Source organism: Pollicipes pollicipes, unplaced genomic scaffold (genome assembly GCF_011947565.3).
Source record: "Pollicipes pollicipes isolate AB1234 unplaced genomic scaffold, Ppol_2.1 Scaffold_4002;HRSCAF=4701_pilon_pilon_pilon, whole genome shotgun sequence".
Lineage (NCBI taxonomy): Eukaryota > Metazoa > Arthropoda > Thecostraca > Pollicipedomorpha > Pollicipedidae > Pollicipes > Pollicipes pollicipes.
In genome coordinates, this window is record NW_023596420.1 from 42,835,532 (window position 1) to 42,904,316 (window position 68,785).

General features: G+C 53.9%; 3 protein-coding genes across 6 annotated transcripts in view; 2 read left to right on the forward strand and 1 right to left on the reverse strand.

Moving 5' to 3' along the window:
- The first annotated feature begins 33,861 nt into the window (after positions 1-33,861).
- LOC119093753 (venom serine carboxypeptidase) lies at positions 33,862-59,012 on the forward strand. Of its 2 annotated transcripts, none has more exons than XM_037216755.1 (8): positions 33,862-33,988; positions 53,877-54,074; positions 54,471-54,572; positions 54,829-55,012; positions 55,511-55,657; positions 56,063-56,137; positions 56,402-56,568; positions 56,998-59,012. In XM_037216755.1, the coding sequence occupies exons 1-8, from the start codon at positions 33,965-33,967 to the stop codon at positions 57,559-57,561; spliced, it is 1,461 nt and encodes a 486-aa protein (XP_037072650.1). In that variant the 5' UTR covers positions 33,862-33,964; the 3' UTR covers positions 57,562-59,012. The 2 variants fall into 2 exon arrangements, with proteins under 2 accessions (XP_037072650.1, XP_037072651.1); XM_037216756.1 differs by lacking the exon at positions 33,862-33,988 and adding an exon at positions 51,988-52,022.
- Positions 45,675-48,280, forward strand: Coa8 (Cytochrome c oxidase assembly factor 8). Of its 3 annotated transcripts, none has more exons than XM_037216760.1 (3): positions 45,675-45,698; positions 46,924-47,145; positions 47,818-48,280. In XM_037216760.1, the coding sequence occupies exons 2-3, from the start codon at positions 46,930-46,932 to the stop codon at positions 48,031-48,033; spliced, it is 432 nt and encodes a 143-aa protein (XP_037072655.1). In that variant the 5' UTR covers positions 45,675-45,698; positions 46,924-46,929; the 3' UTR covers positions 48,034-48,280. The 3 variants fall into 3 exon arrangements, with proteins under 3 accessions (XP_037072655.1, XP_037072652.1, XP_037072654.1); XM_037216757.1 differs by lacking the exon at positions 45,675-45,698 and adding an exon at positions 45,924-45,976; XM_037216759.1 differs by lacking the exon at positions 45,675-45,698 and adding an exon at positions 45,924-45,940.
- Positions 59,013-62,612: 3,600 nt separating the features above from the next.
- Positions 62,613-68,785, reverse strand: part of LOC119094531 (putative serine carboxypeptidase CPVL) — a 12,636-nt gene continuing 6,463 nt past the window's right edge. The window contains 1 exon segment of the mRNA XM_037217589.1: positions 62,613-62,720. Coding sequence (XP_037073484.1) covers positions 62,613-62,720 — 108 coding nt within the window.

Consider the following 68,785-nt stretch of genomic DNA (forward strand, 5'->3'; position numbering starts at 1 on the left):
GGTACAACTCGTCAGCAAATCCTTTGCGGACTAGATTTGCTCCAATAACAGCCACAAATCTAACCCTTGATAGCGAAGCTCCGCCAATGTAAAACTGCCGACGCAGGCGGTCAACGGAGGTGGTGCATGGTAGGTCCTGTAGCTACGTGGGATGAGGTGTTTGAAGGGGATTTGAGAGGCAAATTTGCGTTCAATATGCATGGTTTTAGTGCATGACTACTCAGCTGCCTGATCGGATCGGCTCATCCGTTATGCTCAGCTCAGATCAGTTCGATATGTATTGCTTAATGCTTTATCCGAGTCAATGGGTTACAACTAAAACGATGAAAACAAAAATGCAGGAATGATGACAACACGTCGGGAACTTGAAGAAGGCCTTCAAAGTCAAGCAAATCCCTCTTTTCACATTGGTCAATTTTAAATATGAGCGCAGCACGGCTCTGGGATCATAACGTCCGGGGTGATAACGTCCGGCGGCAGCTGCTTCCAGGACGAAGCCGCACGATTTAAAAACTCCTTACGCGACATAAATAGCCGGAATCCGGGCAGCTCGAAAGCGCCAGCTACCGTCGACCTCGTGATGCGCTCACTCACAGCGGTTCGAGGGGTGAACAGCGGCCGGACCGCCATCGGAGCACGGAGGTCTTTTAGGGCCCTGCAAACTCCGATGTGGTTGCCGCGCGTAACAAGGTCACTGGTTCCGCGCCAGCCCAGCGACCTTACGACCGGTGAAACACGATCTCGACCCCGCGCCCCCGAGACGATCCTGGCCGCAAAACTGGCGACTCTTTGCATCCGGCCGAGATAGCAGGCGGCAGGCCCGCCCCAGCCTTAGAGGCAGTACAGAAAATGAAGGAAAACGTGGCCTGAATAAGGAGTTCGCGGGCTTCGAGTGTCCGGTGGTGACAAATTTCGCAGACATAAAACATGATGAAGTTGCACCTTTCGGCCAGTTTGGATGTGTTCCTACCAGGACAGGGCGCGATCAAAGGCCACTCACAGCATCTTCGCGGACGGTGATGGAGGTGAAATGACGTTGGAGATGTTATGATGGAAGGATGCGGTCTCTGATGACCTGGGGCGTGTCGGCTAGAAGAAATACGGTCTTGGTAGGGTTTATCTTCAGGGAATTGACGGTTAAGTGGGACTGAGGGCGATGATGGCTTCCCCCTGTCGCAATTTTTGGATGGACAGGTGGTCGGGTTGGGCGGAGTCGGAGAGCTGGGCATCTTCGGCGTAGGAAACCAGACGCCCGTGGGGCAGGTAGAATGGGAGGTCATTCGTCAAGATGCTGGGGATGATTGGGCGCACAAGTGACCCCTGAGGGACGCCGTGGGAGGAGTGACGGGATAGTGAACCACCTCTCACCACCCGTCATTGTCCATTAAAATAACTCAAAACAACTTTTAAACCATTGAGGATTTGTGCTGTACGACCGTAGCTTGGTCAGGAGGACGCTGTGGTTAGCGCTGTCGAGGGCTCAACTTAGGTCTGTGGAGGTAACAAAAGTGTATGGAAGTCTAAAGGTGACCTGTGGAGGTGTGGATCCGAAAAAAAAACATTATAACTTCTATGCTTCGCTTCGAGTTCTCTGGCAAAGCAGGCGAAGACAGCATGCATTATTTATAGTAGTTTTTGTTGCAGTGCTTACTAACTGCAGAGCTTCATCGTGGCGTAAGATTTTGCGTTAGTTTGATCATCAGCTTCCAGTCATCATATTACAAGATGGGCTCCGTTAGGTCCGTCGAGAAGCCTTACACAGGATTGATGTTTATTCACATACATTGCTGTTGCTGTCGAGGCACCTACACTGTTGATCAGGCTACATATAACAACCCACACAGTTTACATATCTGCCAAACACACTGTCTCACAACATGATGAACACACAGCGAGCAGAACGCTCCCTTAACTGCGCAATAGCTCGTGGACACGTCCATTTGAGCACGCTCTTACACTTGTGTACGTGCGATGACTTAGGTGCAGCAAACGGCACAACTGTGTTGAGCACGTGGATCCAGCTATCCGGATGGTCTGCGTTACTGCTTAGTGGTTTCCCTTTGGGAGTACAAATACCGCCTGGGGTGCAAGCTTCCATAGTTCAACGGTCGGCCAACAACGCATCGGGACAATGGCATGAGCCGAGGCGTCATATCGGGGACCAAGCTCTGGCGGGCTTCCCAATACCGTGCGACGTTCCGATCATGTATATATGACAGTAATTAGTGCGAAATAAATAATCAACATATGCGAACGAAAACCGCCGGTTCACCTGACACGAAACGGTCGGCGGTACGGCAGCAACGCGGTGGTGTTGTAGCCCAACCACAACGGGAATATCATCACGCATGCAAAATCGGTGGAGCCTGTTGGCGACCTATTTCATTCGCCTGTTTGAACCCGGGCGAAGCCTTTCCAAACATGAACAACAAAGAACACTGAAGAGTGTTCAGAACAACACGGCGAGCAACGCAACAGCCGTGCGAACCCCTCCGTACTAATCGCCACACGGCAACAGAGCGATTCACGTCAGACCGAGCCGGTGCCCGTCGGATCCGACGCCGACCGATAGGCGCGCGCAGCAGCGAGACACAGCGCACGGAACGGCCGCCGGCCAGCACCTCTCCGCAACGGGGGTCGGTGCGGATCCGGGCCGCGAGAGGGCTCGAGCGCGGGGCGGAGCGCGCCGGCCGCTTCCGTCCGCCACATCCGGCCCAGGTCAGAGGTCAGGCGCCGCCCGCCGCGGGTCGTGACCCCGGGTCGGCTCCGTCACGACGCGCCGGTTCCGAGCCGCCCACGTGCGGCGCCCAGCCACCGCAGTCCCGGAACAAGCCAGCTAGGCGCCGCGCGGTCCTGGATGCCGGGCCGCTGGACATGAGTGCTCGGTTCATCGCTGTTAAAGCACCGCGGGTGTTGATGACCTGTCTTTGAAGCAAGCCTGGCGCGAAGGACGAGTCAGCGGCGCTGACCGGAGGCAGCGGTCTCCCCGTGTCGCGTCCGTGACCCTTGGAGTTGGAGCCACGGCACGGGAGTCGACCACAGCGCACAGCAGATCCACGGGTTCCGTCCCGACACAGTGGAGAGTTCTGATTCTGCGTCATGCCACTCGATAGACGCCGGCGTAGCCTCGGTAATCGGCGGAGTCCCGGTTTGATACCGCCACGTCGGAGTGCGACCAAAGGTGTGATCAGACCGGGCCTCAGGGGACCTGAGCTTGGTCAAACCGGGCCTCACGGGACCTGAGCTTGGTCAGACCGGGCCTCTGGGGACTTGGGCTTGGTCAGACTGGGCCTCGTGGGACCTGAGCTTGGTCAAACCGGGCCGAGCGAGGTCTGCATCTGGTCAAACCAGGCCAAGCGAGGCCTGCACCTGATCAGACCGGACCTGATAAGGTCTGGATTTGAGCAGACCGGATCTGACGCGGTCTGACTCGAGCAGACCGGACATGGCGCGGCCTGAGGGTCTGCTCAGATCAGACCTGCGCGGCCTGAGGGTCTGCTCAGACCCGATCTAGCGTGGCCTGAGCTCGGTTGGCCGGCGCTTCTTGTCACCATCGGCGCCTGACGTTGAGCTGGGGACGACCTTGATGCGGCTGGGGTCGACCGTGTCGCCACCGCAGCTGAAGAGGGCGCACTCTCGCCGCTCGATGGCCTTCTGCAGCTGCCGCGCCTGGGCCATCAGACCGTCCGGCTCCCCCCGGTCCAGGCTGAAACAGAGACGGCACGGTCGTGAGCGCGGCGTGAGGGAAGAGGCAGCGCGCCAGGAGCAGAGAGTTGCAAACGCGGATGCAGCGCAGGAGTCGTGGACAGTGAACACACCTAAAGCCTGGCAGCAGCCCTGCAAAAGCAAAGTAAGTGCACGACGCTCGACTCGGAATCAGTCCAGGGTGAATTAAATGGTGTCGTTACGTCGGTGATGATCAGTCACCCGTTGCTTGCACAGGGTAGAATGGATGAAACTGATATAGGTGTACAAGCGCGGAGAGAAAGCAGAGCTCCGAGCTAGCTGTTTGTGGATAATTCTATTCAGACAGCATCTGTTGAAAAGGGCCCTTGCCACATATTCGGCAAGCCCCAGGAAAACACCAATATAGAATCAATCTCCTCCGGCAGCGAGGACTGTGGTTTCAGCCTGCAGGGTCACGCTCGCGAACAGTGTCAGAGAAAGCGCCCCTCTCCGGCGGCCGCTGCGGCCATCGGCGGATATCCGTCATCGGGCCATCGGAGCCGCGTGACCCCGGCGTCCGGTGACACGTGTACGCTGCCGGAGAAAGCGCTCCTCCCTCCACATCTCCAGACAGGCGGCACGAGATCGCATCGGCACGAGATCGCATCGCGCGCCTGGCGTCTCCGCACGCTGCCGCGCTGCTCGAAGCACTGGCGTGTGCACTGCCGATCGTCGGATATTCGGGAAAGTTGCCGGCGGTTTGGCATGCCCCGGCAATCACCACACGCCGACCAATCGTGATGCGCGTCTCCCAGCTAGCCGCTGTGCGATGGGCTGGACGGACTCACCAATCGGTCATCCCCGATAGGTTCTGCCGCCGCTCGTTTGGTGGCTGAGTGCCGCGCCAAACGTCCGTGGCGGGGTGCCGCGGGCGGCCACGCGCCAGCGGCCGCCGGGACCGCGGCTCCCACGCTGGATCCGTGATCGACGCCGGCGGCGTGGGCCGGGAGAATCAGTGCACTTGCTAGCACAGTCTGCACGCACTGCGGGCTAGCTAGCTCTCGACACAGATAGCGTCCGAGGAGGCGGCCGGGCACGTCCCAGCCTTCGTGACTCGCCGCAATTAGAAACCTGTCACGATGCGACGCGACGAGAAGATCCCCAACGCAAAAAGATGCGGTGCTGTTAATGTCTTCACGAGCATCCCATGTTCATTTCTTGCCGATGAACCAATCGCTTTTTGCTGTCGCCTTGTCAAGCCGACTCTCTCTTCTCGCGCAGCGCTTGCCGGAAGCACATTTCTATACGCTTTCGCCGGTTTTTCCCCCGTCTTCCTTCGGGTGGCGTGCGCCCGCGCGCTGCCACGCGTGGCGAGATGGGGCCTCATCCGACACTGGACACCGTATCAGCTTCCCTTGGCAGAAGGCGGCTAACCGTGAGGATGGATGCCGGTCAAGCTGATGCGGTGAGGCCTCAGGGGGCAGAATCTGTCCCCGTCAGCAGGCAAAAGGCTCGCGAAACACACCATCTACGATGAGGAAGGCAGAGCGCGACGGCCACTGCACGCTGCGCGCCACAAAAACCTTTCCAACACACCGGCAGTGGTCTTCGTTTACATGCGCCACTGGCGCCGCCGACCGGACCAGCCTGACGCCGGCAGTGGTCTCCGTTTACATGCGCCGCTGGCGCCGCCGGCCGGGCTGGCCTGGCGCCGGCAGTGGTCTTGTTTACATGCGCCGCTGGCGCCGCCGGCCAGGCTGACCTGGCGCCGGCAGTGGTCTCCGTTTACATGCGCCGCTGGCGCCGCCGGCCAGGCTGGCCTGGCGCCGGCAGTGGTCTCCGTTTACATGCGCCGCTGGCGCCGCCGGCCGGACCGGCCTGACGCCGGCAGTAGTCTTCGTTTACATGCACCGCTGGCGCCGCCGGCCGGGCTGGCCTGGCGCCGGCAGTGGTCTCCGTTTACATGCGCCACTGGCGCCGCCGACCGGACCGGCCTGGCGCCGGCAGTGGTCTCCGTTTACATGCGCCGCTGACGCCGCCGGCCGGACCGGCCTGGCGCCGGCAGTGGTCTCCGTTTACATGCGCCGCTGACGCCGCCGGCCGGACTGACCTGGCGCCGGCAGTGGTCTCCGTTTACATGCGCCGCTGGCGCCGCCGACCGGACCGGCCTGGCGCCGGCAGTGGTCGCAGTTTACATGGGCCGTTGGCGCCGCCGGCCGGGCTGGCCTGGCGCCGGCAGTGGTCGCAGTTTACATGGGCCGCTGGCGCCGCCGGCCGGGCTGACCTGGCGCCGGCAGTGGTCTCCGTTTACATGCGCCACTGGAGCCGCCGGCCGGACCGGCCTGGCGCCGGCAGTGGTTTCCGCTTACATGCGCCGCTGGCGCCGCCGACCGGACCGGCCTGGCGCCGGCAGTGGTCTCCGTTTACATGCGCCGCTGGCGCCGCCGGCCGGACCGGCCTGGCGCCGGCAGTGGTCTCCGTTTACATGCATCGCTGACGCCGCCGACCGGACCGGCCTGGCGCCGGCAGTGGTCTCCGTTTACATGCCCCGCTGGCGCCGCCGGCCGGTCTGGCCTGGCGCCGGCAGTGGTCTCCGTTTACATGCACCGCTGACGCCGCCGGCCGGGCTGGCCTGGCGCCGGCAGTGGTCTCCGTTTACATGCGCCGCTGACGCCGCCGGCCGGGCTGGCCTGGCAGTGAGCCGTGCGTGTCCGAGCCGCCGTCACCTCAGGCCACGCCGGCGGACACACCAGCTGACCATCAGGGCATGGTGTGGCGCCCCCGGTCACGCGTGCAGCGCAAACACGACCGTTGTCTTTGTACTGGACGGGCTGGCAACACGACAGACACGGATGGACGCGCATTGGGAGCGGCTGGAGGCTGCCGGCAGCAGGTCGTTGCGTTCGGTCGTATCGCATACGGCTTCTTCACACACGCTGCCATACACATCATACCATCATCTACCACACACATCATATTATCACGCATATCATGCGTATTGTACTATCATACGTGCCAACGTATTGCCGTCCTATCAAATGTCACCAATCATTCAGAGTGATAAAATGAACAGAGCTACCTCGATGTCATGAACGAGTCTTGGACACATTCACGAGCGATGGAATGTCATCAAGCGGCATTACACCTCTTCAGATGGATTGACTGACTGAATCCAAGCGTTATCACACGTCATCACATGCCACAAACTCCGGAGACACCAAACGTCTCAAAAGAGTGGGAGTGACTGTCTGGGCCAGAATATCTTCAGGAATACGGGCCAGATCATTGGGTTGGGTTGCGACATGCGGTAGCAGCGGGGCCGGCAGTGAAAACAGGGCGCTATTGGGCCATATCGCCAGACAGATCCGGGTTTGGAAACTGCCACCGGCCTCGATAGAGTCGTACCGATCGCACCAGAATACCCGCTATGCTGGCACGTAGACAGCATTTCGAGTGGGATGGAAGGCGAGCTCCAGTCTCCTACAGAATGCACATGAATGCACCCGCACGATGACGGACATTTAGGGTGTGTTCGCAGCGACGCAGACGACGAGTCTATGCTGTCGATGTTATTCATGACGTCATACACCCTGGATTCCACGCGTTTTGGTGTTCGCAGAGACCCGACGACAACGATTGTGTGCGACGTCACACGGAATCTTTGCCGCCGCGCAGAATCTTTTCCACGCCTTGGTTGAAGTGGGACAGAAGCGGCACAACAAATTCAACAATAAACAAGCCGCTGCGTGCCCATGCCCAACCTCAGGAGATGAAAAGGCGTTTTGAACACTGCAAACTGCATAATCTGCATCTGTCATTGTTAGGAGCACGTAGAGTACCTGCAACCGAAAATCTTAGTGTTTCTGAATGCACAGTTAATGCCACGACAGTTACAATCATGTAAAACAAAAAGTGTCACGTTGCGAATACGCCCGGCAACGATTTCACGTGACGTTACATGCAATCGAACATTCTTGGTGCCCTTCGACAAACCCGCAGTACGTGATCTGTTGAGAGGAATCTGAAAGGGATGTCCAGTCACTGCCGGCTGCGCAGTCCGCGTTGAGTGGTAGGGGAAGGGAGAGGGCCGCGGGAGAGGGCTGCGGGAAAGGGCTGGGGGAGAGGGCTTACTATGTCCGGCCTCTTTCCCCACCCCGGTCGGCCCTCAGGAATTCTTCACGGCCCCTGTCACTGTAAGGAGCCGGAGCCGGAGCCGGAGCCGAAGCCGGAGCCGGAGCTGGAGCCGGTGGCGACATCGGTTACACTCTTACGCGATATCTACAGGTCTGCGAAAGCGGCGCTCAGAAAACGTGGCTTCCAGCTAATGATGTAGCGGGTGACTGAAGTGACAACGTTTTGGAGCTGTAATTCGCAGTGAAAGCACGTGATGACTATTTTTAGGAAGTGCTAGTTTGAGAACTAGTGGTGCATGAGCTAGATGAATGGTAGTAGCTGTGTAGCGATACCTGACCCTCATCCCCCTGTGCTCTCTCCTGACCGTTTCCACATCTTTCCACTCCGCCTTTATATCGCCTTTTCGTGTCAGGCTAAATGCACGCGGGGAACGTGACGGCAGGACTTTCTTAAATGTGTTACACTTCCAGGATGAGCGCCGTCCTATCGAGATGACTCGCGCGACACACCGAGGGAGAGTGTGTCACGCGCTCTGATACAGTTTCGAAACCATGTAATGTCCAGTGGACCGGCACACGAACCGGCTGCTACGTATTCCTATAATCCCGGAAAGCCCGTGCTGGAATGCCACCTCAATTACCGACCGAATCGGTGTGCCCATTCTCGCCTGAGGGCGTTGATTGTGTTACCTGTGCATTAGTTCTCGACAGCAAGGCAGACAAATGAGCTTATTCGAGAATGGGATGACCGCGCTTCCTTCGCTGCACTGACAGCGGCTGTCATGTGTCTTTGCGACAGCACCTCAGCACCGCACAAACAGGGTCGAATGGAACGCGCCAGTCCAGCCAAAGTGCTTGTGCGGGACTGCCAATCGATTTTACGTGACAGTCATCGTGCCTGTGTACTGAAACCCTCCTCGCAGGCCTGGTCTGACCTTCCAACTGGCCCTTCCGGCATCACCTACAGCGCTGCCTGAGCGAGAACGCCAACCCGCGCTGCTTCCCACACACCTCGCTTGACGGAACCACTCTCACCACATCGTCAACCTCGCAACGGCGCCGACGACATGGCGTGCCGACCAGACCCCGGCTTCCGGTCGGACCCCTGAACGACGTTGTGACGTCACGGGGGGCATGAGTCAGCTGACGACGCAACCGGCGCGTGTGCCAACCGGCGCATCCGGCGTCAGCGGCACGGAACAGAGCGGGCCGTGCCGCCCAGCCGAGAGGGAAAGTGCGGGCAGGTGGCGCGCGCCGTTTTGGCCGCGCGGGGACGGCGCCAGGGCGCCCCCGGTAGCGGGAGAAAGTGCGCCCGGGCCGCGGGCGCCGTGTTGACGCCGCGGGATGAGTGCGGTGTGCTGCGGGAGACGGGGGGACTGCGATAGCATCGCGGGACGATTGGCGGCGGCGTGAACAGCGCCGCCGGATCGGCGACCCCGCCCGATGAGAGCACGGGTTTTCGGTGTTTTTTCGAATATGAACAATGGCGAACGTCTGGCCGGCTGGCGTTTGTGATGCTGCCGCGGACTCCAGCGCCGAGAGACCGGCAACAGACCGCTGTTGATAGCCGCCGGCTATGGAGCAGTCCGTGGATTGAGCGTTCATCACGTCCAGCGTCGGAGACCCGGTCCGCGCCGCAGCCGACGGGCGCACCCGGCCTCCTCACGACCCGACCGGGGGTGGGCGCAGAGGGTGGTTTCGCTTTCGAGGGCGTGTCGGCGCTTGGAGTGCTATCCGCCCATCCTCATTTTGGTTGGACACAAAGAGCCATTGTCTGCACGAATGTACGTGCGGCGTAGCTTGACAAACTGTTGCAACTCTCTTCGAATGGCTCCTGCACACACCCGGCACACTTAGCGCGGGCTTTGGGATATTATTGAAATAAGTATTTGTTTGTTGTGTCACATGTGCTCCTGGATGTTTTTCCCTCCAAGCAAGCGTCAATGGTACTGGGGCACAGTCAGTCATGCCTTGTGTAGTGAGTGCTGAACAAAGTCACGTAGTGAGGTGCCCAGGTACACGTGCAGCCTAACAAGATCCGGGCCCTGCAGGTGTTTTCTCACATCTAATGCGCTACTTTTTCGTGCCAATTTTAGAACCATGCAATACAAGCTGCGCCAAAGAACTCTCCTTATTCAGGTCACACACGGTTAGCAGGGCTAAGCTGGGGAATATGTAAGGCTGCTCTCCGTCCAGAGTCTACATTTCTTGAGAGTTCCATTTCTTTGAGTCTTGAGAGTTTCTCCTTCATTTCTTGAGAGTTTATTTTTTTCTTCATTTTTCATTTCTTCTTTTCTTGAGATCACTTACTCGAGTTAGTGGGAGCCTTTTGACTAGATGCATTCCTTGGACCAGTGCCCAGTTCAGCGGTGCTTGCTACATGAGTACTGACCCAACCGTCTGTCCGTAAAATACTGTGTCAAAGGCATAGTTTTTCGGCGAAAGTTTAACGTTTCGCAATGTTCGGCACGGTCCCTCCTGCCATTTGACGTCGCCTGAGCTTTTGCGCGGCCGCTGCCACCACCGCAGACCACCTTGGTCAGGGGTAAGTGGCAGTCAGGAGAGTCGAACCCACCCTGCCACGGGAAGGTGATAAGAAATACAGACACTCTAACCAACTGGGCCATTGTGACGGAAAGCGCCTAGCAGGGTTGGTGGGACATCGCAGAATTACTTGTTCGTGCCAAGCGCTCTTAAGCTGGCTCCCATCCGTACCGGGTTGTCGAAAATGCGACAGGCCTTTTTGGGGACACGCTGTTCGATGCATGAGTTTTTGACGAGAGACCAGAAGGGACACATTCTATCATCGGGCTGACAGGTTCTGACAAAGGTCGGGCAGAATTACATCTGTCGATTAGTGATGCTGAATCCTAAGCCATTTTCTGAATAATGGCAAGTTTAAGTCATATTTATCGTAAATTTGCTGGAATAATCGTCTACCTCCTGAGCCTTGATTTTGAGTAAATCGAACATCAGCAAGTGCATGCTTCCTGAACGCAATTACATCTTGTTTGGTAAATAAGAGCCGGCGATTTTCAGAGGCTAACTTGACTGATGTTGTGCCAATGCTCTCGTATTATCAGATTCCCCAGCCCGGCAATCGCACCAAACTCCCACAGCTGTGACAGGGCGTTCAAGTCGATGAAGATTGAGTGGTGCTGCTGGGGGAGCAGAACATCGCTCCGCAATCAACACATATTGGACATCATACAAGAATGGCACCGGCCCAGTCGGAACCGAGCAACTTACTATGAGAGGAAGGTGGTGACCTTGCTGCCGACGCTCCTGACGGTGCCGCTGTCCTGGCGCGTCATGAAGTCGCAGAAGATGCGCTTCGCACACGGGCCGCGGCTCCACTGGTGGAAGCCCTCGCGCCGCAGCGCGCCGAGGAAGTCAGCCTGCACCTCGTCCAGGCCGTCCACCAGGTTCGTCAGCAGCGACTCATCCTCGTCGCCGAGCGAGCGCCGCCGTCGACCGATGATGTAGTGCGTGTTGTTGGTCACCGTGTTGGCGTACACGAGGAAGCTGAGGCCGGCCAGCGCGCCGGCGCCGGCCACGAGGCCGCCGACGAGCAGCGCCTCGCCGCCGCCACCCTGCTTGTCGGTCGGCTGGTCGGTGGGGTAGGGCGCCGTCAGGCCCAGCTCCTCGGTCAGCCGGTCCGTCGCGTCCCGGAACGGCTGCGTCACCGGCTTCGTGAACTCGATGACGTTCTCGCCCAGTTTGCGGATCGGGTCCGTGAGGGTGTCGTACAGCGTCGGCTTGCGGAAGCCGTTCTGGTCGTACTCGGCGCCGTACGGGTCGTATTGGTCGTACTGCTGGCCCGAGGCGTAGTAGGTGGACGGCGCGCCGGTCAGCTGCTGCTGCTGCTGGCTGAAGCGGTCCTTGGACGGCCGCTTCGAGCCGCCGAACAGGCCGCTGAGGAAGGACAGGCGACGGCTCGGCTTGCGCGACGGCTTGGTCTTCTGGCCGTTGGGGATCGGCACGGGGATGTTGACTATCGGCCCGCCGGGCACCGACTGGAACGCCATCTGCTTGATCTTGAACTGATCGGGGCTGACCGGGCGGCCGGAGAACGGGTCGACCGAGTTCTGGAACTTGGTGGCCGCCTCGGGCAGCTGGTACGAGCCCGGCGAGAGGATCTGGCCGGCCGGCTTCTCCTTGCTGCCCTCGGTCGGGAAGCGGAATCCGCCAGAGGAAGCCGGCGCTGGCACCGTCTGGAACCGGTGCTCGAACTGGGACTTGCGCGCCCGGCCGCTGCGGCGCCGTCGGCCGCTGGCGTGTCGGCGCGGCCTGCTGCCCGACCGACGCCGGATACGCCGCGACCGTCGGCCGCGACAACGGGCGCCTTGTAGGAGGAGACGGGCGCCTGCAGGCCGCTCTGGCGCGTGGAACTTGCTGCCCGCCGCCGCCGCCGCCGCCGGCGCGCTGTAGCTGTACTGCAGCTTGTTCTCAGGCGTGTAGGTGTACTGCAGCTGCGTCCTCGGATCGCCTCAGCGTCTGGTCGCTACCCACCGGCCGGTTGAAGCTGTGGTCGAGGTAGGCGTGGTACACAGGCGCAGAGGGTGGTCAGGGTCGCCGCCGCGTGCGGCGTGGTCGGCTCGTAGGCGACCGCTGAGTGGGGAGCCGCCGTCGGCGGCCGGCTCCTCGGCGAGGATTGGTTGCCGAGAGGGCCGGATTGAGGGCCCCTGCACCACCTTGAAGGCCTGGCTGTGCACCGACTGCTGCGCAGGGTACTGGAAGCGCCCGGCGCCAGGCCGCTCGGTCTTCCGCTCCGTCTTCCGCTCCGTCTTCCGCTCAGGGTCGTAGTACGATTGATAGTAGAACGGCGGCAGCGTGCTCGACGTGCTCGGGCGCTGAAAGCCAAACGCCGGCCCGCTGCCGTAGCTCAGGATGCGCCCACTGCGTGTGTCCGACGCGGCCGTCGGCTCCGCCGGCGCCGTTGGCTCCTGCTCCGCCGGCGCCGGTGGCTCCGGCTCCGTCGCCACAGCCTGCCGCAGCGACTCGGCGCGTGCCGGCAGCGGCGGCGGCGGCGAGCCCCCGCCCGGGAAGAGCTTGTTGTCGATGACGCGCGCGTTGCGCCAGACGGGGGCGTTGCGCTCGGCCTCGGTCTCGTGCACGCGCACGCCGTACACCACCGGGATGCCGTCGCCGCCGACGACGGTGATGCCGGCGCTCGCGTCGCCCGACAGTAGCCGGTCGGTGCGCCCGCCGCCCTTTACGTAGGAAGAGTGCGACGACACGACCACCTCGGCCGGCACCGGGGGCTGCTCGGCGGCGGCGGTGGCCGCGGCGGCGGCGGCGGCGGCGGCAGTGGTGACGGTGGCCAGCAGGGTGGCGCAGCAGAGCGCAAGCATCCGCCGCGGTGTCATCTTGACCCGACCGCCTGTGTAGGAAGAGGACGCAGGTCAGACAGGCAGTCACAGATTAGTCACAGTGTCACTGTATCCGTCTCATTGGCCAGCTTCATTACTGTGCTGCTCCTTAACAGCGCCACAATAGCTCAACAGTCACTAAATAGCGTCTAAGCGACCGCTGGTGGTATTTAAAACGCCAAAGATGGTGATGCCATATTCCTTCCTGGAGGGCAGCGGCCACCCAGTGGGCGTAGCCAAACCCCCACCGGCGTCCGGCAGACTTCTGACCAGCCGAGTTTCGGTGATTAATCAGCACGCTGACCCACAACCACGCACGCCCCAAGGAGTTAGGCCAATTACAGAGCGTTTCTGGTGTTCCATCCATTTTTCATGCGCCGCGCGCCGGCCCCAGGCCCGTTTTCGGGTGTGCCGGGCAGCTGCGCTTCGCCTTCTAACCGCGGCCACGGTTATGAAGCTGCTCGCCCACGTGAAAATGAACGCTGCATGGCTTCGAGGAACGTGTTGAAGAGAGAAGGCCGTTCCCATAGCGTGACTTGGTGCAGACCGTCGCGTCTGCTGCGAGACTGCCGGAAAACCCGGTAGAACGCGCCAGGGTAGCAACGGTTGTCAGCTTTCCTACTCCTGGGAGAATGCCGTTCCACTTAACCACGGTGATGCTGCCCCGCTGATCCATCTAGAACTGTCAAGCCCTGCCCCCTTTTGCCGCGAGAGCATCCGGGAACGGTCCCCTTCGTTTGGATCTGACAGCGACATTATCCGTTCGGGTGTCCTGTTGGGTCTGATTCCATACCCACATCCATCAAGACGATTCGTAAATATATAAGGTCGTTCGTTGGCCGTACTACAAACGCCGGGCATGCTCAAAACGCCCACATGCATTGATCTGTGTCGCTGACTATCCGTGACACTTCACATGACACGTGACACGTGTCACGTGTCACACGTTTACACGTCACGTGACACGTCACATCGTTTATGACCGTGTGCTACGACCTACGACCGCCGTCAGCGGCCGGTCACCACCTGTGAACCCTCTAAGCGTCCCAAGGCCATCCAGGACTGTCGGGCAAGGTCCGAAGCAGCCTGGTTTGGTCCGGCGGCGTCTGGGAGCTGCCGGGACCGGCCGGGACCGGCCGGGACCGGACCGGCGCCCGGCGGTCCTTCGCCGGGCTCGTCGCGTCCGGGACAGCCGCCAGATCGGGCCATGGCCCGATTCCGTTCGTGTCCAGCCGCCGAGAGGGCCATGAAATGGAGACGCGCCCGACCGGACAGGTGGTGATTGGGGCCAGCACGGCGCCGGCCGAGATGACGCTACGATGGCCACCGGACGCCGCGCCGTTCTCGCCGCCAGCGCGGACGGGGCCTGCTCGGTAGACGAGCGCGTGGACGCCGGCCGCGCGGCCCACCCCGCCGCCGTGCCAGGTCGGCGGATGACGCAAGGGTGGACAGAGGGCACTGGTGCCGCTGGAGGAGATCGCTCAGAGAGCGCTGCTCCTGGTGTTCGTTACGATGCTGCCACCTGAAGGGACAGCTAATGTAGGGAGGAGGCCGTTCTTTCCCACTCTGGCTTAGTCAGTTTGTAGGGCATTCTAGGAAGCTTTGCGAGGGTGGGATGTGGTTGGATGAACGTTGTCTACACTTTTTTTCTCGCTTCAAAGCGACGATGCACGTGTCGTTGATATGATATCTACTTTGAGCTCAGACAATCAGCAGCTGTTGAATCAATAGTACATTAAGTTACTGTTTTGGTCTCATTGGAACATCACCACATTACGACCAGCTGACGCCTGACCACCAATGAGAGGACCGTGACGTTCTGATTCATGTCACTACAAAGGCATTTTCTATTAATAACTTAATTACCCCAGGCATCTGGAGCATCGCGTATTTAGAGTCAAGGTAAGCGCGCTCTAGCCCCAGCCGTGACAAAAGCGCCGTCTGTGTTTCACGATTACTTTCGCGACGAACACTAACCCACATCTGCCACTCGGCGGGCGCGGGCCGGAATTTTCCCATTCTCCCTGCTGCTCCCAGTGAAGCCTGGTAATGGCGAGCGTTCAAGGATGTCGCCGACTAAGTGGCGTGGGACTGGCGAGATGCGACCCAGAACCCAGCCACTATCGACGGCGGTGATCTGGTGTCGGCCGCCTCCGCTGCTCGCCGCCCGGCGGTCGCTCCAGTTCACCGCCCGCCACCGCCGCTCGGTGTCATCAGCCAACGGCGTCATTCACACGCCAGATGACAGAGCGGTGGCGCGCGCGCTGCCGGAGATCAGCCGATCTATCTCGGCCGGCGACAAATGTGACGCGGCGGCGCCACCTTTCGGCGCGCGTGCAATTGGCCGGCGATAGCGTTCGGTCACAGCGCGAGATCCGGGCCGACCAGAGCGATCGCCCATCGGTGTCATCTTCTCACAGGTGGCGCTACCCCACTTCTGGGGCGCCGGGCGCCGACATCTCGGCCAGCGCCGGCCGGCGATTCGGTGTGGGCTCCGGGGTCTGGACTATTTGTATAATTAGTTGTTCTGGTGTGGTTGCTTTCTGAATGTGGCAGTGCCTTGAAACTGAATGGACGGTTCTTCGTATCCGCGCACGTAGTGGTGCGGTTCTCAAGTCTGATCTATAATATACGTGTGTATGCTGAAACCTATGTCATGTGGCCGTTTTTCATTATTCAAGCATCGTATAGGAGTGTGGGAAGCTTTGGCAACATAAAAACAAAGTCCGCAGCAAATTTCTACATCATTGACTTGCCGGCAGGTCGATTTTTATAAGCTAGCTAGGCAAATGGGCGCATGCTTTCCCTATTATTAGCTGGTCTCTTAATGAGTTTGAGCTAAAAGACAAGATCCAGATGGTAGATGGGTGCGTAATGATTGCGACGACACCTAGCTGAGCTGTTCAAGACAGCCATTTATTTTTCTCATGGCAGGTGTCTTGTTCGGAATGAATGAACAGCCCTCTACTAGAAATCGATAGTTAAGACCAGACCGTCACAACATCATTAAATGCGACTGAAAACTTGGCATGAAAGGAAATACATTTTTGCATGCAATCCACCACCTCACCGACTTTTTCAACATGTGAGATCATTCATCTATCGTAAGTCACTAGACGCATCTGTGGACATGGTATCAGGTAAACGAGGTTGACGCCGCATATCCATTGCCCTCAAAACGACAGCTGACCATCGCACTGTTGGGCGTCATTAGTATCGGCCAAGCAACACCTTGCACGAACACGTTCACATTTCATATAGACGCTATAGACGCTTTGCACTAGATCGCTGGCCACTCCTGAGCTTTGAGGTCAAGCACAGCTGGGGGAACGACTCCAGGACACAACGCTCAGACGACTAGCGCTCCAGAACCTTAAAACCTGAATCATCTTTAAACAACTGAAATATTGCCACTTCGTGGATCTCCTACCTTAACGCTGCGGACTGCCGTAATGAATGTATCATTTGTTTTCTACAAGACTGGGCCGAGATCAGAACCGCGCAGTATTGTTACAACATAAAACATCTTATTAAGAGGATGCCAAGCAAATAAGGATAGTTGTCAGCGGCTGTACGGCTATTCAACCAAATAATTTGTTTTGCGTTACACACAATCTTTTCAACCTCTTTAAAATTCATGCTGTTGAGGCCTGGGATGTCATAGTATCTACATCACTCAGCAATGCGATGTTTTCGAAAGTGCTTTGTGCGAATATTTGTTCTGCTGTCCCTATGCTGGTCGCGATTTACAGATATGTCCTGACGCTCCCTGGGCGCGCCTCCGTGCGCTGCCGGCACCCTGGCAGCACCGAAGAGAGGCCTGCTGGGGCCTGTCCGGGCCTTTCCAGCACAGGTCAGTTTGATGCAGGTCAGCCGCAGGTCAGAATTCACGGCGGATAAACAGGAAGCACGAGGCGTGCTCGTTTTGCCTCTTTTAAAACTGTATCGTAAGCTGTGTTTGTGCAGGACTTTGAAAGCTTCCGCATTTCCTTTCCGCACAATTGACAGGTCACGTTGTGAGATTAATTAAACAAAGTCGCTGGTGAGTCGGCACCACAATACCAGATCACGTTGCCTGTCGGGGGCTCATTTTCTGATATTCAGCTACTTCGAGGGGACAAAAAGGTAATCTTGTCTCTCAAGCTATCTCATTGTCCGGACTTCGCGGAGTAGAGAGTTCGGACTTCGGGAGCCTCTGGTAGGTGAGGAAGAGAGAGAGAGAGAGAGAGAGAGAGAGAGAGAGAGAGAGAGAGAGAGAGAGAGAGAGAGAGAGAGGAGAGAGAGAGGAGAGAGAGAGAGAGAGAGAGAGAGAGAGAGAGAGAGAGAGAGAGAGAGAGAGAGAGGAGAGAGAGAGAGAGAGAGTAGAGAGAGAGAGAGAGAGAGAGAGAGAGAGAGAGAAGAGAGAGAGAGAGAGAGAGAGAGAGAGATAGGAGAGATAAGAGAGAGAGAGAGAGAGAGAGAGAGAGAGAAGAGAGAGAGAGGAGAGGAGAGAGAGAGAGAGAGAGAGAGAGAGAGAGAGAGAGAGAGAGAGAGAGAGAGAGAGAGAGAGAGAGAGAGAGAGAGAGAGAGAGAGAGAGAGAGAGAGAGAAGAGAGAGAGAGAGAGAGAGAGAGGAGAGAGAGAGGAGAGAGAGAGAGAGAGAGAGAGAGAGAGAGAGAGAGAGAGGAGAGAGAGAGAGAAGAGAGAGAGAGAGAGAGAGAGAGAGGAGAGAGAGAGAGAGAAGAGAGAGAGAGAGAGAGAGAGAGAGAGAGAGAGAGAGAGAGAGAGAGAGAGAGAGAGAGAGAGAGAGAGAGAGAGAGAGAGAGAGAGAGAGAGAGAGAGAGGAGAGAGAGAGAGAGAGAGAGAGAGAGAGAGAGAGAGAGAGAGAGAGAGAGAGAGAGAGAGAGAGAGAAGCGTGCATCTAAGCGAGACATCTGCCGTACCCAGACAGGGATACTTTCTTGTTCGCCGCCGAATTCATGGTTATTGTTTTGTGTGTCGTCGTCGCCGTCCACGGTCGCCGCGCTATCGATCATCCACTCGCGTATCGCTGGAATGAGACATTCACCGCATGGAGCCAGCAGCTGTCAACACGCAGTGCCGATTTCACAGGAGAAAGGGTATGTGCACATGCTGTGGAAAGTTCTCCGGGAACCACGTTACACTCTGGCCGGGTCACTGAGGTGTACAACAATGTTCCAGGCATCGTGAGTGAGGTGAAAGCTGTTTTGCTTAGCCATTGGTAGGCATTGTTCATCAGCTTGAAATTGAGAGAACCTGGGAGCCTGCATGCGAAGATGGCTGGAGAGCGCGCCGTGCGTAACGGGCTACCTACTCAATGTACCTTAAGGTGAATCATGTCAGGAGGAGCTAGGTCTTCGAACATCCGCATAGAACAAGCCGGTGGCATTGCTCCATCAGAGCACTGACGTCCGCACTTACGACGGGTGGTCAGTGAATGCGTGGGAACCACACAAGGCGCCGAACGCGGCCTTGCGCGCCGGAAAACTAGCTCACAATGGAATGTAGCCCGTTCTCACGACAGCTTCCGAGGAGTCCGGGTCGCAGCATAGCCACACAACCGGAACAGGATGTGAGGTCCTTGCCACACAGCGGACGTAGGCGCCAGCGCGTGTTGCCCAGCTGACTTCCATCACCACAGCGAAACTAAAGGGAAGCACATCTTGCAGCAGGACCCGAAACATAAACAATACCTGCGACAGGAGAACAGCAGACCGAGCTTAAACACGCCCCGCCCACGAGCCGAATCTAGACCACATCCCGGTACATGACCGGGGAGCGGCGGCACTCCCTGGTGCCCGACCGGGGTGCGGCGCGGGCTCGCGCAGCGCGCCGGAACAGGAGCGCCGCCGGCGAGGGGAGAGGCCGGCCCGCGCCGCGCTGACTATTCATCGGAGGCGGCGCGCCGTCGGGGGCTGCGGTAATGAGATGTGCGCCGGCCGCGCCGCCAAGTAGGTGGTGCTAGCCGCCGCCGGCCGCCGAACGGCTGCGCTCGGCTTTCTCCCGGACGGCGGTCGCACGCGCCGCGCCCGGGGGCGCGCGCGCCGCCGGTGACCGCCGCCGCGCTCGTCGGCCGAGGGCGGGGTGTCCGCACAGCGGCGCAGCCCATGTGTGGTGCGGTGCGTCAGGAGATGGCGGCGAGAGTTGTGTTATCTTCTCACCGTGCGGGGCACTTGCGGTTTTCGATATTTGTATGTGGTCACGGACCACCAGATTTGAAATGATGGACTGGTCGGTGGTGATGCTCATTACATGCGTATGATACTACAGTGATAATGCGGGCAACAGCCCTGTTCTTTACTTGCATCAAAAGTCATCCAGGCATAAACAATGCGCTTGCAGCGATATGTCAACTTCATCACAGAAAGCACAGCGCGGGATTAGTAATATGACTGCACGGCGCCTGTGCCATTGCGGACGTGCTAAAACAGATCCAACGTCACTGACGGCACCACCACGCTTCACGCCGCGTAGTGGTGCGCGTAACATCGGCGGCAGCAGCGCACTCGTGAGCGCGCCACCGTAGCGCCTCATGGGGCCTCCTCGGCGGGGATCACAGCGCGCTCCGTCACCTCGGTCCTGCGCTGCACCCGCCCCATTGTCACAGCTGCCAGCCGGGCCGCCGAAAACAAACGATGCCGTCACGGCCATTGGGGTCACGGTGGCAGGCTGCCGCGCAGGATCGCGCCTCCTGGCAGACCGTGCAGCCGCGGTCGGCCGGCACAATGGCGGAGGCAGCGGCGTGGCGCGCCGGCCGTCGCCGCCGGCGGACGGGTCAGGGGTCGGGCGAGGCCACGCGACCCGGCATCGGCAGCCGCTCCCCGCCGGCCAGAGGGCGCTCGTCCGGCCCCGTGCGGCGTCCGCTCGCCAAGTTATGCGCGTCGACGGTAATTGAGAGCGACTTTTTAAAGTTGGATGAAGGCGGACACGCGGCGCTGGCCCGAATCGCGAGCGTCGCACGTTTTTAGGTAAAAGCTGGTGATTAAAAGCCCATCGCGTCGGTGTAGTCGTAAGTGATGGTCGCCTCCCGCCGCTTGTATTTTCTTCAGCCTGGACGTCTTTATCGAGCCGTCTGTGCCGACGGCTTCACATGTTCTGGGCCAGTAATTCACTGCGGTAAGCTAATACCGCGCCCGTGCATCCTGACGGCCGAGTCCTGAGGGCTATACAAACAACAATGGCCGCACCAATTACAGCGGACTGCCAGGCGTGTTCCCGAACGATGCCAGCTGTCCAATAAATCTGGACGGCCGCTGCCACACGGGGCCAGCCAGATCTTCGACGTGGAGGCAGCCCGGATGACTGCCTGTGAAATAGGGCAGTGCGCAAGGGACAATCAAGCTCTGAATGGAGGATGGCCCGGGCGGAGAGTCTATCCCGGGGACCGCTCTTTAGGGGAGTGGTTTTTCTGGGGCATGGACTACGTACTTACGCAGATGTGTTGTGGTAACGCATCCTGATCTCGACGGCGGTTTAGTTTATGTGCCATGATTTGTTTTCTCTGGTCAGTGTAGCATGATTTATGCACCCGGGTCCATGCGCCGTGGTTTATGGTTTGGTTTTCTGGTCCTGTATGGTCAGTGGAGTGACGGAGACATCCCAGCAATACATCACAAAGCTCAGTTTTACATTTAGGTGCCAGAGTACAAAATATGCATTCAAATTTCCGTACATTGAAGGATGATCTGAGGTCCACAAGTCGATACCTAAGAAAAAAGCGTACGTATAGAATCCATAAATGCGACAGTGAAATCAGAGCGCATATGCAGCTGATGGAGGCCAATGGGAGTAATCTCACTGTTACTTCATTCATATTCGGCGACGGAGTAGTACTCAGTAAGCTTGCATCACAGAAGGAAATCTGCCTTCAGGTGAGGAGATAAGTGAGCTTCCACAGCCCTTTCAGTAGCTAGCCACCGCTCCAGCTCCCGCAGGGCAGGGTGGCCGGGGTGGTCGACTCCGGACCTAGAGCGGCCGGCGCTAGACCTCTGCTGACCGACTCTCGACCTCGAGAGAGCGACTCCGGACCTAGGGTGACCCAATCTTGACCTTGAGGGACTGTCTCTGGACCACGGGCGACCGACTCCGAACCTCGCCCAGTACCCGTTCCGTCGAACCGCGTCGCCGCCGCCGCCGCCGCGACCGCGTCCATGGGATGTGCGGTCCACCTCTGACCCGGTGTACCGCTACCGGCGCCGGGCGCCATGCAGTGGGCCAAGGTCGACAGCCGTGGGGCGCGGACCGGACCGGGCCGGACCGGGCCGGACCGGGCCGGACCGGACCGGACCGGACCGGCGACGGCTGCAGGGCAGCCCACGGAGACGAACGGCGGCCGCTGATGGGAGGTGGAGTGGTGAGCGGTTGCCTCACGAAGCCGGCTGGTCGGTGCGGAGTTGCTGCTCGCGCTCGTTGGTCGGTGAGATCAGCGCGGACGGGATACGAGGCACGGAAGTGACCTCAATGCATCTTTTAACGCGGTTTAGTGCTGTAATGCCATAATTAAAACTATGTAACGGACTCGGAGACTATTTATGAGCTCGGGTTACGGGAGTAAATTTCCGATACAGATCTGCGGCGCCACAGGCCACGTTTGAAATCTCTTACAAAGACTATCTCTTTTGAGAAATTTTTGTTTACATCCATCTCCAGTCTGTTGTCGAGCAGCACCAGACTTACCACGCGACCGTCCAGTCTGTGTCCACTTCCACAGTCTGCGTCCACTCCCGCAGGCCGCGTCCACTCCCGCACTCTGCGCTCACTCCCGACAGTCTACGTCCACTCCTGCAGTCCGCGTCCACCCCCGCAGTCTGCGCTCACTCCCGACAGTCGCGTCCACTCGCGCAGTCTGCGCTCACTCCCGACAGTCTGCTTCCACTCCCGCAGTCCGCGTCCACTCCCGGCAGCCTCCGCCAGCCGCGCGGCCGGCCCGCTGTCCACTTATCGGGACCGCCGGCGGGTGGCCTACTGATGTCAGCCGAGCCGACCTACTGGCGTCGGTTCGCACCATTGCAGCGCGAGGGCCGACAGCTGTGCCCATCTGATCGGCTGACGTGCCATCCGCCAGCTGCTGAGGCCCTTAGGAGGCGGCCGGCGGAGCCAGTGGCACCCGGATCGAGCTGGGCGGCCGGCGTCGCCCGCCCACGCGACGTGACGACCGGGCCGCGCCGTGCCCGTTGCCTTCCGTTGCGGCCACGTGAGCCCAATTACACCGGAGACTTTCACTATCGGCCGGCGATCTGTGCCAGGCGCAGCGGCGCGGACCTCGGGGAGTGTACCCCCAGCTGGGGACGACTGCCGCATCCTAGGGCAGTCATCTGCAGCTGGGGGCGACCTTTGCTTCACCGGGAACAGTCCCAATCCCGCCGGATGTGCCTGGTCTGTGCGGGTAGCCGCCCCAACACGGGGACAACAGCCACCGCGTGGACAGTTGTACACGGTGGGAGCGTCCAATATCCTCGATTAACGGCATTCAACTGGAGTTAGTGGTTGACACTCAAGTTGACGGTCATCGCGAAAGGTCCAAACCATGCGTGGCTGCCAGTTCAGCTCAGAGGCAGCCGGGTGACGTCCGAACCAGTCACCGCGACTAGCGACGCTGCGGGCCGAGCGACGTCGGCGTCGGCGGCAGATGACGCGGTCGACGTACGCGACGCGGCGGGTGGCGCGGCGGCGCGGCGGGCGGTGGCGTGCGCGCCGTTGGGAGGCACCATCTGGACATTCCGACGCCTATCAAGGCCGTGAAGGTGCCCACTGGACCATGAGCCGGCACCACCAGACGCTCCTGCTGACCCACAAAGGCAGCCAATTTTCCCCAGCCGCACCCACCCACGGCTTTTACCCGCGGGTAGCTTCTTCACTTGGCGTTGGACTTTTCATGCTATTTCGTCATAAGCCGAGACGGAAGCACAACTTTAGGTGCGGTCGCTGGAGTGTGGCCTTGATACCCGCGAGAGTGAAGCTGCTCACAGAGATAGCTTACCACTGACGGATCCCTCGCCAGCAGTGATCCCTCACCATTGTTGGGCGTTCCCATAGCTTGTAATTAGACTGGTTATTGGCGCCTGTCGGCCGGGCGCCGGCTGGCAGCCACCCAGGAATTTCACGGTCCTTGGCGCATTGAGCGTGTATCAATATCACGGTTCACTGGCTATGGTGGCCACGAGGAGATATCGGGACCAACCGTGGCCGCAGCTGCGGCAGCGCCAGTAACGGATCTGACGATGTCGCACGTGCCGCTCATAGTAACGCCGCCCTGCAGGCGTAGTGCTTGGCCGGTAGTGATTGACGATCTGTGCGATTCTTGGAACAGTGCTAAATGATCGCTAGATTTTGGGGGAAACGGGATTCAGAAGCATGTCTTCTTCTCTCCGCGATGCTTTTGGTTGCCATGCTGAACGGTGCCTACATATGGCCTGGCGGATGCGGGGTGAGCGGAATACGTTTTAAGTTGCATTCGTCTCGATAAACTCATATGTAGGCGCATGCGCTGGCTCAACCCAGCGTAAAAGTGACGCCGGGACTTTTGCCTAGAGACCTGAACTATGTTCGCTTTTTTAACTGCAGCACGATGTCCTAAGTTGTAATCCCCACCTGCGTCCTCCCTGCAGAGTTCATTCTGATTCAGTCCGTTCGTGAATAGAGAAGCTTCCACAGGCTTAACGTGGATTCAAATGAGAAAATATATCGCTTTTACAAAAAACCGTGCACCAACGCTTTTTCACTACATTCCTATCTCTTTCTCCCTCTCCCCTCCAACTCACCAACAGTATTACATTACAGCACAAATAATGCAAAATAATAATACAAAATACAAAAAAAATACAAATACAAAATAGTAACACAAATACAAATACAAAGTACAAAATAGAGAATAGAAAAGATAAAAAAGAAAATAATACCAAATACATGTCAAACCGGATCGCGTTTCGCTTGAATCCGAGTCGACGAGTGCATTACCATGGGGCGACTCTACTTAATATTCCTCTGCGGCCGCCGCCCGTTGGAGAGTAGACGCATCATCACTCTCCAGCAGTCAGCCGCCGACTGCAACTTTCCCCCGAGCGGCTGCCAGCGGACCCATGCACCGACCGAAGGACCCGACGACCGGTACCGGCCCATGGTCACGCGCGTCATGACGGATGCGCGGCGCACGGCTGCCCACGCTGGGATCATGCCGGCCAACAGCCTCGGTAGCCGTACTCATTCACGCGAGACTCGCAGGGAGCAGCCAGGCGCGGGGTGTCCAGCCGGGTTTTCCGGTTTGGTATCGGCGTAGGGTCAGTATTTCGCGACTGCAGCTCTCGCTGGGGCCGTTAGACTCCATCTTCACGCCTTTGGATGAGCGCTAGGGATGGTGATGACGTCACGCGGTGGGCACCACGGCGTGTGGCAGATCACCAATACAGCATTCATGATGACGGGGCGCAGCGTCCCACAATGACGAGCATTATCACTATCACCGCATCACTAGAATAAAGCGACGGGTCAACAGCGCGCAGAAGTAAGAGAACTCAGCAGGAATGTTGAGATTTCACAGGCTCTGAGCCTGATCCGTATAGCTTTCTTCACCCACTGCCATATCACACACACACCCAAAATGCTCCGTTTGTCCGGACGGGCAGCACGCGTCAGCCATGAGTGCACTGAAACGCCCACTAGCGGGAGCGCCACCCTGGCGCCCGTACATGTCCTAGAGAGGGGTCCGCAGGCGGGGGAGTCCCGGTAGCGGGTGGTTTCCAGACGCATGCAGTCTTGCCCCATCACTCTCCACGCTCCTCCATTCCATCGTTCTGAAATGGTCACTGCTGGCCGAAGTAGCTCTGATCCAAGTCAAGTCGAGGCAAAAGCCTCGAGCCTCATTAAATGTTGGTCAGCTCATACTATTTTGGCTGACATTGGATACCAAGTCTCAATATGAGAACGCTAGAGTAGAATGTTCAAATGACGTGCTCTTTCAGATAATCAGATGAAATCCATTAAGCTTGATTAAGAGATTGACGCTCGGTATGGCGTGACATATATGAAGATTGAGGCCAAGATATAATTAAATAAGATGATTCGGAACCTGAAATGGACCCATTCGCCATCCAAGCGTCCACGCCCGCCAGCTGCCTCCTCTGACTGGCTCCTGCGCCTGCTCACCCCTGACCACTCCTGGCAGCTTACAGACGACTTCTGATGACTCACACTCAACTCCTGACCTCATTCCCAGCTAGCAGTGAGCCTCAGCCATTATAAGACAAACTTGTCTTGCAAACGTAGGCGCAGATAAGTCTCAGAGAGTGAAAGGGGGAGAGGGGGCAATGCCATTTTTGAGTGGATTTTCCATGCATCGCTGTAGGGTAAATGATGAGCATTTAAAAAACCTCGGACATAACACCCTTGCCCTCCTGTTCTTGCCTTCCTGTTACCTTCCTTGACCCGTCCTTGCAGGTGAGACGTAACGATGCATTTTGGATTGTCCATCGGTGCATGCAAATGCTTAGGCTATTAACGACAACACACCATGCAGCAAGCCAGGACCAGAGAAGGCCTCCCTTGCAGATGATAAAAGAGTCATTGCAGTCCGGCTATTTGCGTCTTCATATGAAAAAGATGGAGAGCTTTTCGATTCTCAACGGCGCCGCGCAGACCGATGAACCAACGTCTACGCCTTCAGTGTAACGGGTTCGACATGATGGCGTACTCCCCCCGTGATTCCACATGATTTTACGTGATTTCACGTGATTTTATGTGATTCCATGTGATTTCGCGTGGGTGCAGCGGCTCCGGCGTGTGCGGCTGCACCAGAGCCCATGCTCGTGGTAATGGTACGACTACGCATACGATGCCCTCGTGACGTCACCTGACACCCTCGTGACGCCACCTGACGCCCTCGTGACGTCACCTGACGCCCTCGTGACGCCACCTGACATCGAACGCAACCGGCCCTGCAATCCGGACACTGACCGGCCATCATCAGCTGCGCCGGCCTTTCAGTATGGCCCCTACCGCCGCGCCTACACCACGGCCGGATGCTGAGTCCACGTCCCCGCAGGGTACAAAACCCGCCCTGCTTTTGGCTGCTGCCCCGCTCCGGAGAACGTCGAGCATCCACCGACCCCTGCCTCCGCCGCCGAACGCGAAGCTCGGCCAGCCGTTGAACCCGGAGCTCTGTGTCGGCGCCCCGACGCCGGCGGCGGACCGAGGAGCGAGCGGGAGAGAGAGAGGAGCCCCTCAGCGGGCGGACTAATAAACTGGACGGCGACCGGACGCCGGACGGGAGATGGCACCGGCAAGGCAGGCCCCTGACACACTTCTGACGCTGCCGATCAGCTGGTAAAACGCGGCCACGCGTCAATTCGCCGCGGTGTGCCTCTGAGAGGTGCCGGGAGAAGCTGGCGGAGGACGGCGGCCGGCGGGAGATGTCGGAGCCGGTCGAGGTTGGGTCCAAAACTCAACCACACCGAGTCGTGTGGTTGGGCTTTGCGAGCTTTCTAGCAGTTAGGAACAGTGCGGCAACCCGAAGTTGTCGGGATAGGGGCTGTCGGGTGCAGCTTCCGAGCTGTCGACATGACCAAATTTATCGGGCGAGAAGCCACCGGATTGAAGCCGAGAACGCCTGGGCGGTCGGAAGCTGCCTGACATTCCAGGCTCCTCCGAGGATCGGACGTCACTCACAAGTAAAAATACGGTCGGCCAGTCCGGGACAGGCCCGGCCGGCGGCGACGGAGGCGGGCTGGCGGCCCGCTGCCGGAAGCCCTCTCGCGGCCCCAGCCGGGTCTTTGAAGCGGACCGCCCCGGAACTGCGACCAGGCTGGCGTGCGCCGCGTGAGAGTCAGCTAACTGGGTGAAGTCGCTGAGGCGACCTCTGAGGTCGGCCCGCGCACGCAGCTGCTCTCTGGTGACCTGCTGCTGGGCCGTGGCGGCCGGCGCCGCTCGTTTGTTTGGACGCTCAATAAACGTCTGGCGCTGGAGCCTCGTAAGTGGAATTAGCTCAACAAAAGATGGGGTGATTACAGCTGCTATAGTGGTTTCTGATGGCACGGATGTGCTCATTAAGGGCATGCTTACGGTGTAGTTAGGACAAAGAGGCGAGCTAATGTAACAAGATAAGTGGACCCAAAAGATGAGAAGCATAGAGGAGACGAATACAAATAGAAATGTTATGTTCCGGAACAGAAAGCTGGGGAAGGTCGGCCAAGGACGTCTCACAATATATACACATCCTTTCCAAAATATGCGCTTAGCTGTTTTCGAACCATGGTTAACGTAGTCAGATGCATGCAACCACAAAACCGGTGACGCTCACCTAAGGGCTAGAGGCAAACCTACCAACATAATTCTTCATTACGGAAAGGCACCGATCTCAAAGAACAATCGTCCCTCACAGAGTGCCACAAGAAGTGGAACACACTGGCGGGACACATTTCATTAGCGTTCAGTCGCCACCCCGGACCTGCACGCGGCTAGTGCGTGCCGACTCACACGGAGGTGGGCCGGTGCCGGGTCGAGGCGCGTTTGTTCGTTGCGGGCGGTCTGTTTGAGCAGCGTGAGCCGCGCACGAGGCGGTGCACGCACGCGGGCTCGCGCGGCCCCGGATACACGCCGGCCGGTGCCCAAAACAAACGCCGACTGGAGCGTAACGGGGCACCGCGACGGCAGAGGGCTGGCGGGGCATGACAGAGGCATGACGGGGGCATGACAGAGGCATGACAGAGGCATGACGAGGGCATGACGGGAGCATGACGGGGGCATGACGGGGGCATGACGGGGGCCTGACGGAGGCATGACGGGGGCATGACGGAGGCATGACGGGGGCATGAAGGAGGCATGACGGGGGCATGACGGGGACATGATGGGGGCATGACGGGGTCATGACGGGGGCATGACGGGGGCATGATGGGGGCATGACGGAGGCATGACGGGGGCATGACGGAGGCATGACGGGGGCATGATGGGGGCATGACGGAGGCATGACGGGGGCATGACGGAGGCATGACGGGGGCATGACGGAGGCATGACGGGGGCTCGACGGAGGCTTGGTCAGACATTCGGAAAAGCCTTCCACAGGCTTGGTGAAGGTCTGGCAGGGACCGGAGTTTCACAGAGGTCTTGAAGACCAAAGCCGAGGGATAAAGCCCAACAAAGGCTTCCAGGTCAGACATAAGTAAAGGGCGGACAAAGACAGAGGCACGGCAGAGACAGAGGCCCGGCAGAGACAGAGGTCCGGCAAAGACAGAGGCCCGGCAGAGACAGAGGTCCGGCAAAGACAGAGGCCCGGCAGAGACAGAGGCCCGGCAGAACCTCTGCAAGTGTGGCAGCACCAGGGGAGGCCGCCGGCCGCCGCTTGTAGGGCAGCGATGTTTGTCCGGGCAGGGCCGGCTCGCCCAGCCTGTTTGCTCGCCGGGACGGCCAGACAGACGCGGGCGGAGCGTGGAGAGAGATCGATCGAAAGTCACTTCGGGAGACTCGGAGACCGCTGCACGGGTTGGGAGAGTGCAGTGCGTTAAACGGAGATGCCTGGGAAGGGTCTGGAGGTATGCATTGTTTCTATTGTGGTGCAAGGGTAACAATCTCATGAATGGGTTTTTAATTATACGGGCAAGACCTCCATACCAGGGCGATTCTCTGTAGGCGGTACGGTGGCCGACAGTGAAGAACAATAATAAATCTGTTGGGAGGGTTTTATCGTCAGAAGTTCCTTGTTTTCCAGTGGCTTGCCATCCATCAACCGTCAAATTCCTACAATCGTGACGGAAAGACCGCTTTCTACTTTCCAGGAGACATTTTGTGTCGTTACGACGCGACGCTATTTATATCTCAATGCTTGTGTGTGTCATGACCTAAGAACAAACGCGTGTAGCCACAGCTTGCTTCTAGCACTTCCCCCTTCTATTCTCCACCCATTTTTCTCTCTCCCTCTCTCTCTCTCTCCCTCTCTCTCTCTCTCTCCCTCTCTCTCAGACACACAATATCTATCCCTTCTTACCCCGCCACCTATCCTTCTACCTCCCGTTGGCTGTCAATATCATCTTATAGGTTTCATCAGGCTGTTGAAATTTTGACGCCTGTCTCGCTCACCAACAGCAGAACGCGCACCGGGGCGGCGCGCGCGTCCACCCCACCGCCGACAGCGACGCACCGCCCTCTCCCGCGCCCGACGGCACCGCCGGACATCGGTTTTCACCGGCTGCGTCCCACATTCAAGCCGAGCCTAACATCGGCGGGGAAAGCGGGGGTCGCTGTTGTCGAACCCATCAGCCTGAAGGCTGGCAGCGGGCCGACCCAGCTCCAACGCGCAAACACTGTCCAGCGCCGCCTCAATGAGAGATGAGTTTGAATGAGTTTGTGTACCACCCACCGCCTGCCGGACACCGCGCGCGCGAAACTCGAGCACCCGCTGGCCGGGAGACGCCCGGTCAACAGATCGCTCTTGTCGGTAATTATACGTGCGAGCTCATTGGTATGGATCTGCTCGCTGGCCATATCTATCGGGCCAAGACACTCCAGCTTCGGTGTTATCCGTGTTGTTCTAGATAGCGAAGAAGATAATTCATCCAGGAGTTAATTATTACCCTTAAAAGGACATCAGAAAGCCGTATTTGCTATTGCAATCAAAGCAAACGGGATGCTCTGTCAGTACTGATGCGTCAGGCGTGGTTTTAATAAACAATTTTCTGTGTGCGTAGCGTTGTGCTACGAAGCTGAATTCTAACAAAATTTTCCCATGACAGATCGGTAAGATGGTATGTTTAACGAAACGGAACGTACAACGGATATTTTTCGGAAGAAGCGTTTTCGGTTAAGGCGTTTTGAGACTTCTTAGGCTCAACCAATGTGACAAAACAGCTGGCAAGTAATGTGGTTGTTGCAATGCATGAAGCCGACGAACCGACGAAATACACCCGCCCTTCTTTCCTCATTCCACTTTATCATGATTCCTGATGGAATCCTGAGCCCCGTACATCAGGGGCAAGCTGGGCGCACCAGCCATGAGCGGACCTAGGTGCCCCCTGGTGAGGGGCCCCGTCTCAAAGCCAGGCGCAAACCCCGAACAAACCCCGTCCCTGTTCGGGTTTATTCTCGGTGAATGGACCCTCGGCTCGTGTAGCTCTGCCCCGCAGCTATCCATTCTCCTTCATCTCATAGCCCTGGAATGATCGTGACCAGCCGAAAGGGCTCTAATCCAAACAACCTAAGCCAAACCGGCGAACTTGGTTAACTTCATCAGGGGAATACTCAGAATTGTTCAATGGAGGCAAGTATTTTTATACTGAAAACTGAGGTTAGCGCCCAGCGGGCGTGCTCAATTTTGTGTGTGTCGTAAAACGACATCGAGCGCGCTCGTTCTTCTACAAATTTGATTAGGAGCCCACGTGCCCCCGAAGGCTACCACGTGCCTACCCCCTGAAGTCCATTTATACAAATTAAAAACGTACGTGAAAATGATTAACAAAGAGCCCACCTAGCAAACATATCCCCTTTTCGCGGCATAGCCTCATTGCTGTTGAATAAAGCTCACCGCGCCGCAAGCACAACTGGTCTAGCCCCAAGCTTACTCCACCCGACGTTTCCACTGATATGTTCCTGCAATAGAGCATTGACCGCCACCGCTTGACCCACATCAGTTCATTGGGGGACTTGGCTTGCATCTTGTGCTGACCCCGCATCAGATCAAATCCTTCTTGGCTTTTGTTTTGGCCCTTCCATCTTCTCACTGGCAGCACACTTTGGACCGACACCGGACGACCGAGTCCAATTGCTGGCCGGAGGCCTGATTGAACGATCTCTGCGCTGACAGTCGGCCCACTCCGCGCGCCGGGACGTGGCACGTGCCTACCGCAGTACGAGGTACGTGGTGACAGCCGGCCCACTCCGCGCGCTGGGACGTGGCACGTGCCCACCACAGCACGAGGTACGTGGTGACAGCCGTCCCACCCACACCCCAGGACACGGCACGTGCCCACCATAGTACGGGGTACGTGGTGACAGCCGGCCCACTCCGCGCGCCGGGACGTGGCACGTGCCTACCGCAGTACGAGGTACGTGGTGACAGCCGGCCCACTCCGCGCGGCGGGACGTGGCACGTGCCTACCGCAGTACGAGGTACGTGGTGGCGGCCGGCCCACTCCGCGCGCCGAGACGTGCCCACCGCAGTACGAGGTGCGCGGTGACGGCCGGCCCACCCGCACCCCGAGACGCGTTGCGTGCTCGCCACGACATGTGGCATGTGGTCACCACCGGTCACCACTGGTCACCACCAGCTACCTCACCGGCCACGGGATGCCCTTGCCTCCAGCGACCCTCAACAGACCACAGAACGTGAGCCGTTCTTCCGGTCTCTTGACTGGCATGCCGATGCGTACGGCCTTTTGGGCTCTGCCTTGGTAACACAACGCCCGAGGCTGTCTGTAACTTTCAATTGACCATAGCAAACATGCACGCCATTTGGTTTGTTTTAAATCTTAAACACAGCAAACTTGGCTCCAGGGGAGTCAAGCATTAAGTATTTTGTTGTTGCAATATTGTCCAAACCTATTTTGGATACAACGGCAAGTCTTGACCAGATCATACTCTCCTTGTGCCAGGTATGTGCCTGGAGAAGCATTCCAAAATTCATCCAGGAGGGTGGGCAGGTTGTAAATATAAATTCGTGCTACCAGAATTCTGACTCTTCGGCGGCCCCCGCACGCAATTCGTTGGCGCTAATCCGCTGCACTTTGAACCGACTCAGACATCTGACCTACTCAGCCCATTTTTCAAGCCTGAGGCGCATAGATACTGATTTGCTAGCCGCTCGGTTCGATGCTGATTGGCCGATTTTAAGAAAAGGGGAGGGGCCACAGGCAGTGAACTCAAAGCCGGGGTGTTACTGCATGCAATATTTCGACAACCCTGCCATCCAAGTGGCCGAATATTGGAACACTGGCTTGGAGCCACAACATGATCTCAGGATTCGATCTCAGGACTCCATCAGCACAGATCGCTATAGGATCTCAAATCAAACCCATGGCCTTCAGACACATCTTTGCCCACTTCACAGAAAACACACCAGGAACGCTCTTCCACAGCTCATGTTTTGCTCCTCCCATGTCTTGCTAAACGTGGAACTGAAATGGAAATATCAAAGCACTTCGGCACGCACTTTAATGTTCCATATTAAACCAGGATTTTTGCATTTCGATTGAGATAAAATATTGGACCGTGATGTGATCCAGATACAAGGCGTATGTACCTGGGTATTGAACAGAGCCTCTGCCGTCTCTCCCGACACGGCAGGGCATAGGTCCAAACGTTTGGACTACAGAAATGTGACTGCTTAGGTTCACAATGAAGGTGTTTGCTTTGGTATGTGTCAGCGTATTTTCCGCCAGCGTCAGCCCTTGAAGAATAACGTTGTTCGCGTGCCGCACAGCTGATCAAATACTTCACAACAGCCACAGTTTCGCTGGTGTCGGAGTAAGGGACGGAAGATGCCGACCTATGCAAAATAAGGGACAGGAAATTCAAGATTAAGTTCAAAGTAACCAAGTCATCCTTTAAGACGTTCATGAAAACTGAGCAAAACTTTACCGGAGGCTGCTTTTAACCACGATATGCAAAAACAAGACGCTAAGTGAGGAGCCTGAGTAAAGCTGCACAAAACTGTCAGATCAAAACGGTGCACGGCAATAGACCCCTACGCTGCCTATCATTAGATAGCTGACACAAGAAACAAACGTTATAACCGACACAAACGAGGGACGTATCGTTGCCGCTGACGCAAGTTCCAGCAAGTTCCAAACGCGCGAAATGTGTGGGCTGCACCGTGTTCGGGGATAACGACCGCAACTGAGGCTCTGATCGCAGCCCCCAGCCTCCCACCAGCGAAAGCGCCTCTCAACAACAAACTTGTTGTTGAGCGTCGGCTTTTCGTGACCACAGGCAGCAAAGATAAACTCAAAGATTAGTAACTCGCCAGGCGATGTCTCATCTCACTGCACCGAAACGCATTTCGATGTGTTCATATACAGCCGATGCATTTTGCAGGTACAGGAAGGCCGCCTTATTGTCCAGTGGCGCATCACCGTTTGGCGCAATGATGAACATTTTCAATGAATCGCGTACTTTGGTGCATGTTATATTTACAACACACGTAGCCAATTTGGGCCGAAAAAGCAGGTTTTGTGTCTGCGATTGTTGAAGACAATCTCAAACTTGGGACGCGTGCTTTAAAACCTGCAGGTAAGTCAAAATGATTCCATAGGATTACATCCAATTACATCCGATTACATCCAATAATGTCGGTTATATTCCACAATCCCTTCCAGACCCCTGTTCGCCCCCCCCCCCTTCCACGGACCCCGCCAAGTAATCGCCACCCCTTTGGAAGGTCAGACCCCGGCAAGGGCGGTGCCAAGGCTTCGACCCAGTGCACTGGACACCGGCGCCGGCCCCCCACCTCACCTGAACCTCGGGCCGTCAGTGATGCTGGTCCGCCTGTCTGGTGTCGCCGCTGAGTCGAGGCGACAGGCCGCGCGTGTTTTTGCTGCGCTCGCGCTGCTGCCCACGTTCCAACACTGCCGACTCGGCGGGTAGCTCCAACTTTCGGCATCGGGGCCCACTTTCCTTTCTGCCGCGGCTCGGCGTACACGCTCTGGCCGGCGGAGGCCGCGCGGCGCTCGGTAAGACGGCGCGCAAGGAGAGCCGGGGACCGGTGTCCGAGAGTGTACGCGGCTGTCGCGGGAGATCACGGGAGTTTGGTTTTACGGTGGCGTTACAAAAGACGGAACTGCAGAGGAAATAACCCGTGATACGTTGGCATCACGATCCTATGGCAGCTGGCGTCATCACTAAGGTGAGTTCGATGCTGGGGTCTTTCTACCTACCTTTCCTTCTGCAGCCATAGAGCGTTTCGAAAGAGATGTCGCTGATAATGCTGTTGGCTCAGTGATGACAGCCATCGATCGATGGTACTATGGGATGAATAGCCTTTGTTCATGTATTGTCTAGATGTTTCTGGTCCCAACACGCGTTTACCGGTGTGCCAACAACCAGTGCTGGCTCACTGGTTCAAACATTATATATATATATATATATATATATATATATATATATATACATATGTGTGTGTGTGTGTGTGTGTGTGTGTGTGTGTGTGTTACATTTGCTAGAACAAATAACAAATGTTGACTCTTGGATAACTGTCCGGAAGTGATCTGCTCCTCCGTTTCGAAATGTTATTCCAGGAATGTCATTTCAGTTTGGGTCGGTGAGGTCAAGTACTCGTGTGGGTCAGCTTTTCAACTACTACGCAGTAGCATCAGTCGCAAAGGTGGATATTGTGAACGCACTGCATTCGTTGACGTATTGAAAAGTTAAAGTTTAGCGAGTACACGTTTCCAGACACAACAGAGGGAAATGTTTTTCTTCGGACTGAGGTCACCTTAAACAGAACGCAGCCCATAAACATCGTCAGTATTGACCAAGGTCAATACTAAATGGCATTCAGTCTGCTAGTGTTCGTGCATACTGCGCCGATGAGAAACAGTGGATACAGAGGGGAAAATATTTGCCAGAACATCGATTTCGACCACGTTTTTCGAACGCCCTCGCCATTAGACCGCACATGTGTGAACACTGTCTCCTTTGCGCTAAGTAAGTTAAACCCTCCCATATCAGTTTGTGTCCGTCGCTCAGCTCAGTTAGCTCAGCAGCATAGCTCAGTTGGCTTGAGCGCCTGCAGCCGGATGAACGTACCCGTGGCAGGCTGGAATCGCATTGCCTCAGGCGCTCCCCCTCCGCCCCCAGCTAAGGTCCCTTGCACCGGTGGCAGGGGCCGCACCAAAGGTCAGGCGACGTCACAGAACAGGTCGGACCGGGCCGACTGGTGTGACGCGTACAACTTTCGCCGCAAAAATTATACTGTTGAACTGGAATTTTACGATCTGATGGCGTGGACAGGTCTTGCATAACAAACACCGCTCAGCGTGAGCGCTGATCTTAAAAAACAATCCATTCAAAAGATTGGGACGAAATCGTCGAAAAAGGTTCTATTTCAGATACACATACACGTGCAGGAAAGTCATTTATATCCATTGAGTTCTAAGGCGCTCGGAAGCACAGCGGTCTCATCGGCAGTGGCCACAAAGAGAGTGGACGGTGATTGTCTACTTCTTCGCCCCACATCCATCTTTCGATGCAGTGTATTTGTCAGGCACAATCAGACATAAAACTCGTCGTCGTCAACTACAAATGTGTTATTATGGAGTGAAACACTGGCGATAGGCCATGTCATCCATCAATGAAAATGTGGGTCTGGTCTAATTTTGGCCGAGGACCTTTGCGAAGCATACCTGAGTGCACCGACGATCGAACCAGCTGGCACCCCGCGGTCTGAAGTCTGGCCGGCAAATTATCGATTTTCAAACCTGTCAATTATAGACGCAAAAACAGCAACGATAGATGCATGCATCGATGCATGCAAATATTGTCACCGGCAGACCGTGCTGTCTGTGCTGTCTTACGTATGGTATAGTGAAATCGGCCATGTAATTACGCATGTGCTTTCAAAGTTACGAAATGACCGCTAGTTGTCAGTTATCCCTCAATCCCAATAGCGGTGGGCCGTGAAGCTTTATCTTAGAAATTAAAAAGCAGCAAGGGAAGAAGAAAATGCACTCGGCCTGGGTTAAGCGATTATATATATATATATATATATATATATATATATATATATGTGTGTGTGTGTATATATGTATGTATATATCTTTTAGTTACATAGCATGCGCAAGTGCGCACGTTTGATTATTCCCCTAAAACTAGTTAATCTTCGGCAGAACCCATGCTCATCCATCATACGATTCTCAGACATATCGACCATATGCTGTGCTGCTCCTTTGAGCACCTCTCCACCAGCAGATTTTGCAGCCCTCGATTCAGGAGAAATGCCTCATCGTGACAATATGTCCTGCCTACGCAGCCGTCTCTGGTCTGCCAAAGCTCATCCCTGGTGGGCTTGTCCCACGTGGCCGGTGGGTATGTCCCGTGTGACCGGCGAACACGTCCCACACGACCAGTCGATATGTCCCACACGACCTGCCGATATGTCCCACATGACCTGCCTATATGTCTCACGTGGCCTGCCTACATATCCTACGTGAACTGCCGACATGACCCACACGAGCTGCCGATATGTTCCCTACGGCCCGCCTACATGTCCCACGTGACCTGCCGACACGTTCCGCATGACCTACCGACATGTCCCACATGACCTGTGGACACGCCCCACATGACCGGCGGGAACGTCCCACATGACCGGCGGGGGTGTCCCACATGGTCGGCCGACCGGTCACGGCCTGCTCCGATCAGCGACGGCGCTGCTGGCGCCGGCTTCGCACCTCACTCGCCCCCGTCACGGCTGATCAGCCCCTTGGCCGACCCGACGCACTTCTGGTCCACGCGCCGTCCCGTCGGATAACATCAGCGGCTGCTGTCCACCGGCAACAAGCTCAAGGCGCAGATGAATCCCGATCGGTTCGCTCCGTCTTTCCAACTTTGTTGCTAATTGTTTCGGGAGACCCACTGCATACAGTTGGCCGGTCTTGCCCTCTTCCGGTTGCAATCCGCCAATCCTGAGTGACACCCAGTTTGCTGCCGGCTGCGGCCGGGGTGGCTCGCAGCTGACGTGTATCCGGCCGGGGTGGCTCGCAGCTGACGTGTGTCCGGCCGGGATGGCTCGCAGCTGACGTGTGTCCGGCCGGGGTGGCTCGCAGCTGACGTGTGTCCGGCCGAGGTGGCTCGCAGCTGATGTGTGTCAGCTTTCGCACAGCTTCCTGGTCACGCGCTCGCAGGTCAAACCGCAGGCGATCAGGACGTGCATCTTTGCCCCGCTTTGAGGTTCTAATTACCGGGCAATTACCCAAGTCGTTCGCCACCCACGCCCCCGGCCCCGGGGTATTTCGCATTGAAGGAACCGGGCGGTTAGCGAGGCGTCGGAGCGCACGAAGTCCGTGAGACATCCGCATCTTTGCAATCAACGTTCCGGTGAAGGATTACCGCCACGTCGCAGTTTGGTCGTGGCGTCGTGAGGGTAATGAAGTGTTACGGGTGCCAGCAGCCTCGGGCCGCTGCAAGCTCTCCGCTGCCCGAGTTCACTGCGCTACTTTGTGGCCGCAGGAGGGCTTCACTGATGGCGTTGTCGCATCCGCGAATGGTGCACACTCGGTGCACGGGTGGTGAAACCGTGGCAGTCGGCGAATGCAATGAGACAGTGGCGTGTCGCAGACCACCGTCGCCTCTCCGACTTTGGGGGGGGGGGGGGGGGCAAACGGTTATGGATAACATTGAGAGACGGTGGTGTGTCGAAGACCACCGTCGCTCCTCAAGAAGCCTCCCCTCCGCGGTCGCCAGAAGACCGCACCACATCAGCGAGGTCCCTGAGACTCCGCGACAAAATCTCCTTCACTGCAGTGCGCCCACATAGATGGACACCACTGGTCCTGGCGTAGAGCAAGCTCCCGCGTGATAACCGGTGATCACAGCCGAACGAGCAGACTGGCAATGGCAGCTCAAACTGTGCAACAATCAATTGAGCACGCTGCAACCGATGCGGACGAGCCGTGCAATTAATCGGCAAGTCACCGCCAGCTTCGCATTCGGACAGCCAGGTCCGGGGCGGGCGCTTCACGCCGCTGCGGCGCCAACGCGCGACGCGGTGGCACAGATGCCGGCCTTTTGACAGGGCTGTCACGGTGTCAGGCTCGCGGGCAGCGGCGGGGCTGGCGGAGGCCGGCCGTCGCTCGGACGCCGCCGCCGGCGTGACGGGACGGTTTGCTGGCACCCGCCGACGGCCCGGACGGCCCAGATGCGATCCAGATCCGAGACCGGATCTGCCCGATCCTCGCGGGCCGCTCGGCTGCACGTGCAGTCTCATTCACTGTCACGCGGCCATTGTGGAGTCGCTGGCTGTGTCGGCGGGGGCCGGACACAGGGTCGCCGCGAGGACAGGCGTCTGCGTTTGTTGACAGGAAAAGTCGCAGCACTCACTGGGAGCAGTACAAAGGCTATGTGGGTCAGATGCGGGTTTGCATTTGCACAGGACAGGCCGCGGCGTCAAATCAAGGATAATTGGGTCTTTACCGAACAAAACATGCCAAAATTGGGTGCCAAATCATCAAGAGCTGTCTGAATGTTGGGCTGTAACAGAATTGCCACAAAGAACGGACAAACCTGCTCTAGGCCAGAAAATATCGGAACTCGTAATGGCATTTGGTGGATGCGGGCACATTATGCGAAACACGGTACATGATACTTCACCGCTGTCATACTTTGACCACTGCAGGTGTCCTAAACCATAGATATCGTAAGAACTTGCGCACATACAACTTCTCGTAATATTGCCTGTTGTAGGCATGCAACGCAATCTCTTTCGCACGATTGGTTTCGTAGCGGACTCAGCAGTCTTTCGCCACCTAGTCGTGGCTTTTTTAACAGCGAATGCAGCCCGCAGTGGCCGAACCTGTCGAGCCCGCAATAACTAGTTCAAACCACCCATACGCAACAGTGAGCAACCTGGAGGCCTACAGACCAAAAGGGAGAGTTTCATTTGTGTGTTGCATCCGCTAGTTTTAGTGGCAAGGATGTTTCCTTAATTGCGCCCTTTGCATTGTGATTAACCTAGAAAGTATGACAGGGAACTGATGATTGATTGATATCTTTTTTTTTGCAAAGAATTCCGTTAAAATTTGAGCCACATTCCGTTCACAGCAGAGGGCAGCATGAAAAAGAACATTGTGTTGACACCTTTATCTCCATGCATCCTAAATTTCATTTTGCATCCCCAACGGGAGGAAAGATATAAAAAATGATAGTCTCGTTGTTAGCGTCAGACATGTGTTTGAGTCATTCCGCCCCCAGCTCAAGGGACATTTTCCTGACTCTCCGAGGATTTGGATGACTCGGGAGTCGATGCCAACTGCAAGCCGAGTCAAGTACGTGCCCGTCTACCTGCAGGCCGTCGATGAGATTAGCAGCAGTAAAGCTGCTGTTAGACTGACATTAACAGCAACTGAGGCGCGGCGGTGTGGGAAAGTGTACTGTACTGCATGTCGCGGTCTTGATGACAAACAGGCACGCTTGACGTTGAGGCTTATCGAGGTAGTATGCTGGCTAGCTGTTTCCAAAGGGTACCAGCCAATGTCATCATCCTGCGCACAAAGCGCTTGGCAGGCGTGGGGCTGCTCCGACGGCGTGCTCCAGAGGCGTCAGCGACGGTGCTCGGGTCCCGCTGACGCCGGCGCGGCCGCCTTTGGGTGCGCTCGGCGGTCGGCGGAGCGGGCGGGCCGGCGGTCGCGTCCCCCGGTCGGCCCTGATAGCCGTGGGAGGCCGGCTCCGACCCCTGACCCGCCATCTGGGTCAGCAGCGGCGGCGACGCGTCAGGTCACCGGTAACGGTCGCGCCCTCGACCGCCGCCACCCGACCCAGCCGCCGCCGCGCGCCGGCCACCGGAAACGACGCGACCGGGTCGGCGCGGCCGCGTCGGCGGCTCGGGGCGGCTGAGCGATGACGCCCCATCGGCGCCGGCGCCGACAGGGATGTCCGGCTAACCGGGGCCGGAGGTGAAGCGCGGAACCACGCGGGCGGTGCCGATCAGCGGAGGACGTCCGGCCCGGCGTCAGGCGGCGGCAGCCATCCGTCAGATCTCTACCGAACTCCTGCCTCCTCTCGTCGGAGGCGGGGGCGCTAGATAGAGATCTTCCCGCTGGGGCTCTAACTATAGCTTCTCTCTCTCTCTCGCGCATCTTCTCTGATCAGATCCTCGCTTCTTACTATCTCTCTCTCTAGATTCTCATCTCTCTCTCTCCTTCTCTTCTCCTGTTTTTCTATTCCCTCATCTCTACTCTCTCTTCTCTCTCTCTCTCTCTCCTATCTCCTATCTCTCTCCTCTTCTCTCTCTCTCCTCTCTCTCTCTCTCTCTCTCTCTCTCTCTCTCTATCTCTCTCTCTCAGCTCACATTCGCTTGCTCGTTCTTTATCTCCCTCTCTATCACTCTACACTCTGACTATTTGCTTCATTAGCAGGTGTCTGATCACCGAGTTCGACATTCCGGGAAACTGCCGATTTCTCATCGATGGGCATATTTACTCCAAATACTAGCGCGGTCGCTTCACAAGTGTTTATGTCCATCACACCTCAAGTGCTTGAGGAAGGCACATACAAAGTGCTGACCTCACGGCAGGGTCCTTTCCTCTACCAGAGCAGGCTAATGGTGAGAGAAGGAGGAGGAGGAGGCGAAGGGAGAGAGAGGGGGCGAGAGGGAAAGAAAGAGAAATGGAGAAGGAGCATGAAAGGAAAGAAAGCTAAGACATGGAAAGGCAGAAGAGGTGACAGGCAAAGCCGCACGAGTGCTTTAATGCAGTTTTGTCCTTTAGGTTGCTCTACCCCACTTAGATAGCCGGCTGTCTTTTCAGTTGGCGTCTCACACTGACGAGGGAGGTGAGGTCGGCACGAGTTCGTGATGTGCTATCATATATGTACCTGGCTGGCTCCGCCCTTCCAACTAACCAATAACCCTGTCGTGAATCGGGAACGGTTTCAGGAATTAATCCAAACCTCACGCATTTATTGGACTAGATACATTCCACCAGCTTTTTTTTTGCTCAGTGAAAGATAGCCAATCAGCTATATACACCTTCAAAACCGAACACACTTGAATTCATGCACCAATAGGTTGCATTAATAGGCCACCAATGCACCAATAGGTAACTGCACCAATAGGTTGCAACCGTTCTATCAAATAACAGAGCACAGACTTTATGTCATAGCCATGTATGAGAATTATGCGCCGTAAATGGCTGCGGAAGTGGTGTATGCAATGAAAGAACATCACGATTCAGGCATGCAGACGTACGTGGAAGTACATGTACCTGCAGATGTGCGGGTACATCGCAGATGTACATCTGCAGATGCCACATGCGTTGGTCAGACGCAGCGATCAAAACATGCGGAGCGTGTGGACCCTTTGAAAATCCGACACATATTTTACGCACAGCAGAAAAGTATGTGGAGATGCAACAATACAAGAAGAGGAGGTGCGGTAAGGTGAGATGCGGTGAGGTGAGACGCGGTGAGGTGAGATGCGGTGAGGTGAGATGCGGTGAGGTGAGATGCGGTGAGGTGAGATGCGGTGAGGTGAGATGTGGTGAGGTGAGATGCGGTGAGGTGAGATGCAGTGAGGTGAGATGCGGTAAGGTGAGCTGCGGGGAGGCGAGCTGCGGTGAGGTGAGGTGCGGAGAGGTGATGCCAGACATGCCAGAATGTAAGGCATGGTATTCGCCCGTAATTGATCAATGCTCTCGTTCATATTTCGCCAAATATATTCCTTCTCCTCGTTCCTAAAAAATAAAATAAATAAATAAATTCCCCATCCAGGTTGACCTGAACCGGGCGGAAGTCAGGTAGTGCTTTTGTTTGTGATTTAGTCTGAATCTTTTGATTGGATAATTCCTGGGGTCAACATCCACGCTACGCAGTGCCTGCTGTGGCGCGTGATTGCATTTGACGCAGCCCTTACGCTGTGAGAAAATGCACTCAGCTTTACGAGCTAATTGGATGGTATGCCTCCTATTTACGAGCAACGGTATCGGTCCCCTGCCGTGCACCGACAGGTTGCAATATTGCAGGGATTCAGCATGCACCTCACGTGTCCTTGTCGAGCTCCTCGCCGCTCTGGCTTCCCGCAACGTCGCTGCCGGCCGGCCACTTTCGCCGGGCGGTCACGCCGCGTGCGGCACGGTCGTGCCGGCGTGACACGCCACACGCCGGCGGCTACCGTCTCGGTCGAGCCGTATGGGCGGACGCCGCGCGCTGACGGACGGGCGGCGGGGAAAGTGGCGCCAAGGCCGACACAGCGAAGAACCGGAACAATGACCGGTGCACCGCCGGCGGTGTGGTGTGCGTCTGTGTTTGGCCGCCGGCGTTGGGCGTCCGTGTTTAGCCGCCGGCGGTGGGCGTCCGTGTTTGGCCGCCGGCATGTTTGTTTTCGTGCGCGCGGTATGCGTACATGCTATGCTTGCGCGTTTTTTGCATGTGCGCGCTGTAGTGAAGTCGGACGTTTGTATTAATTAAAGCGTTCATTTCTGTCTGTCGCCCCGATACTAATGACTATAAAGTGTTACATGCTACTGGGTCTTGTCACGAGATGATCGACAATTTTGTGGTTTATTTAAGTCTTTGACGTCACGTGCTTATGCTTATGACCAGTCCAGTTGTTTAAGAAGTTGCTTATTGATAAGGTGGATATAGTTCTATTTTCCCCATCCCTATCTTTTCACCCTTTCCATTTCATAGTCTCGGCCGTTGTGTACGCCCAGCAGTCACAAAAAGAAGAAACGTTCCGCTCTGCTTGGCTACCTGTGTGTGCTGAGCGTGCCTGCTAATGAGACCACGGCTTGTGCGGGAGGGTGTGAAGCTTACCATCCGACCGGGAACACCGCTGGCGAGTCCCGAAAAATGCCCGAATGCGATTGCACGTAAGCACACTTTGGAGAGCGTCGTTGTCATGGGCAAGGCTGCAAAAGGCATGTAGACTCCAGCCAAGCACCACGCGCTTCATGTCTCATCGAGCCCAGAAGAGCACCGTCCGCCGAAGAGTTTGAGCACAGCTAGAGTACAGCATAACCAGAACAATCGAACCCAGCCGCATTTTTTCTCAAAGTTTATATTGGGGCCAACATATAAGCTGCATCATCCCTCTCCATCCGCAGAATGTGTGACTGCGAGACCCAGCATTCAATCTTTATCGTGGAGACGCATCCCACTCTGCCGCGAGCACACACAATTGCCACATCGCACCACGAGCGGGCGAGAAGGAAGTCTGGGTACGGTCGGGCCCAATAGTATATTACTCTACGTTCCTCTCGTCGGCGCGAGGCGAAGTAGGCTCGGCCGCAAGTGGCCGATACGTGACCCCGAATTGACCCCGAATCATGACCTCAAACTGTAGTCAGCTGGCGTCTGCCATTCAGTTCAACTGCACCGGCAATCGCAGCGCCGCGCTGCTGCGCATGGTCTGCAGTTGGTTCAGTGCTTCAGTTCAATCAGCGCTTCAGTTCAACTGTACCGGCAATCAGCGGCGTCGCGCTGATGCCTAGGGTCCGCAATTGGTCCAGTGCTTCATTTCAACTGTACCGGCAATCAGCGGCGTCGCGCTGATGCTTAGAGTCCGCAATTGGTCCAGTGCTTTGGTTCAACTGTACCGGCAATCAGCGGCGTCGCGCTGATGCTTAGGGTCTGCAGTTGGTCCAGTGTTTCATTTCAACTGTACCGGCAATCGCAGCGCCGCGCTGCTGCGCATGGTCTGCAGTTGGTTCAGTGCTTCAGTTCAACTGTACCGGCAATCAGTGGCGTTGCGTTGATGCTTAGGGTCTGCAGTTGGTCCAGTGTTTCATTTCAACTGTACCGGCAATCAGCGGCGTCGCGCTGATGCTTAGGGTCTGCAGTTGGTCCAGTGCTTCAGTTCAACTGTACCGGCAATCAGCGGCGTCGCGCTGATGCCTAGGGTCCGCAATTGGTCCAGTGCTTCATTTCAACTGTACCGGCAATCAGCGGCGTACGCGCTGATGCTTATGGCCCCAGTTGTCCACGCTTCAGCTCAACTGCTAGCCGGACAATCAGCGGCGGTCTGCGTCTGATGCCTTAGGGTTCTGGCATTGGGTCCCGTGCTGCTTCGCCACATGACGTGGCGTCTTTCCAATTCAGCCGGTAGGAGTCCGCGCTGACTCCGCGCCGCTCCTCGACGTGTGAGATGCGGTGACAGCCGCGAGCCGGGCGGAACTGTGCCAAGCGTCGTCAGTGTTTCGTTGTGTGTACATACGCCAGGTGACTTGGCAGCTTCTGATGTTACCGACTTGGGCAGATGACGGCAATGCTACGACAAAGAGCGGCCGTCGGACAAAGCAGCAGCACGTCTCGGGGTGTAAAAACAGTAAATACAGTCATTTTTCACACCGACATCGAGTACATTATTAAGCGGCGACCTCTTCAAGCCCAAAGCCCGTACCCAAAACTCGTGCGGCTATGTAGACTACGTGAGACGTTTTGTGACTATGCACTTTAGACGCCCTGTTTATTACTGTGCACTTTAGACGCCCTGTTTATTTGACGTTTGAATGAATGGGCGGACGGGCAAGCTAACATTTATCGATGCATAGAATAGGTTTGAATGCTGGTGCCCAAAGGATTCATACCGCTTTTTGTTCGCAGGCTTGGTTAAGAACCCCTGATCAGTCGGACAAATTTGTTAATAAACGCTTTGATCTTTTGACGGCCAACTTACTCATCAACAGTGTCATGTACTTGCGAGGCGGCATCGTCATACTGTCCTTCACAGCTGGGGGGAGGAGATACCCACAACAGATCACTGCGAGTAACATACATTATCCACCATTCAGCGTTGCTGGTTTAAACGATGAAAGGTCCTTGCGGTAAACGGGCATGTTTTTTTCGATATCACCAATTTCGCTTCAAGCTCCTCCTTTCTGTTCGGCAGAACATGCCGAGAGTTACGTGGCATCGAGTCTTCTATGATATCACATGCTGTGAGAAAGCGCATTCGTAAAGCGCTGGTGGAAATCTGGCTTCATTGCTTGCTCCATTCGGACACCTTTAACATGTTTGTGCCTGCCTGCTTTTTGAAAGCAGAGAATGCGGAGTTACTCGCGTACTCAAAACATGTGAAAACGCGTGGTGCATGCGACAGATAGAATGCTGGCCCTCGTCATTCTTGGGAGACCTCAATGCCGCAGCGCACGCGCCAATCTCGGCAGCAGAGCTCAATAGCCATGCATTTTCTTACGCAACCGCAGGCATCCAATCAGGGTCAGGGCCTGCAGTGCCGATCGGTCCAGCTATACGGCGCTAAATAGTTCGTCTGATGGGCTACTGCACGCCACTCGTTCCGCGGCGATAAACACCTCTAACTATCGATACTGACGTTCCGGACGAATGTCCACATCACAGCACGTCAAGCAGTGTGACCACACCGTACAGATCACTGGGGTCTTAGTCAGGACGATGCCAGCTGATATAGCAAAGAACAACACAAAAACCCGGCTTTCCCAAAACGTTAGCGGTCAGGGTCTCAGCGACCAGTGATATGTCTGCACGTATGCATTTCGCCTCATATCCTTCCATTACATGGCTATAGCGAATCCGTATCGTGAGTAAGTCATTTCAAACATGCAACGGTAGGTTACGTCAATAAGATTAGCTGCGTGCCGAGACGCCGTAAATTGTATATCATATTGATTATGAAATACACAGGAGCCACGAGTCATGAAGCCTTCATCACACAGTGACGCCCATGAGCATGCCTGCACTTCGTCGCCGGACGGGGGAGACCCGGATGGCCGCTCGTGACCACGGCCGAGAGTCGCTTTCTCGCCGCTCGGCGGGTACGTGTCCGCGGTGGCCGTCTCAGTCTGACCGCGGCTCAGTTGTCCGGGTCAGATCCGGGACCGAGCCGCTCAGGCGCGACGGGCGCCTTCCACCGGCACCATATCTCACCGGTTGTCGCCTGCAGTGATGTCTCGGCTGAGCCCGCATCACATGCTGGTCTGGGTGTATCTGGATGCATGAGCGCAAATGTTAAAAAAGGCCGTGGAGGGCAACCCATTCAGGATCAATTGTGAAATAGCATAACGCGGTTGGTGGCGAAACTTTTCTCCGTGCAACGTTAGCTGCCATATCTCAGCTGAGTTGGCGCACATATGACAATTACTAGGATGGCCGAGTGGCGTTGGAGGCGCATGTCTGTTTCGTCTCTATTTCAACCCATAGCATTGGGGTACTGATGTATTTTTTTCGCAGGATATGTCTGTGTTGTTCCGATTCATATTAGTTCTTTGTTTGGCAGGATAATCCAATAATCTTAACATGTGTTAGGTTTGTCAGTGCGTGGTTTGCCATAGCTTGTATTCGCCTTGGCTTGCACCGCGTATGTTAGAAAGCGTCGCGTTTTCGGTCTTCTTAGACAAAGCTCGGCCTATTAAACGTCAATAATGGTTGTAGTGTATACTGTCGAGTGGCGGTTCATCCAATGAATGGTCATGTTGTTTTGAAGCTATTTTACTGGTGATTTAATAGTTTTTTTGTGATGCCATCTACTACTTCTGGCTTCACCTCTGCATCACAAATATATCAATTTAATTTATTATCAATTTATAGATGCTTTAATTGACTTGGCTTATAGGTGATTTTACAATTAATCCCCCATACCAAAATTTAAAAATATGTGGTATATAGGCCAAATTACACCACAGGAGGTGTGAGCTATTGTACAGTGTAGAGGCATTCCCCCTCCATACTGCAACACCCTGTGATACTAACAGAGCACTCATGGCCTTAGACAATACACTCATGAGAAGAAAAAAGCTATGACTAAAAGTGAACAAGCCTTAAAATAGCATTCAGATTTTCTTAACATTACCAAAATATGGGCCCAGACCTTATTACATATATATTACATATATATTACTACATTACAGGAAATTGACTTGAGTTTACCATTGGTTGATTAACTGATAGCCAAACCTGCTGTTTAAATTGCAAGACCAAATACTGAGAGCTTTCTTAAAACATTTTTTTATATCAGACAATGCCGCACTTTGATTGGCAGAGTTGGCAAAGGTGGTGATTGCCTCCACCAAGAGTGAAAGCATCGATACAAGCTTACTCCTTTTTATCATGGTGTACTGCTAGCTTTTCTTTGTCTCACTGGCTTGCTGTTAACAGGCCACTATGAAAGAACCTAAGCAACCAGAATCACCATTTCTGCCCAATGAGATATGTGAAGACTGGGTTGGGCCACCAGACTCTGTGTCCAAAATCAGGCCCATTAGACAGCACATTCCCACCAATGAGACAGCCTTGGAGAAAATTCTGAGGGAGAAACAAGCTAGCGTTCTGGCGTGGAATCATCTCTACTGGAAAAAGCACAACAAGGCCTTCAAACAAGTGAGTATTATTAGAACCAAAGCTGGCAAGCTCCACTGGTAACTGTAACTGTAAACAGGACATGTTATCACTTCATTTTTTACAGAATGATTCATCAGCACAATGGTCCCAGAATGGATCTGATAGCCATGTAGGATCATGAGATGCAAAGTGGGCGCATGGGCCATTTCTCAGAATCACCTTTGTTATAATTGATTTGCCCTGTTTGAGTCCTGTTACTCCAGTTATTGACCGCAATGGATCATCCCAATCTGTCATGCAGAGAGTGCATGTGACTTGACTGGACTGTGGAACATATTTCAAATTCTTGTAAACTTGAGAAGAGTATAAAGCAATCATGCCTGTAATCACATTGCAGTCACAGTTGCAAAGAGGCTCAAGAACAGCCACTCAGTTGGCACACCCTGAACAATGAATTACAAATCATCACATGATCATTTAGGCTGTTTCAGTTGCCATGTATCCTGTCACAGGCTGCTTTCCTCCCATGTGGTTCATGGTTTCCTAATCGTGTCATCATGGAAAGCCAGCAAACATACATCCACAAAACAAGCAATCAAAAACACCTCAATCCATCCGGCAACTTCATCCGACCCCCCCCCCCCCACGTGTCACGATGTAGCGCAATGTCACCGGGCCTCCCGCCGCTGACGCCGCCCGCCCCGGCCGCAGGAGCGGCGTCGTTTCGTCGAGCTTCGTACGAGGCCGGGCGCGGAAGCCGTCACCGACGACCAGATGGCCGACTTCTACCGCGAGTTCATGGAGCGCAACCGGGAGAAGCATCGCCGCTACAACCTGCAGTGGTACGGCCACAACTTCCGCTTGCTGGGCCTGGCCGGCCTGGTGGCTCCGCTCCGGCTGCTGCGCGCGGTCCGCCTGCTGCGGTAGCGGCGCGCGCTAGTGCGGGTGCGGGCGGCGTCTGCGCGCGCTGGTGCGGGTGCAGGTGGTGGCTAGCGTGTCGCGGGTGCGAATGCGCGAGGTGGCGGCGGAATCCAGCGGCGTGCGGAGCTTTCATTGTGGTCTGCTTGACTCATGGCAGGAGGTGATATCTGTTTTAAAGATTAGAGTGATTGAGCTAGGTTGAGCAATATGCTGTTACGGTATGCGTGTTGAAATATAATGCTGCTGCGTAGAAGATGGTCTGTATTATTTGAGCGTCATCGGTTGGGGGGTGTGGTCCGAAACCTGCACTGTAGGAGCTTCAGGATCAATGTTGACGAAATAATGCCATCCATGAGTTCTGGTGTTGCTGCTTTGCTAACTTCGTCGGGAACCTAGGGGAAAACGATGAAACAGTATTTCGGTGGCTGCGTTGGTCGTTCCATACCCCTCGTCGTTTGTCAAACTATGTTTGGTTTGTGATCCCGCCAGGCGTGGCGCTACCAGCGCACGACATATTGTAGGTGGCGCTGCGATTGTATTGAATTGCCTGGCAGCCCGCAGTGGTGGAAGGGATAAATTGCCACTTCATATGGCGGTTGGTAGGTTTAAGGCAGGCTAGTCGGAGCCGGGAGACTTTGTTGGCGAGGTGCTTAATAGGAAGAGGCTATAACCGCAGCGGTGGGATACTGATCACCGTACGACGCCTCCTTTATCTGTGATACGGCACTTCATCAGGAACATCGCGTACTTTAAATGGCAACCTTTCTTCCGTGCTTTGAGTCACCTTCATCCGACAGAGAATCGAAGACAAAAATCTGGTGAGGAAATCGCCGATCTGAAATATGAGAATTTGCTGCCCAACCCTCCCATGATCGGCTCTTTCTATTCCTCATTTGCAGTAGATAGTCTGTGGCTGTACGTCAGCTGATCGGGTTCCGCGCAGGCGCAGGACAGATGGCATCTCCGAGGCATGAGTCCGCGCAGGGCACGTGACGGCATCGTGTGGTGATGCCTCGAGGTTCGAAACTCGCGCGGAATATTTGGTCTGACCGTCACCGCCGCCCCGTGATTTCAGCGTCATACAAAGCACCGGTCACCCTCGTGGTACCTTGAGCGGCGTTTGGCCATGGAGCGCACGCAGACGCGTGCGTGTGTAATTCAATCAGCGCTTCAACGGGCGCTCATAGAGAATGCCATGAGGTAATCGACCATGACTGAATATTTCTGACGGGTCCCTAGGTCCCTGATCTCAGGTATACATGGCAGCTTACATGCCAAGCATGGGTTTACGGAATGTAGGATGTAGCTTTTAATGCCAAAAATGTTTGTGCCCTGAGGAAATAGAGAAACACTAGGACAAACCTGGTGTTTTCAACCGGCAGATAATCTCTCGTCGTGCTGCTCCAAAAAAGCCAGTGACCTCAAGCAGTTCAAAATGTCGGGAGCCACTGGTTTCCGTCCAAACCCAAGGCGACGTGTCCGCCCAAATGTAAAAAGTTTGTGCACATTTTTAACCTTTTGAAAACCTGCCATCGCAGCCTGCCGTGACAAGCCAGAGAGCACGGAAAACCCACCACGACGCAGAAGCCATCGGCCTTGGTGTCGACGGCCGTCGGCCACCCGCGGCTGATTGCGATAAGAGCGTGGCTACCGGGCGCTGACTACCACACGGGAACCCGTGCTGTCATCGGTGGTCGCACTGCCCTGTCATTTTCCCATGATTTTTTTCGAGCACTGCATCATTGAGAGCCTTCAAACTACGGGCAGTGACCGCCCGTGGCGATGAACCCAAACAGCATGAAATCCTTCCGTCTAACTGATATCTGTGTGACTTATGGCTGTAGTTTTGAGAACACGAGCCAAGACCCCCGGCACGTCCTCGGGCCTTTTCACGTCCTCGGCGGCCTACTGTGCAGGCTGCAAGCTTTGGATCCCCTTTCCGTCTCCACGAAGTTGTTGGGTGGTGTGCAACGACTCGCAGTCGGCAGAGTTTTGTTAAACTATAAGCGAAACATATTTTTAACAGGATGATAACTCGCCATTTTAGGCTGTTGATGAAGGCGTTTTTGTCATTTTTTTTTTGCACCGACGTAAAGCATGATGTGAGACAGGAGATCTCCTTTGGTTGAAACGCAATAGGCGAGTAGTAGTTAACTACGGTGAAAAAATTTGACCAACAATAGGCGATAGTGGTTAACCACGGTGGAAAAATTTGACTAACTCGCGACTTTCGGAAACGAAACGGAAGGGGGCCGGCAATTTTCGATTCCTATCACAAAGAACAGAACAATAATGCACGAAACAACATCCATCCTTCAAGAAGAGAAACGTTTAAAAACGCAGCTCGTACATATATTTTGAGACTACAAACAATGGTAATGGTCAGTCAATGTTTGCCCAGTCATAAGCCCACAAATACTGAGTTAAAGCTAGCAATTCCATAACAGATCCGACATATGTTCTCGTTCAAACCGAAGCTTTGGTACAAAATCTCAGTGGGAGCTAGTAGAGAGCGAGGTTCCACAGGGGTCAGGATTGGGCCCTTTTCTCTCTTTATTTTTGTGAATAATGTTGAGATGGGGTCAGGGAGTGAGGTGCTAAAATTTGCTTAAGACATGAAATTGGCAGGCATGTCGAAAAATACCGATCAGGTGAAACAAATTCAACTTGACTTCAATAAGATGGTGAACTGGGTTTCTCCGTGGCAGATGTCGCTCAATTGATAGTGTAATGTGACACATTTGGGTAGTTTTTGCAGTGAGGGCATTAGCTATAAAATGGGAGGCCGGGAGCTAGACCAGATCGCGGAAGAAATGACTCGGGGGTTATCATCTATATGGTTTTTAAGAACGAAAAACAAGGTGGGGCTGCTAGGAGCACGGCAGTTTGGATGCTGGGACTTATCAACAGGAATTTTCATTACAACAGTTGGAATGTTGCCAAAAGGGTGTACTTAGCTTATGTCAGGCCACACCTATAGTATTGTGTGCAGGCGTGGTCCCAATGCTTCCAAAAATATAAAGATAGACTGGAAAGAGTACAGCGAAAGGCAACTAGAATGATGAATGGGATTGCCGACTTCGAATGTGAGAATAGGGTTGAGGCCTTGGGCTCGTATTCACTGAAATATCGTAGCCTGAAAGAAAATTTGATAAAGGTATACAAGATTATAAAGAGGAAACACAACGCAAATGTACCTTGGAGCACTAGCAATTTGGCCAAGACATGGAGGAAACCAGCTTTATGTAGCAAGAGGTGGCAGTAGAACTACGAAGAGACAAATGTTTAGTCCAAGAGTTGTGAACCAATGGAATGGGCTGACAAACAAAGTTATGGAAAGTTCCTCTCTAGCAACCCTCAAATACCATTTGGACAATTTCTATCGATCTAAAGGTCTCATTTATAACTGAATTTATGCAGGTCGGGTGATAACATTAGTTTCGAGGATGTGCACGGATCCTGACGTTAGGCCAACCTCGATGGGCCCTTGTGTCTTTTTGTTGGCATGATATCTTTACATCTCTCTAAAGTTCCTCTCTAGCAACACTCAAATACCGTTTGGACAATTTCTATCGATCTAAAGGTCTCATTTATAACTGAATTTATGCAGGTCGGGTGATAACATTAGTTTCGAGGATGTGCACAGAACCTGAATTAGGCCATCCTCGATGGGCCCTTGTGTCTTTTTGTTGGCATGATACCTTTATGTCTTTATGTCTTAACGCCCGCCGTTGAGAGGAGCTATCTCCTTCGACGAGTTGCACCGGGCGTGAGCAGCTGCTGAGGTCTGCGTGCAGGCCACGTGAGAGCACCGTGGCCCACTTGCGCCGGAAGCCCGCTCCGTCCTCTATTGACGGACCCGCCGATGCGATGGGACGCAGCCACCTGTTCCGAACAGCTGCTTTGGGTTACACGTGATAGCATATATTGCGTGCCCTGGCGTGTCGCAGGGGCCGGGCTGGGCAGCAGTGGTGATCATCGTCGTTCCAGGACAGGTAGGGACTGCAACTCCGGCCGCGACACAAGGCCGCTAACTCTGAACCAATCTGGCAAGTATGTTGCATGTGACGCTGGCGAAGTAAAACAGCGTAGCAAAATGTCTCCAAAAATCGCTAGATAAAATAGCTCACAGCATAACGGACCCTTGATAAAGCGTTTTTGTTTTGCGCGGTTGACAGTCTTTTTGTTCAGTTTCGCTCGGCCCCGGGTTTAAGCTGCTAACGTTGCATTTATTAATGCATTAATGAATAAACACACACACACACACACACACACATATATATATAATATATATATATATATATATATATATATATATATATATATATATAAATATTATGATAGATCAATGTTGCACTATATATGTATATATATATATAAGTATCATATATTCAAGTAATATATATATATATATATATATATATATATATATATATCAATGCTGCAAACTTCGTTCCATACACTACATTGGTGTGGCCACAACGGCACTCTCACGACGCCTGATAATGCACTTACGTGACGAGGTAGCTCTGGGTCACATGCGACACGAACACGACAGGACATTGACACAACAACTGACAGACAACACTTATGTTTTGGAAACGTGCAATGACAGAAGACGCCTTCAAATTTGGGTAAATGTATTCATTACCGAACTCTCTCCAGCCGTTAACAGACAAACATCTTCTTGTACAACCCTTGAATTATTATGTGGTGGACGTTGAGCACTATTGCTGTGATTGTAGCAACATGTTAATGTCTTTGTAGTGTTCCCATTATGAGTGTATTTTGCATGATCAAAGTGAAAAAAGGATTCCGTCTTACTCCAATTAGCCATGCTTCACTTGTGCTCTCCGTACGAAATGATGTCTTCCAAATTTATATATATATATATATATATATATATATATATGATATATACCATGCATTTATTGAATTAAGATGTTTTCCAATATTCTCTATGAATGCTTTCCCCAGTTCGGGTATTTGTTGCGCGTTGCATTTATTAAATGTTCACGGTCGCCCGACTCGCTTTTTAGCGCACAGCTCGTAAATTAAACAAAATCACAAGAAGCCATGTCTGTGTAATTTTGCAGGCCTCTGCTGGCCTTCATGGAGGTACCAGACACTATTACTGTCTTAGCCTAAGGTGCTGGCTGACACGATGTGGGCCAACATCTCGACATGTGACAGATGAGCAAAATCGAATTGTTGAGCTGTTTACGCCAGTGGATCCCAGAACGTCTGAGTGGCACATCCAAATAGAAGTTGCTTCAGATAAGAGACGGTAGTACGAGGCAGCGTGCAGCTAGCTCGCACATGTTACCTGAAGTTCGCATCGGCACGTGACCAGAGATCCGTTGACACAAACATCTCAATCCGGTCAGAGTTGGCACGGTGCCAGGCGAACACGGAAAACCGATTCTGTTCATTTGATCACGAATTGAAACGCAATATTTTCCGTCTGGCAATAAACGTATAGAAATCGAAGGGAGAAAGAGCTGACAGAACTTGTTTCATCTCTCTTCTCTCTTCGGCATGCGGCATCACGCAGTGCTTATGTATCACATTTTCCAGCCGTTTTGGGGATACCACCGCCCCTCACCCGACGCAGTTGACCTTGTTCCATCACTCTGCATTCAGCGCAGCACCAAAGCTGGCGGTGGGAAAGGCTGCTGTCGTTTGATACGCTTACTTCGCTCAGCACAGGACGACCGAAAAGCTGTCAGCACGGAAAGCTGTCATCTGCTTGCGCCATCGCCCCTGCTCGCTGTATGCGGCCGCTTGCGCCGATTAAACCCAGGGCGCGGCACCACACTCTCATCCCTGCGTCCCCCTTCGCGTCACAGCCTGCAGGCGGAGCGATGCTGGTGCTGTTGCTGCTGCTGTCGGCGCTGCCGGCCTGGGGCCTGCGGTCGCCGCTAGGCAGACGGTACCCGACGGACGGGGGACGCCGGGCGCCGCCCGCGGCCGCTGGTGACGGGCCGCTCTTCCTCACACCGCTCATCGAGTCGGGCGAGCTGGAGAAGGCCAGGAATCTCAGCAAGGTCGGTCCGCGCCACGCCCAGGCACGGGTTTGCGACGGCACGCCGGCTGTGGTCGAGATGGTTCCCGTGTATGTAGTGGAAGGGTTAACATATGCTCATAAAATCCCCTTGAAAAAGGGTTTGCGTTTTTATAGCGACCTTTTGATGAGCTTTGGTGTCCTACAAACTCCATATGCGTTCACGTTCTTTATCGCAACTTTTATAACATTCAGTAGAGGCATATGTACGTTGGAAGGCTGGGCTCACTATGTCCGGTGTCTGTTAGGGGACGAGAGTGGAGCGTACGCATTCTTGACATCAATGCGTTTGAATGAGTGCAACATCCATTATTTTTCGCGAATGCACGCAACGTGTGCGACTGCAGCGCGCGATCGCCTCTAACTCCGCCTGTTTCAGGTGGTTGGCATCAGTGGATACGCCTATGAGAGCCACTCTGGATACCTGACCGTGAACAAGGAACACAACTCAAACCTCTTCTTCTGGTTCATTGAAGCCAAGGTATGCGTGAATGCGTATCCGTCGTTCATAACGTAGTCCGTTGCTGCTCCCCAGCTCGCTAGTCAGCTCTTCATCGTACAAGGTCTGATCTTCTCCGGTGGAAACTTTGGCCCTTTGAAACGATGGTCCGTCACCATCGCCGTCGGTTGTGTGTGCGTCCAGGTGTCGACCGGCGTCAACCTCCCTTTCCCTTTACCCCGCCCCCTTCGACCGATCGCCCAGCCTGTGACCATTCTCGCCTGCCGTCTGTCCTCAGGAAAACGCCGACTCGGCACCGGTGCTGCTGTGGCTTCAGGGCGGGCCCGGCGCCTCCAGCCTGTACGCCATGTTCGTGGAGAACGGCCCCTACAGCATCGACGCCGACCTGAACCTGGTGCCCCGCAACCTGACCTGGGTCAACACGCACAACGTGCTCTACATTGACAACCCCGTCGGCACGGGTGCGTCTGCGACTGTCATGGCGGTTAGCGTCGAGATATGGCCTCCGCTCTTCGCCCTCCGCCCCGCTCCAGAGGGCCGCCGATTGGTGCGAACGGGGACGAGCGCGCGTCGGTCCAGCTTACGATAATCAAGACCACGGGCAGAGAGGGCATTACATTGGACCTGCCTCTCACCGAAGGAGACACGGCGGGCACCGCGAGCAGTCTAGCCCCGTGCCTCTGGTTTCCCAGACGGCAGCTTAACCACTTCCCTAGAAGTAGCCCAGAGAGGGGATAGCTGCTGACTATGTCTATCCCCACATCTTGCAAATATGAGATAGAGGTGAAATCCGAGGTATCCCCGCGCGTAAGCTCACAAAGAAAAAGTTACAGCTATTTCTTTAAGTTCTGATATTTTTGGCATGTGAAAACCTGTTCACCCCACTAGGTGTGATAGGAAACCTTTTTTCTGGTCCCACGCGTCGCGACGCACTTCACAAAATGACTTTTGTCCGACAGGTTTCAGTTTCACTGACGATGACGAAGGCTACGCCAAGAACCAAGATGACGTGGCCAGGGACCTGTATTCCGGACTGGTCCAGTTCTTCACCATTTTCGAGCGCTTCCAGACGAACGACTTCTACGTTACTGGAGAATCCTATGCAGGTCATTAAATGTCCCGCCATCAGACGGGCGAGGTTTTCACTCGCGGTGACAGACAATGGCCCCTGCCATTGCAATGGCAATGGCCCCTGCCCAGGCAATGGCCCCTGCCCTTACTTTTGTCATTTCCACCAACACCGCGCCTAAAACAGACGTCGGACATTGGAACAGAAACCTTCCTAAGTTGAACCAACAACAATTGTTCAAAGTAAGCTCAAAAGCTCATTTTTCTCTGTCGAGTTTTGCTATCTGTTCGCAAGCGTGTTCGTTAGTCTATTGCTTGCCCCCAACTGCTGTAGAGCAGCGTGGTGGATGGAATTCCCAGGCAGATACAGACCTCGAGTGTTCCCATCGCTATCTTGGTCAAACAGCGTTACAGACAGTCAGGCAAAACAACATCTGCTCCAGGGAAGTACGTGCCGGCCATTTCGTACAAGATTCACCAGGAGAACCCGAAGGCCGACCTGAAAATAAACATGAAGGGTTAGTAACCGCAAGGTTCCTTTCAATTGCTTCTGCGAGCCACTGTGATGAAACAGATATTGAGTTCCCCAACCTTTCACGGAATGGTTCGCATGACAAAGCGTCGTCATCTCAAGAGAGTACTCAAGTGCTCAGCCGCATTCACCAACAGTTTCCAGGACTTTAATGTCGGACTAGCCCATGTCGGTCGCGTTTCTCGTCTCTTTGAATCCTTTCGTGATGAAGGATGCCACAGCATGTAACAGATACGATGCCAACCCGCAGGCATGGCCATCGGGGACGGACTAGTCGACCCGATAAACATGCTGAACTACGGCGACCTCCTCTACTCGATTGGCCTGGTGGACGCTAATCAAAAGGAGTTCTTCACCCAGAAGGCGGAGGAGACTGCCCAGCTGATAACCCAGGGAGATTTTATGGGAGCTTTCAACGTATGTAGGCGTAGGACAATGCAATAAGCAGAACTTATGTATCTATAGAAAACATACGTGACAATGACAGGAAACATATACACACACACACGCACACGCATATATATATATATATATATATATATATATATATATACACCATTGATGCAAATATACATGTCACATTATCTTCTATTTCATGTACTTTATATATTATGCTATATATCATATCGATGTAATATTATATATACATTTTATGTACCCATATCTGACAAAAAAGTGTATGTGCAAATTCATTTCCCTGATATAATCGTGGTACAAGTCCTTATATAGATGGGTATGCACTCGCCATCAAATGCTTGCTAATAATCCTTCAGATGGTGATGTTATTAACAACCAAAGTCACTGTAATTCGTATTTCATCCGTGTAAAGCAGCAGCTTTGTTTTAGGCTTGGGACGTGGTCGTTAACGGAGACAAGACGCCGTACCCGACCTACTACCACAACGTCACGGGCTTCGTCAACTACTTCAACTACCTCTTCCCAATCGACCCGAACGACCCGAGCACCAACCCCTACAACGACTTTCTAAACCTGCCGTCCACGCGGGAGGCCATCCACGTCGGTGACCGGCCCTACAACGACGGACAGCCCGTGGAGGACCACCTGCTGAACGACATCATGAACTCGTCGAAGTCGATGGTCGAGGGCGTCCTGGACGGCGGCTACCGCGTGATGATCTACAACGGCCAGCTGGACGTCATCATCGCCTACACGCTGACGGAGCAGTGGCTGGCCACGGCCAAGTGGCACGGGGCGGAGCAGTACAAGAACGCCGAGCGGCTCATCTGGCGGGTAGACAACGAGATCGCCGGATACGTCCGTGTGGCAGACAACCTGCACGAAGTCATGGTGCGGAACGCAGGACACATGCTGCCCACTGATCAACCGGAGTGGGCTTACGCACTCATCAACATGTTCACGATGCCGGACGGACCTAAGTGGCGACAATAAAAGTTGTGTCCTTGACACAATGCGACGAGGCTGGAGGTAGCCCGTCGTTTCGATCGGCTTCGACTGGGCGCTGGACAGAGGCGTCGAATGGAGACGCTGCTGCACCGGGGTTCCTGGCGATATACGTGTGCGTGGTCTTTATTGTATTGCAAGATGTCTGAGGCTGAAGCACAGCACGCTGAGCTGTGCAAATCAAACCGATCAAGCTAGATGACGGGGCGTCGCGGCTCAAGAAAGCGGTGTTGAGCTCCACGCCACACCACATGGCAAACCCGGAACACACCTGAAACAGAACGGATTATGATTGCCCTCGTGGGATTGCTGCGGATTATGATTGCCCTCCTCATAGGTGCTGACTTATGTCTACCGTATAAATGAAGATGCGGCTGAGAGGCGGACAGTAAGGGGTGTCACGCGCTGACACGTCGTTTGAGTGCCCGACGACTGCTGAGGCAGCACGGCGCTCAATGACGTGATTAAGCGCGTGATACGGGCTGCAGGAATCCCATTCCATCCCATCTAACCTGAAACCCACCGCCAACGACCAGGGGGATGGTAAAGGGCCCGATGGGGTGACCATATTCCCGTTTGCCTGCGGTGAGAGCCTGCTATGGGATGTCACATACGCCAGTACGTTCGCCGCCTCTAACCTTTTCCTCTCCGCGATAGCCGCTGGCGCTGCAGCTAAAGAAGCCGAATGCAGAAAGAACAGAAAACAACTCGAGCCTCACTAAGCGGTTGCAGTTCCTACCAGTCGCCTTTGCAATCGGCGGAGCCTGTGGCCCATCGACGAGAAATTTTGCCGAAGGTCTTGCGCTGGGCCGATTTCTTCGTCGGGTGATACATGAGAGAGCGGTTGGCTCTGTCAGCGTCTGACTTTTGCCATAGCCTGGGGGAACGCGACCTCAGCGGCCTCCGCTCTACCCAGCCTCGAAAAAGTGGAACCTGCGCCTGCCCATCACAAAGACGGCATGTCGCAACACCCTGCGGTGTCACCAAAAGAGGAAACCATGAAGCCAAGTCTCCCAAGAATGCGATTGGTGGTGGGACGCGGCCTGTGACTCAGCCGCTCGGCCTTACGGGCCCCGAAAACATGACCTGGTGCTGACCTACCCGTCATATATGATACGCGTACCGATCTGTAGTCCCGTCTGCTTACCGCCTTTGTAATTGCCGATTTTAGTGGTGTTTCCCTGACCAAACAACCTGTCTTTATGAAAATATTGAAAATACCGAGCTTCATGTGATCCATATGTGCTAGGGTTATTCGTAGTCTCATCGTCAAGCTGAAGGAGAGTGTTGGCGCACACGGTGCAGTGCGGACAGTTGTTTGGAAGCATGTTGTTTTATAATTTAAGATCTAGCATCGTTATCTTGCCTGTCGGGATTTCTTTGTTGTTTTGTCCTCTAAATGTATTTGCACGCAACGGGTTGCTGCGCGTCTCCTCCGATTTGTTTGTCTCTTATCTCATCACTCCACAGGAAAATACCTCGAGAAGCGTAGACCAGTAAGGCAAGCTTGAAAAAAAAACGAATGCAGGCAATCTTGCGGACATCTGCAATATGTGAAGATAGCTTTAAGAAGACAAAAACATACATCTTAATGAAAAAGTCACGTGAAAGCTGCATGCGGAGTTCTCTCTTTGCAATACTTGATGCTTTTTTGGGAATGAACAGCTTTGATGTGAATGAGCAGGTTCATAACTCAATAAAACCATGTTTGCATTTTTCTGTTTACAATTCATACATCCGGGAATTCAAGGCTTTTTCAAACACATTACACAAACCCACCGATGCCTGTATGAGCCACTTCTCAGCGACCCGCCAAAGACACACAACAGCGGATACAACATTCAAAGCGGAGACAAAGCCAGCAGTCAGTTATCAGTTGTCTTGAGTTGGATGTGGAGCACAGTACAAAGCAGCACACATCACTGACTGTGCTGCTGTTCTCTGCCGCCGTGCACGCGATATCTGCCGCAGACAGAAGGTGGGCCACCAACAGCCGGTGCCTCGCCACTGTTGCACGCGCGTCCGAGCGCGGCACAACTGGTGCCAGTCATGTGGGTACGGCGCTACGCTGTGTATATAAAGGGGTGTCGGTTGACAAGGGCGCTTTCCCGCGCCTGGCAGAGGCCCCCCAAGGTTGGCCTGGTGCGACAGTGCTGTAACGGTGAGCTTAAGTATGGCGGACTTCCGTGCGGACAGACATGGAGATATCTTCCGTGCGGATGGACATGGAGATATCTTCCGTGCGGATGGGCCCTTGCGGATAGGAGATATCGAGCGCCAATGCCTGACATGAACACAATTCGGTCAGATGGAATGGTTCACTTCCGCTTTTTGCTGATATGTAAGCAGCACTACAGTTTTGATCGTCATGTTCGGTATTGCGCTACATCGCGATGTAATTACGCGATTAATAATTACGTAATACTACGCAAATTGTATCATGCACAATTCACGTAGATCACAACATGCTGCTGACACACGTCAGTATCTGAAGTGTCACTGAATCAGAATCAGTGTCATTGAATCAGTGGAATCATTACATCCAGGCCGGCGAGCTGGAGGAAGGAAGAAACCTCAGCAGGGTAAACGGCTATCTTCGACCGCCTTGGTTCGGTCGGAAAGTTGAAATGCAACGCTAACCATATAAAAGAGGCCGTCACACAATTTCGACCATTTTAACCCCCTCTCTTCGCTCTAGCTACGCCCCTGGTTACGTTGGGCACAACCCCGATTAACAAGATTAGATCCCAAATTAATTATGCTATGGTTAAGCTGTAGCTAGTAAGCTAGGCGCAACGTCTGAACCACTTAGCGGTAGTTTGGTCCGTGATTAAGCCGGATATGCAAAACAATTGATTAATGAGAATATCAAAATAGAACAATAAAAACAATAATATATATATATATACAAGAATGAATATAAGATATAGAATAACATAGTACATATCTAATATCAATAATACGAAACCAAGTAATAAATAATAAAGTTATTTGCCAGAAGAGAAAGCCAGCGGTAGCAGCATAAAGGTGTCGATTTGGTTGCGATGTTAGCATACCTGAGTGTAACGCTACGCTCGCCAAGATCTCGTGCCCTCTCCCTTGTTTACGGACGGACTCAAACAGTTTGCGGTGGCGTAATACCACGCTGTTGCACAACTGAGAATACGTGTTAGAACTTTTTATGTTTGTGTTTTGAAGGATTTAGTGATAATATCCTCCGCTGAAATCGATCGACCGTTTCAAAAACTGTGTGATGTCATCTTTCCTTCAACGATAAAAAGACTCCAAAAAACAAGGCATTCAATCTCATGAAATCACGAACATTAGAAACATGGGCACATGTGTGCTCTGTTTTCCGCCGTAACGGTAAGGACTAAATCGCTGCCAAGAAGGAAGTGCCACCATTGCCGGTATCCTCCTATTGGGTCCGTCCTCAAACCAAAAGTTGTATGATTATCAAAGCGTAGAAAAAATCGGAATGAAAAGCATTTCAGTTCTGCTTATCATGCATCACATCATATATATATATATATATATATATATATATATATATATACATACATACATATATCTATATATATGCATCTATATATATATATCTATATCTATATCTATATCTATATCTATATCTATATACATATGTACACATATACACATACTAAGATAAGACGAGAAAGCAGCAATTTTGTACAAGTTTGATTCGAAAGCGAGTTTTTGGTCGGTCTGATTCCTGGGTAACGAGATAGCTTTTGCGCATATGTTACAGCTCTAACCATGACAACAGATTCAAAAAGCTTAAAGCCTACTTATGGACCGAATGCCAACTCATGGGATAACACGTGGTGAACGTGTGATAGCATCCCCGAATGCACTGACTGTAGGTGCGAGGTTTGGCCGGGATAAATGTTGAGAGCTATGCTGGCTACCTTACGGTCAATGAAGAGTACAACTCAAACATGTTCTTCTGGTTTTTCCCTGCCCAGACCTCCTGTACCGCTCGTGTTGTGCAGCGTTCCGCTGAGCAATACGGCGGCGTGTCCTGTGCTGGAAGAATCGGAGCCCATTTTTCATGTGTCTATATAATATCATAATTCGGAAATAGTTTGAGCATGAAGGACTAGAGGGGAAGTACTTAAGTGCTGCATTGATCCACAACAATACATTTTTAAACCGTCCATTGGCCACGCAGTTACTCACGCGTTGCATTACAAGATGTTGGGATGGGGCACGAGGTGTCATAGGTCCAGTACCGCCGTATGGTTCCCCTGCGACGTAGAAGTTGTTGGACTGGTAATTCTCGAAAAGGGTGAAGAACTGGTTGAGTGCTGAATGAAGGTCTTTGACGACGTCTTCCTCATTTGTGGCGTAGCCTTCGTCATCCTCGGTAAAGCTGAACCCTGGAAAATTGTGTTTGGTCGGTTGCCGGTCACCATGACAACGAATCGGTCCCAGGTGAGAGAGCTGGAAGTGGGAAATTACAGAAATTATGTAGGTTGCGTGCTCACTGTGGCTTGCGAGGAATTTTCTGAAGTAAGTTCTGAAAAGCCCCGGAAACCTAAAGGATCCACAAGAACGTGCTCACCCTACATTCTACCCAAGTTTAGTAAGCGTGTCATCGAACGCCGACGAACTATGATGAATATGGCGGTGTGCTCCCTGATGATGAGTGACTGTAGGCGTATGCGATGCTTTTGGCATGCTTTTCATAGAATAATGCTGTTTCGGAACGCATCTCGGAAAAGGTTCATGGATTCTATCCAATTGCCAACATTGCGAATGCCACCATGATATACTTTCACTGAACAATGCGTTCAGCAACAAGCAGAAAAATGTTCTGCAATCCCACCAATCTTGGGTGTCTCGGGTGACCTCACTTGCGTTAACCACCGGCATGCCACAAAACTGAACACCTTGTATGGCGGTTCCAGCGCACTCTCGCACACCTGACACCCAGATGCATACCAGTGCCGACAGGATTGTCAATATAGAGCATGTTGTGCGTGTTGACCCAGGTGAGGTCGCGAGGCACCAGCTTCAGGTCATTGTCCACATTGAATGGGACCATGCTCGACCAACAGCCCGAACATGCTGCTGCCGCCGGGACCACCCTGAAGCCACAGCACGACGGGCGCCTCTGCCGGGTTCTCCTGGGGTCAGAGTCGGCGTGAGCCGGCGGGCACGGGACAGCTCAAAGGGGTCATGGACACGTCGGCCCTGGCCTGTTCAACGACCTCTCTGAGACGCATGGTCAAGCAAATGCATGGTATGTATGAAAAAAGCTGTGCAATTTTGCAACACGACTGATGTAGAAAGCATTTGCAAGTTTTGGTCGATACGTTGGAGGGCTTAAAAATCCTAACTGCGGGTTATACATTGATCACCTTTACTCAGTAGTGTTTGGTTTCGTTGAAAGGGGCACGCATTTTGGCCGATACGTTGAAAGGCTTAAAAATCCTAAATGCGTGCCCCTTTCAAGGAAACCAAACACCACTGGATGAAAGGTGATCAATGGCCACATATACCAGTGCCAATAGCCCGCATTTGCTGTGCTTTCGGCACGTTCAGCCCAGGCACAGCTGTTACAGTTGTTTGTCGTTGATCGATGCCATTTTTCGCCTGCTCTGCTCAACATAAGATTGCTTACCTTTGCAGGGAAAAACCAGAAGAACATGTCGGAGTTGTACTCTTCATTGACCGTGAGGTAGCCAATATAGCTCTCAACATCTGTCCCGGCCAAACCTCGCATCTGAGGTCAGTGCATTCGGGGATGCTGTCACACGTTCACCACGTTTAATGCCATGAGTTAACATTCGGTCTATAGGTAGGCTTTAAGCTATCTGAATCTGTTGTCATGGTTTGAGCTGTAGCATATGTGCAAAAGCTATGTCGTTTCCCATGAATCAGACCGACCAAAAAATAGTTTTCAAGTCAAACTTGTAAAAAATTGCTGCTCTGTTGTCTTATCTTTGTATATGTATATGTGTACATATGCATATATATATATATATATATATATATATATATACATACATATATGATTTGATAAATGATAAGCAGAATTGAAACGCTTCTTTTTATCGCGATGTTTTCTACGCTTTGATGATCATACAACCTTTGGTTTGAGGACGTACCCAATAGGGGAATACTGGCAATGGTGACACTTTCTTTTTGGCAGTGATTTATTCACTACCGTTATGGCGGAAAACAGAACACACATGTGCCCATGTTTCTAATGTTCATGATTTAATGGGAGTAAATGCCACGTTTTATCGGAGTCTTTTTATCTTTGAATCAATAATGACATCAGACAGTTTTGGAAACGGTCGATCGATTTCCACGGAGGACATTATCACTCAATCCCTCAAAACACAAACACAAAAAGTCCTAACACTCACACTCAGTTGTAAAACAGCGTGTTAGGACGTTACCGCAAACCGTTTGAGTCCGTCCTTGAACAAGGGAAAGGGCACGAGATCTTGACAAGCGAAACGTCACACTCAGGTATTCTAAGATCCCAACCAAATCGACACATTTATGCTGCTACCGCTGTCTTTCTCTCCTGGCAAATAACTTTATCACATATCATTTGTTTTATTATTATGAATATTATATATATTAGTATTACATATTTAATATAATGTTATTTTGAGGGATATATTTTATTATTCTTATTTGCTGTTTGTTTTGCACATCCATCTTAATCACGGGCCGAATACCGCTAAGTGTTTCAGACATTGCACCTAACACAGCTTAACCAGAGCGTACATGATTTTGGATCCAATTTTGTTAATCGGGGGTTTTGCCCAACGTCAAAAGGGGCGCAGCTAGGGGAAGAGAGGGGTTTAAATGGCCCAAATTATGTGACGACCACTTTTATGTGGTTAGCGTTGCACTGTCACTTTCCGACCGAACCAAGGCAGTCATTTAGCCGCTTACCTTGCTGAGGTTTCTTCCTTTCTCCAGCTCGCCGGCCTGGATGTAAGGCGTCAGGAAGAGGGCCTCATCGGTTCGTGCCGCCACCCCCCACCGGGTCTTCTCCGCGAATTGGCGGCCGAGGGGGGGCGAAGTCCCTCGGCGGCGACGACCAGCACCAGCACGGCAGCCACCAGCATCCTGACCAGCTGCCGCAGGCGTCTGCACACTGCCCTGCGCGAAACAGTGTCAGCCACTGCCGCCATCTACACACGCCGTGCCACCGTGAGCGCCGTTCGAGAAGGCTAGCTCATGCGCTGTGTGAGAACGTGTGCAGTATGGGCTGTGGTGGGCGCCAGGCTTGCATCGGACTGAGTTGGAAGGCTTAACAATCCTAAATGCGTGCCGCTTTCAACGAAACCAAACACCACTGGGTGCAAGGTGATCAATGTACAACCCGCAGTTAGGATTTTTAAACCTTCCAACGTATCGGCCAGAACTGGCAAATGCTTTCTACATCAGTCGTGTTGCAAAATTTCACAGCTTTTTTCATGCATACCATGCATTTGCTTGACCATCTGTTTCAGAGAGGTCGTTGAACAGGCCAGGGCCGACATGTCCATGACCCCTTTGAGCTGTCCCGTGCCCGCCGGCTCACGCCGACTCTGACCTCAGGAGAACCCGGCAGAGGCGCCCGTCGTGCTGTGGCTTCAGGGTGGTCCCGGCGGCAGCAGCATGTTTGGGCTGTTCGTCGAGCATGGCCCATTCAACGTGGACCATGACCTGAAGCTGTTGCCTCACGACCTCACCTGGGTCAACACGCACAACATGCTCTATATTGACAACCCTGTCGGCACTGGTATGCATCTGGGTGTCTGGTGTGCAAGGGCGCGCTGGAGCCGTCATACAAGGTGTTCAATTTTGTCGGATGCTGGCGGTTAACGCAAGTGAGGTATTGATGGGATTTCAGAACAATTCTTTCTGTTTGTCGCTGAACGTATTGCTCAGTGAAGGTTTATCATGATGACATTCGCAATGCTGGATATTGGATAGAATCCATGAAAGTTTCCGAGATGCGTTCCAAACAGCATTATCCTATAAAAAAACATGCCACATGCATCGCACAGGACTCTCCGCCTCACTCCTTAGCGGAGCGCTGCACCGCACGTGCGGTACAGGGGTCTGGGCGGCTCCATGAAATAACAGCAATGGCTGTAGGTGGAATACAACCCAGGTTGCGGCCACATATGCAAAAATACGCTTTTCTGTCCGATAAAGACAATGGGATGCAGGCGGATACCGAAAGACAGGCAACTTTCACGTTTTAGCGTATTTGTCTTCGTGTCGCGTGACGCCGTATTTATATGAAACTAGTCTGGGCGTACGCTCGCACGGGTAGTCGTATGTTCCTACGACTAGTACCGATCTGTAGCCCCGTCTGCTCGTCGCCTTTGTTTTTGAAGATTTTATCGATGTTTCCCTGAACAAACAACCTCTCTTTATGAAAATATTGAAAATACCGAGCTTCATGTGATCCACATGTGTTAAGCTTATTTGTAGTCTCATAGTCAACTTGAAGGAGAGTGTTGACACACACGGTGCTGTGTGGACAGTTGTTTGGATGCATATTGTTTTAGAACTTAAAACCTAGTGTCGCTATCTTGCCTGTCGTGATTTCTTTGTTGTTGTGTCCTCTAACTGTATTTGCACGCAACGGGTTGCTGCGCGTCTCCTCCGATTTGTTTGTCTCTTATCTCATCACTCCACAGGAAAATACCTCGAGAAGCGTAGACCAGTAAGGCAAGCTTGAGAAAAACGAATGCAGGCAATCTTGCGGACATCTGCAATATGTGAAGATAGCTTTAAGAAGACAAAAACATACAGCTTAATGAAAAAATCATATGAAGCTGCATGCGAAAGTGTTTCTCTCTTTGCAATACTTAATGCTTTTTAAAATGGAATATGAATGAACAGCTTTACACCTCATTAAAATCTTGTTTGCATTTTTCTGTTAGCAATGAATACATCCGGAAATTCAAGGCTTTTTCAAACACATTGCACAAACCCACCGATGCCTGTATGAGCCACTTTTCAGCGACACACCGAAGGTGCACAATTGCGGATATAGCATTCAATGCGGAGACAAAGCCAGCAGTCAGTTATCAGTTGCCATGAGTTGGGTGTGAAGCACGGTCCAAACAGCACACATCACTGACTGTGCTGCTATTCTCTGCCGCCGTGCACGCGATATCTCCGCGGACAGAGCGTGTGCCGCCAACAGCCGGTGTCTCGCCACTGTTGTGCGCGCGTCCGAGCGCGGCACATCTGGTGCCGGTCATGCGGTTACGGCGCCACGCTGTGTATATAAAGGGGTGCCGGCTGACAAGGGCGCTATCCCGCGCCTGGCAGAGGCCCCCCAAGGTTGACTTGGTGACGACAGTGCTGTAACGGTGAGCTAAAGTATGGCGGACTTCCGTGCGGACAGGCATGGAGATATCTTCCATGCGGACAGACATGGAAATATCTTCCGTGCGGATGGACATGGAGATATCCTCCGCGCGGATGGGCCCGTGAGGATACGAGATATCGAGCGCCAATGTCTGACGTGAACAGAATTCGGTCAGATGGGATGGTTCACTATCGCTTTTTGGCGATGTGTAAGCAGCACTGCAATTTTGATCGTCATTTTTAGTATTGCCCTACTTCGCGATATAATTACGTGATAAATAATTACGTAATACTACGCAAATTGTGTCATGCACAATTCACGGAGATCACAACATGCTGCTGACACGCGTCGGCATCAGAAGTGTCGCTGAATCAGAATCGGTTTCATTAACCAGTGTCAAGTGTGTCAAGTGTGCCAAATTGAGTCAGTGAGTGTCATGTCGTGAGTATCTAGTATCAGTGTCAAGTGTGTCAAATTGAATCAGTGTCAAGTGTCATTGAATAAATCAGTGTCATTCACCAGAAGTGCCATTGAATCGTCCGTCTTCGGATTGTCGTGACCTTTCGCTGGCTGCCAGTGGCGAGTCCGGTGCAAGCCTGGCGCACGCCACAGCCCATACTGCACGCGTTCTCACACAGCGCATGAGCCAGCCTTCTCGAACGGCGCTCACGGTGGCACGGCGTGCGTAGATGGCGGCAGTGGCTGACACTGTTTCGCGCAGGGCAGCGTGCAGACGCCTGCGGCAGCTGGTCAGGATGCTAGTGGCTGCCGTGCTGGTGCTGGTCGTTGCCACCGAGGGACTTCGCTCCCCCCTCGGCCGCCAATTCGCGGAGAAGACCCGGTGGGGGGTGGCGGCACGAACCGATGAGGCCCTCTTCCTGACGCCTTACATCCAGGCCGGCGAGCTGGAGAAAGGAAGAAACCTCAGCAAGGTAAGCGGCTAAATGACTGCCTTGTTTCGGTCGGAAAGTGAAAATGCAACGCTAAGCACATAAAAGAGGTCGTCACACAATTTCGACCAATTTAACCCCCTCTTTTCGCCCTAGCTATGCCCCTGGTGACGTTGGGCACAACCCCGATTAACAAAATTAGATCCAAAATCAATTATGCTATGGTTAAGCTGTGTTAGGCGCAACTTCTGAAGCGCTTAGCGGTAGTTCGGCCCCTGATTGAGCTGGATATGGAAAACGACTGATGAAGAAGAAGAATAAAATATAACAATAAAAGTAGCATATATATATATAACAATGGATATAAGATATAAAATAATATAATGATATGTGTATATGTATATATATATATATATATATATATATATATATATATATATATACTAAGATAAGACAACAGAGCAGCAATTTCTTACAAATTTGACTCGAAAACGACTTTTTGGTCAGTCTGATTCCTGGGTAACGAGATACCTTTTGCACATATGTTACAGCTCTGACCATGACAACAGATTCAGATAGCTTAAAGCCTACTTATGGACCGAATGCTAACTCATGGCATTAAACGTGGTGAACACGTGATAGCATCCCCGAATGCGCTGACCGCAGGTGCGAGGTTTGGCCGGGACAGATGTTGAGAGCTATGCTGGCTACCTTACGGTCAATGAAGAGTACAATTCCAACATGTTCTTCTGGTTTTTCCCTGCAAAGGTAAGCAATTTTATGTTGAACAGCGCAGGCGAAAAATGGTATCGATCAGCAGCAACCAACTGTAACAGCTGTGCCTAGGCTGAACGTAACCGAATGCACCAACTGCACAACAAATACGGGCTAACACATTGATCACCTTTCACCCATTGGTGTTTGGTTCTCTGAAAGGGGCATGCATTTAGGATTTTTAAAC

What these genes read in the sequence shown, in the direction of transcription:
- Coa8 (XM_037216760.1), top strand. Translation starts at nt 46,930, where the DNA reads ATGAAAGAACCTAAGCAACCAGAATCACCATTTCTGCCCAATGAGATA. An exon ending in ACAACAAGGCCTTCAAACAA is followed by an intron (nt 47,146 to 47,817) that starts GTGAGTATTATT and finishes CCCCGGCCGCAG; the next exon opens with GAGCGGCGTCGTTTCGTCGA.
- LOC119093753 (XM_037216755.1), top strand. Translation starts at nt 33,965, where the DNA reads ATGGCAGCTGGCGTCATCACTAAG. An exon ending in TACTGGAGAATCCTATGCAG is followed by an intron (nt 55,658 to 56,062) that starts GTCATTAAATGT and finishes CATCTGCTCCAG; the next exon opens with GGAAGTACGTGCCGGCCATT. An exon ending in CCTGAAAATAAACATGAAGG is followed by an intron (nt 56,138 to 56,401) that starts GTTAGTAACCGC and finishes GCCAACCCGCAG; the next exon opens with GCATGGCCATCGGGGACGGA.